This window comes from Microtus oregoni, unplaced genomic scaffold, assembly GCF_018167655.1.
Source record: "Microtus oregoni isolate MIOR12 unplaced genomic scaffold, Mior012 000005F_ref0000423, whole genome shotgun sequence".
NCBI classification, from domain to species: domain Eukaryota; kingdom Metazoa; phylum Chordata; class Mammalia; order Rodentia; family Cricetidae; genus Microtus; species Microtus oregoni.
In genome coordinates this window covers 16,945,814-16,999,092 of record NW_024543064.1, presented here as the reverse complement: position 1 = coordinate 16,999,092, position 53,279 = coordinate 16,945,814, and the positions used below count along the sequence as shown (strand labels likewise).

The 53,279-nt window shown below is 50.3% G+C and overlaps 1 protein-coding gene across 1 annotated transcript; it reads left to right on the top strand.

The window, feature by feature from the left end:
- The first annotated feature begins 8,130 nt into the window (after positions 1–8,130).
- Asap3 (ArfGAP with SH3 domain, ankyrin repeat and PH domain 3) lies at positions 8,131–50,876 on the top strand. The gene is made up of 25 exons (XM_041651945.1): positions 8,131–8,371; positions 30,799–30,871; positions 30,953–31,098; positions 31,666–31,740; positions 32,710–32,759; positions 38,655–38,766; positions 38,991–39,076; positions 39,712–39,787; positions 39,949–40,035; positions 40,208–40,317; positions 42,265–42,334; positions 42,556–42,643; positions 43,715–43,763; positions 43,870–44,060; positions 44,146–44,279; positions 44,512–44,606; positions 44,809–44,986; positions 46,260–46,345; positions 46,480–46,595; positions 47,089–47,156; positions 47,240–47,347; positions 47,457–47,652; positions 48,844–49,069; positions 49,927–50,017; positions 50,272–50,876. Exons 1-25 carry the CDS (start codon positions 8,243–8,245, stop codon positions 50,344–50,346), a joined length of 2,715 nt encoding a protein of 904 aa, XP_041507879.1. The 5' UTR covers positions 8,131–8,242; the 3' UTR covers positions 50,347–50,876.
- The last annotated feature ends 2,403 nt before the right edge of the window (positions 50,877–53,279 follow it).

Genomic DNA, 53,279 nt, shown 5'->3' with positions numbered 1-53,279 from the left:
CTCTCTCTCTCTCTCTCTCTCTCTCTCTCTCTCTCTCTCTCTCTCTGGTTTTTTGAGACAGGGTTTCCCTATGTAACAGTCCTAGCTGCCCTGGAACTAGCTCTTGTAGACCAGGCTGGCCTCGAACTCACAGGGATTCACCTGCCTCTGCCTCCCGAGTGCTAGGATTAAAGGCATGCACCACCCCTGCCCGGCTTTAGTTCATTCTTTTAAAGCCCATATAGAAGTGTGATTCTGTCCAGTGAGGCTCAGAAAGGTGAATTTACTTTCCTGAAGTTACACAGCTAGGGCAGGATCAGGGGAGTAAGCAAGCTTGATGATCCATCTCATTCTTTGCCAGGAGAGCTGGAGCTCAGACACTGGCTCTAGTCATAGCCAGGCTGACGGTTTCCTCACTTCCCAGCTAAAGAATTTAGGTCGGGCCCTCACCTACTCCAGCATTCTACCCCTGAGCTGTATTAACCAACCTTTGGATAAATTATCTTTTTGAGGACTCCTAAGTGATGTGTGAAGAGGACCTACACAAACTAAGGGTCTGTTGTCTGTTTTTGAGCAGAGGGAGCATCTCTTTCATTAGCTCTGACTGTCCTAGCCTTTAACTCCACCCGCCTCTGCCTCCCTAGTGCTGGGATTAAAAGCATGTATTCCCCCACCTGGCACAAAGTAAGGTTTTGATAAATATCATTTTCATTATTATTTCATGCCCTGGTATACTCACCCCACCCCGATCCCTCTCACCTTCTTTTAAAAATTTATTATCATCATTATTCCTAATTTATATGTATATGCACAATATATGAGGTCAGCGGGGTATCAGACCACTTGGTACTGGAGTTACAGGCCGTGGTGAACTCCCTAGAATGGGTGTTAGGAATCAAACCTGGGTACCCTGCAAGAACAGTATGCACTTTTAACCACTGAGCCCACCCCAGTTTCACCTTTTTTAAGACAGGGTCTCATGTAGCCCAGGCTTGCTTCAAGCTCTCTATAGCAGAGGGTGACCTTGTATTTATGATCCTCCTCCAAACTCTCCAGTGCTGGGTTTACAAACATTATTCTCATTTTTTTTTTAAAAAAAAGCACCGCATACTATTAGTTTATTTATTTTTTTATGTATTTTTGGTTTTCACTGTGTAGCCTTGGCTGTCCTGGAACTCGCTCTGTAGACCAGGCTGGCCTCAAACTCATAGAGATCTGTCAGCTTCTGCCTCCCCAGTGCTGGGATTAAAAGCGGGCACCACCTCCCAACGCACGCATCTCTTCTGTGAAATTTCTTCAGTGCTGGGATGGAATTCAGGGCTCTGAGCATGCAAGGCAAGCCATCTATCAATCGAGCCTCACCCCCAGTCACTCAATCCCTCCTCCTTTTAAAAGATTAGCTGCTGAGGCTGGAGAGAGGACTCTGCGGTTAAGAACATTTACTTTTCTTGCAGAGGACCCGGGTTACGATTTCCATAGGCCCCAGGCACACATGTGGTGTACATGCATACATGCAGGCGAAACACTTATATGCATAAAATAAAGCATCTTTTTTAACAATACAAAAATCATAAACATCTTTCTTTTACAGTTTAGTTATTTGTGTGTGTGTGTGCACACGTGTACATGTGTGCCACAGTGTGCATGATGCGTGTAGAAGGAAGGAGACAGGCTGTGGAGTCCATTCTCTCCTTCCAGCTGTACAGGGGTTCTAGGGATCAAACTCAGACCTTCAGGCTTTCATAGCTGTCATTGTTTGTTGGCTTTTGTTTTGTTTTGTTTTGTTTTAGAGCTGGGCTCTCACTATGTAGCCCTGGCTGGCATCGAACTCTATGTAAACCAAGCTGGCCTCCAACTCTCAAGAGACCTGCCTGCCTCTGCTTCCTCAAGTTTGGCAGAAAGCAAGTGCTTTTCTCCTGCACTGACTCTAAATCCTACATCTTGTTTTTTTGTTTGTTTGTTTTTGTTTTTTCCAAGACAGGGTTTCTCTGTGTAGCCCTGGCTGTCCTGGAACTTACTCTGTAGACCAGGATGCCCTCGAACTCAGAGATCCACCTGCCTCCTCCCGAGTGCTGGGATTAAAGGCGTATGCTACTACTGCCTGACTTCTAAACCCTATTCTTTTTTTTTGGTTTTTCGAGACAGGGTTTCTCTGTGGTTTTGGAGCCTGTCTTGAAACTAGCTCTTGTAGACCAGGTCTTTTTTTTTTTTAAGATTTATTTATTATGTACACAGTGTTCTGCCTGTGTGTGTTTACAGATGCCGGGGGGGGGGCACCAGATATCATTATAGATGGTTGTGATCTGGTGTGTGGTTGCTGGGAATTGAACTCAGGACCTCTGGAAGAGCAGCCAGTGCTCTTCTGCTGAGTCACCCTCCTGGTACCCTAAATCTTATTCTTAAGAACTGTGGAGGTGCCTTACATTTATATATCAGATGTGTTTATGTATTTACCAAACAAGTTTAGAAGGTTCCAACTGTTCACGGATTTCCTGACCCTTTGGGAATCTGATTTTTAAAATTATTTATTGTTATTTTATGTGTTTTGCCTGCACATATGTCTGTGTAAGGGTGCTGGATCATCTGGAATGGGAGTCAGAGGCAATTGTGAGCTGCCATGTGGGTGCTTGGAATTAAACTCAGTTCTTCCAGAAGAGCAGCCAGTGCTCTTAACCTCCAAGCCATCTCTCCAGCCCTGGAAATCCGATTTTTGAAGTATCTAATCCATTTATACTGTCCTCTGGAAATTTCTCATGAGTGCACGAAGATTATTACATCTGCTCTGTGGGGTGTGGGTGACCTTCCTTCCAGGTCTTCTCTACACAAGTCTGGCCCACTCTAGTGGTCACTCAAGGCTACTGTGCTCCGCTTTCCAGCTGTGCACTATCTAACACTAGGTGGCGCCACAGCACCAACTATGGTGCTCAAGTTTGGGCTCGTGCTCTTTTTCAGGCTGGGAATATCTAGTTCTCTCTTAAGGGAATTTAAGAACTGAGATTTGAAGATTAGGGTCAGATAGTGGCTTGAGCTAAGGACATACAAAGACCACGGGGCCCTGAAAAGTGACTTTTCAGTTTCTTGGACAGGAACCCCACACAACACTTGAGGCCAGGGAATTAGGGAACAAAGAGAGGCGGGCATCTGTCTATGCCTCAGCAGGCAGGGTGTAAAGGAAAAACAAGAAAGCAAAGTGAGAGAATTGTATGGCATGGGCTTAGGAACGTATCAACACAAAGTGCATCTTGGATAAATGATTTCAATTTCATTATTACTATTTCATGCCCTGGGAACATGAAAATCCCCTTCTTGGGAACTATGGCCGTGTAAATGGGTTGGCATGCATATCCTTGTATTAAGAGATGTTTTTAAAATTATGTGTTTGTATGTAGTTATGTGCACACATGTGCAGGTGCCCATGGAGGACAGGAGAAGGTGTTGGATCCCCTGGCGTTAGAGTTACAGGCTGTGGCTGTGAGCAGCCTGAAGTGGTTGGTGGGAACCCAACCCTGGTCTCCTGTCAGAGCTGCAAAGCCTTCTTATAACCACTGAGCCAGCTCCCCAGCCCCAACAGACATTTTAAAATTTGGTGCTCTGCCGGGCGGTGGTGGTGCACGCCTTTAATCCCAGCACGCCGGAGGCAGAGGCAGGCGGATCTCTGTGAGTTTAAGGCCAGCCTGGTCTACAAGAGCTAGTTCCAGGACAGGCTCCAAAAGCCACAGAGAAACCCTGTCTCGAAAAAAACAAAAAAACAACAAAAAAAAAAAAATTGGTGCTCTGCATTTTCTCTGTAAACATTTTCTTTCATGGGTTTGTGGAAGCACAAGGACCTATGGGAAGGGCATCAAAACATCCCAGGACATAAGGGAAGGCTTTTTGGGGGCAGTTAAATGTATGGCATTTGAGTCATGAAGCTGAAAAGAAACTGGAAATAATGCAGGCAGAAGGGACAGGCTGCATGGGAGCAGGAGGTGACAAGGGCAGTCAGGTGGCAGTTTCCTGTCCTTGGGAGCTACATGGAGGTTTGTTCGTTCCTCCTGAGAGGCTGGACAGGCAGATCGCATCGGATCAAGACGGCTGGGAGTGGTGTGTGTAGTGATATTTCATTTGTATTGTAATAAATAAAGCTGGCCTGAAGATCAGAGAGTAAAACAGCCACACTGCTCAGCCTTACAGACCTGGCAGTGGTGACACACACCTCTAATCCCAGTAGCCACACTGGTTTACCAGAGTAACCAGGTGATAGTGGTGCAGGTTCTCACACACAACTGAGACTCCTGGAGGCAGGATTGTCATTTCGGACTGAGGTAGAGGTTAAGAGCCAGAGGCTGCTGGGAACGGAACTCTTTATATTTATGGTTGTGAGCCTAGCCTTTAACAGCTGAGCCAAGGTCCAAATCAGGAGCAGAAGGAGAGAGAGCACGAGCAAGGAACTCAGGACCGCGAGGGGTGCACCCACACACTGAGACAAGGGGGATGTTCTATTGGGAACCTACTAAGGCCAGCTGGCCTGGGTCTGAAAAAGCATGGGATAAAACCGGACTTGCTGAACATAGCGGACAATGAGGACTACTGAGAACTCAAGAACAATGGCAATGGGTTTTTGATCCTACTGCACGTACTGGCTTTGTGGGAGCCTAGGCAGTTTGGATGCCCACCTTACTAGACCTGGATGGAAGTGGGTGGTCCTTGGACTTCCCACAGGTCAGGGAACCCTGATTGCTCTTTGAGCTGATGAGGGAGGGGGACTTGATCGGGGGAGGGGGAGGGAAATGGGAGGCGGTGGAGGGGAGGAGGCAGAAATCTTTAATAAATAAATAAATAAACAAATAAATAAATAAAGTAAAAAAAAAAGAAAAGCAACAAAAGAAAAAAAAAAGAGCCAGAGGCTGGCTGTTTTGCTTTTCTGACCTTCAGGTTGAACCCCAATATCTATCTCTGGGTTTTTATTAATCATGCTACAGGTGTGCAAGGGCATAGCTCAGATCATCTGGCTGAGGCGCCTCTTTGCTGTCATTCCTTCCTGAACTCAGTTTTCATTAGCACTAGTGATATGAATTACCTACAGCCTGGAGATGAACCTAGAACATGTTTCCAGAAGGAAGATCACATGACAGCAGAGAGTGACATCAAATAAGCCTGGACTTGAGTTCTGCCCTTTCTGCTCATGGGTCACCTGACTTTGACATGTAAACTAGCACGCCGTGTCATGTTCATTGCATACATACCTACTGTGTATCGGCTGTGGGGACAATGGATACACAGGTGAGGGTGTGCTGTGGCTAAACTCTGCATGCTTTGTATCTCCTCATTTTGACCACCCTACGAGGGAAGGCATCCTCATTCCACCTGGGAGAGGAGAGGAACCTGGGACCCACAGAAATGGAGCTATTTATGTAAGGCAGAGAGAGGCAGATAGCAAAGACAGGATTCGACCCCAGGCCGTCTGTGCCTCTGGATGCTAGCCTGGTTTCCCACAAAGCCCTAACCAAAACAAATCCCTTTTCCTTCCTGACAGAATTTACATGGTAGTAGAGGGGCAAACAGTAAAAGGGAGGCACATAAATCAGCAGCATGAGCTAGACATGGTGGCACATGACTTAATCCCAGAAGAGACAGGCTGATCTCTTGGGAGGTGGAGTATCTGGTGTATCTGGTGTGTTCCAGGCCATCCAGGGCTACATAGTAAAACTCTATCTCAGAAAGAGAAGGAGGAGAAGGAGGAGGAGGAGGAGGAGGAGGAGGAGGAGGAGGAGGAGGAGAAGGAGAAGAGGAGGAGGAGGAGGAGGAAGAGGATGAAGAGGAGGAGGAGGAGAAGAAGAGGAGGAGGAAGAGGAGGAAGAGAAGAGGAGGAGGAGGAAGAGGAGGAAGAGGAGGAGGAGGAGGAGGAGGAACGCAAGCAAGCAAGTAAGCAGTGTTGTCCTGGACAGGCCTCGGAGGTGCTCGGCAGGAACCATCAGATAAACCCGGTGTGTGGCACGTGTCTGCAATCCTAGCATTCAGAAGATGGAGGCATGTGAGTCAGGAGTCCGAGGTGACCCACAGCTACACAGTAAGTCTGAGTCTAGAGAAAACCCTGTCTGAAGATAAACAGACACCCACATGGGAAGGAGAAAGCCAGCTCCTGAAAGCTGTCCTCTGACCTCATGGATTCAGTGTCATGCATGTGTACGCATGTGTGTGAGCACACACACACACACAAATTGTAAATTTTTTTTAAAAAAATATTTATTTATTTATTATGTATACAATATTCTGTCTGTGTGTATGCTGCAGGCCAGAAGAGGGAACCAGATTCCATTACAGATGGTTGTGAGCCACCATGTGGTTGCTGGGAATTGAACTCAGGACCTTTGAAAGAGCAGGCAATGCTCTTAACCTCTGAGCCATCTCTCCAGCCCCCCAAATTGTAAATTTTTAAAAGTAAAGTTAAAGGGACTGGAGAGACATCTGTAACTCTAGTTCCAGGGGATCTGATGCCCTCCTGTGGCTTCCAAGAGCACCCAGCATCATTCACAGTGTACCCAGACATACACGCACGCAAAAACATCCATACACATTAATAAAAAAAAAAAACAAGCAAAAAGGAAACTCATACCAAAAATCTAGCATACTAAAAGTAATGGATCGGGAAAAAGCAGCAGGATTAAGATGTCAGAAAGGTGGAATGTGGAGAGCGGGGTGACGGAGGCTGCAGGTTGTGAGTTTTAATCAAGATGGCCCGGATACGCATTATGGTTACATTTGAAACGTTCAAGGGGGCTGGAGAGATGGCTCAGAGGTTAAGAGCACTGGCTGCTCTTCCGGAGGTCCTGAGTTCAATTCCCAGCAACCACATTGTGGCTCCTGCAGGCAGAATATAGGCAGAATACTGCATACATAATAAATATTAAGTCTTAAAAAAATGAAGCTTAAAAAAAGAAAAAAAAAGAAACGTTCAAGCCTTGAAAAAAACCTCAAAATCAAATAAATAAACAAAAAACAGAGGGAGGCAACCAGCGGGAAGCGAATTCCAGGCTGGGGAAGAGGCCAGTTCTAAGGTCCTGGGGCAGGAGTGTGTCCCTTGTGAGTTCAAGAGACATCGGGGACAGGTGATGACGGAGGGAGGGGAAGGAAGGGGGGGAGCAGCAGTCCCAGGAAGGTCTGCCTCAAAACAAAGGAAAAGCAAGCAAATAAAACTCAATCAGAGCCGGGTATCAGTGTGCACACCTTTAATCCCAGCACTCAGGAGCCTAGAGGCAGGCGGATCTCTGGGTTCGAGGCCAAAGATACTTTGCCAAAGGAGTGGAGAGATGATGGCTCAGCGGTTAAGAGGACCCCGGTTCAATTCCTGCACCCACATAGCTGCTCACACCTGTCTGTAACTCCAAGATCAGACACCCTCACACAGACATACACGCACGCAAAACACAGATGCACATAAAATAAAAATAATGTATCACTCTCCCATTTCTACTTAAATATACTCTAGAGTATGACACGAGCCCAAACGCATAAATTACTTTTAGAAATCAGAGAGGCAGTTGACTCAGTGGCACATGGATGGGTGACGGCGAAGATCTTCTGTGGCCTGGTGGTGCAGACCTTATCTTTAACCACAGCATTCAGGCAGAAAGAGAAGCAAACCCGTTCGGCCGTCACTAAGACCGCGGTGGGCGGAGCACAGAGTTAGGGGGCGGGGCTGGAGGCTGCAGGGTCGCGAGGGCGGGGTCAGCCAGGCAAGCTGCGGGCATGCGTGCAGCTCTCAGAGGCTGGTAGTCCTTGTGGGCGTGGCTAAGAAGTAAGGGAAGCCGGTCCGGGGCGGGGCCTGGGAGTTGAGAGTCGGGTCCCGGGAAAGCGCTCCCCCACTGTAGGTCATAGAGACAGGGCCGAGTGGGGCTGACGCGGGGACTAGGGCGTGGCCAGGGAGCTAGGGGCGCGGCTGGGGTGTGGCCGGAGAGTTAGAGAAGCGCATGGGGGCGTGGTCATGGAGTTAGGGTGAGGAACTGAGTCAGGACCAAGGAGTTAGCCTAGGCATTCGGGGGCGCGGCTAGGGAGTTAGACGAGCGGGTCAGGGGCGTGGCCGAAGGGGAAGGCTAGGGGAACGGGGCGTGGCAGGGAAGTTAGGGGCGGGGCGGGCCAGGGGGCAGGGCGTGAGGAGGCCAGGACCGGGACGCTGCGGGTAGTGGGGGCTGGCCCTGCGCGGTGCAGCCAGCCCAGCGCGGTTAAGTGCAGCGTCCCCCGCGCCCGGCTCAGGCAGCTTCGGCGTCTCCGCCCCGCGCCCGCCATGCCCGAGCAGCTCAGTGTAGCGGAGTTCCTGGCCGTCACCGCGGAGGACCTCAGCTCCCCAACCGGGGCAGCCGCTTTCGCGGCCAAGATGCCCCGGTGCCGGGGGGCGGCTCTGGCACGGGAGGAGGTGAGGGGCCCAGGCGGGAGGGAGCTCACGTCAATTCGGGGCCTGGGTTTGACCTTTGCCGGAGTGCTCGGAGCTACGATGGCTCTTTGCGGCGCTCCAGAAACTCGCCCCTCTTAGATCTGTGGGAACCTAGCTCATCTCAAACATGTGCCTCCTCACGGAGGAACCTGGAAGAGAGGACCAGAGGGTCACCTCGACAGAGACTCCTACATGTCGGGGCACATCTCTCAAATACTTTGGGCGACCTGCCCATCATATCATATGTGTATTCGCTCATTTGCTTACAGCTCTGTGTTTTCGTTTTTGGAGTCCCACAAATATGCCGTCCCCCAGGTCAGTCCCTTTCCGAGAAGCAGGCTCAGTCCTGAAACTACCTCTCCCTGACTTTAGGAGAGAGGTGGCCCCCTCCTCTTGGCTGCTTGTTCTGAGACTTGGCTCGCCTTGTGGAATGAATGCGAATGGGAAGGCGCCAGGAGCCGGGGTTCACCTTGGCTGTCGCGGGCAAGTTTATAGACTCCTCTCCCCTCCCTTCTCCCCTTTGTGTTTCCAGGCAGAGTGTCCCAGGCCCTTTCTTTCGCCCTTGTGGGCTGCCCCACCCCATTCCCATGCTCACTGGAGTTCGTTCCTCTTTGAACTCTCATCAGCTTTGCACCCGTAAGGAATATGCTGGAGCAGACAGTCTGTGCTCTGCAGCCAGCGGAGGATAATGTGCCACAGCTGTGTTCGAGAGGATGCTCCAAACTGGGGTGGCATCTTGGACTTCAGTGGTACTCTGGACCCCCAACCCTTCACTATAAGTATGCCGCCCCTTCTGTGTGACAGACACAAAGCTACACGGAAGTAGTCAGAGCTGAGGTCTTAGGAAATCTCCCTTCTTCCTTTCCCGGGTCTGGCTGGACCACTGTCTCGACTCTTTCCTCCTTGTAGGCAGAGAATTGTACAGACTGTCAATTTCAAGTGATGCTAACCTGTGTTCAGACCCTGGCCCTGCAGTTTGCAAGATGGGTGGGACCGGTCATGTGACCTGGCCTGTAAAGTGGGGCTAATTGTTTACCTCTTAGAGCTGTGCAGAGACAGGAACATTACTGTCAAGGTCATTGACATCTCTTTAGGAAGTGGCCAGATCTCTTGGAGCTTCATTTCTTGTGCACACAGTAGGAATACTTGGTTTTTGTTGCTGTTTAAGACCGTCTCACTAGATAGTCCAAGCTGGCCTCAAGCCTGTGATCCTCCTGCCGTGGCCTTTCCAGAGCTGGTGTTACAGGGGTGCACACCATACCTGGGTCAGGAGTACATGTCTTTATGAAAATGAGAGCCAGTGAGGCTAAGATCGCTTGAGCAGAAGCATTACCACAAATAGGGGTGTCTTACTGGCTGTTCCGAGGGAAATGCTACCCTGTAGCCTTAGCCTTGTCTTCAGGAGTGTCTCCTCCACGTTTCGAGACGTCTTCAGGGATTTTACCTGTCATCCTCTTCTCCACTAGAGTGTTGAGTCAGAGGCGAAGGGACTGCTCAGACTGTGTACCTGTGCAGCTGACCCTCCTGACTGTCTCAGCACTGGGTCTGGAAATCCAGTGGGCTCTGGTGGGGGCTCAGATTTGCCCCAGCGAAGGGCAGACAAAAGCCAACCTTTTTTTGCCTCCAGATCCTAGCACTTGCCAGCTTTTGTTTTGTTTATTGTTTGTGCAGCAGAAAGACTTGAGGTTCCCAAGCACAGCTTTTCTCCTCAGCTTTCCAGTGTCCCAGAAGTTAGGAGTCTGACTTTCGAATTAGATTTTGCTGGAGTTTTCTGGTTGGTTTTGTGGTCATGCCTCTCTGTTATTATGCTATGCTTACATGCAGTTTGATACTTTTTTTTTTTCTTCCTCCAGTACCGGGCATGACTAACCTCACTCCAGGCTTGCTTCTCCTGTTGCTTCTTAAATCAAGACTTTTAGGTCTAGGCGGTTTCCTGGAAGTAACTCGGGACTCTGTCCTAGAATTGCAAGCCTTTTTTTTTTTTTTTTTTGTCAATCCTACTGGGAAGGACCCTGGGACAGGTCATAGGAGCCAAGAGGGTGCGGGCTGGAGGACCCTGTGAGAGAGAAGTCAGCTAGAATTCCTCTCATTTGAGATGGAGAAACAGATACCACCAAGAGGACCAGACACTGCCTGAGCTCCCAGAGCAAGGGAGTGGGGGCAGCTGGTGTTCCTCCCTCATTGTCTTAACCTCTGGTCCTACTCTCTCCTTGCAACATTCACCTGCCTGGCCTCCCTCTAGACCGTCTCCAAACCTCAATTATTTCATCTTGAAACCGAGTCTCCTAATTCCTCTCTGCTCAACCTCACTGGATTGTTAAAGGTGATTTGTTTTTCCCTGTGAATCTCTGTGCGACATGAGGGAGTATTGAAATAATCCCTGCATCAGATGGCCCCTTCCATCCTTGACCCTCATGCAGCCATCATCCTGTTGATTTTCACAGGGAAAATAAGGCAGTTGCCATGTGTGTCACGGCAGGTCCTGCTGGCTGCTGTTTTTGTATGGTTCTCCCTGTGATTTCTCTACTGGGCACTGAGGACGTAGTGATCCTTCTTTGGTTTGCTGACTGGATGGGGACACGCAGCACGTATTAGGGTAATAAGCAGGAATGCCAAGAGCTATCCTGAGTGTCCAGCCAAAGACACAGTGTTGTCAGAGGCTAAAGGAGCGACTAGGGGGTGAGCCAGTGAGGATCAGAGCAACATGGGAACTTCCTGGAGGAAGTTCTACTTCCAGGTAGATAGAGATGAACCCAGGTTAGCGGAGAACACGAGTGAATTCAGGGACTGGCTGAAAGGAAGCAGATCGAGAAGCCAGGAGACCCATTTTGACCTGCGCTCAGCAAGAGGCAGTCTCTGTGGACATGTGCATTCTCCCCATGTTTGTCTTCAGAGCTGATAGATGGGGGAAGGGTCATGGCTAGGAGAATGTTTACCTAAAATCTCTATCATGTCTTACAGTGCATAATTGAAATTCTGATGGAGTCAAAATTACCTTTTCCTTGGTGTGTGTGTGTGCGTGTACATGTATTTATTTTGAGACAGGGTCTAGCCAAGGCTAGCCTGAAATTCATAACTCCTCATCCACCCCCCCCCCCTTCTAGCCTGTTTCTGTGGAAAGGAAGCTTGTTTTAAAGTATTAGAGGTGCTTCTTGGAACTGAACAGCGAGGCCAGGTAGATGCCATGTGGTCTGGGAGTTGAGGCTTGGGAGGAGTCAGGGGCTCAGGCAGCTGCAACATCTAAGTTCGAGTAGCAGTGATTAGCGCTTCTGCTCCCTTCTCATTACATAGGCCCCACACGGTCGGTCACATGACCTCACTGGTCCAGTGTCTAAAGGTAACCCAGCCAGTCTCTCATGTCCCACTTCCAAGTTCCTGGCAGCCCAGCCCAGCTTTTGGACTGATTACAGAAGCTGGGTCTCCACCCCTCGTTTCATCAACAGAGGTCACTGAGGGATAGACTCAGGCAGGGTAAACATGGCCACGGTTTCGTCCTGGGGGAGGAGGGCACTTCTTAAAGGAGGAGGACAGGGCCCAGAGACTCCTCCCAGGAACGTTCACGAAGCTTCTCTCTATTTGGTGTAGTCTGGCCTCTGCGGAGAGGCCCATGCTGCCAGGAGCCTCCTATTTAAAACAGTTACACATTATCCCATTGGAATGTTTAGGGATGCTTAGCATCTCGGACTTTGTGCTGGGCATAGGGGATCAAAAACCCTTGACCAAGTACTAGAGGAGGCAGCCTGACCAAGGCTGGGTAGTAGGTGCTGGGAAAGCCCTTCTCTCCACAAGAGAGACGCAGTCTCTGCCTTAGGCGCAGTCTCTTCTGGAAAAGTCGGCCAGGGAACAGATGAGCAAATTCAGCAGCAATTGCATATGGTAGCAGGTGGCAGGAAGTTCATCCCCTTATCCAGGCCTTCCTTAAGGCTGGGCCCTGGGTCACCATCTCTCTTCCTGCTGTCTCTCCGGACTGTCTAACTCATGACTTCAGTCACCTCCGGCCCCTCAGTGACTCACTCAGTCCAGACACTCATGTCCAGCGGTTTTGCAGTGGTTTTCCTTAGACCACACTCACAACTCCTCAGGCTGGCCGCCAAGTTCTGTTGCACAAGTTGGGAGGCTCATTTCACCAAGGGCCGTGAATTTTACCTGCTCTGTGTCTGCAGTCTGCCTGCTTTTCCTTATTGCTTCCTGGTCCACACCTATCAGCTGTCCCCTAGAACACTGTGGTGACCTCCAGCTGGCTTGACTGCTCAGCTTTCTTATATTTCCCAGGTCCTACACATAAAACTTATATTTATTTTGTTTGGTTTTTTATTTTGTTTTATGTTTGTTTTTTTTTAACACAGAATTTTTCTGTGTAGCCCTAGCTGTCCTAGGACTAGCTCTGTAGACCAGGCTGGCCTCAAACTTACAGAGATCTACCTGCCTTCTCTGCCTTTCAAGTGCTGGGGCTAAAAAGCATGTACCACTACTGCTTGGCTAAAATTTATACTTATTTATATAACTATTTCATTAATATTTGGGTGGGTTTTTTGTTTGTTTGATTGATTGGTTTTTTGAGACAGGGTTTGAACTCGCTTGTAGACCAAGTTGGCCTTGAACTCACAGAGGTCCACCTGCCCCTGGCCCCTATGCACTGGGATTAAAGATGCCACCACCATCCGGCAACATCTGGTTTCTTTATAGAATATATTTTCTCCTCCTGGAGACTAGACTCTTAAGTTTGGTATTATAGTCCCAGTTTTGCTGTTTTCAGGGTGGCGAGCGTTTGAATTTAGGGTGTCGTGTGTACCAAACAGTCCTCTACTGAGACCTCTACATCCAGACCCCTTCGTAGTACTACAGCGGATATCTAGAAACGATTGGCTGAGTAACAAATAAATAAAACATGAAACCTAAGAAGAGAATAATGGTCTGGGGTTGTTGCTGTTGGAGGGAGCAGCTTCAGCAGAGGCCCTTTGGCAGTAAAGGACCTGAAGTGTGTGTGGCATTGAAAAGAGGCCGAAGGAGGAAGAAGCCTAGTGTGGGGTCATTGCCTTCCAGATGAGTTAGGAGGGTAGGTAGGGGCAGGTCCCAGGGAAGCTTGAAGACAATGCTAGTAACTTATATTTTGCTGTAGTGTGTGTGTGTGTGTGTGTGTGTGTGTGTGTGACTTTTATTATTATTGTTGCCATCGTTATTTATTATTATTATTATTATTTTAAGACAGGATCTCATTTATGTAGCCCTGGTTCTTGAACCCACAGAGATCCACTTGCCTCTGCCTCCCGAGTGCTGGGATTAGAGTGTACCACCATTACCTAGCTGGAGTTGCTGTTGTTGTTGTTTCTGAGACAGGGTTTCTCTGTGTAGCCCTGGTTATCCTGGAACTTGCTCTGTAGACCAAGCTGGCCTCGAACTCAGAGATCTGCCTGCCTCTGCCTCCCAAGTGCTGAAACTAAAGGCATGCGCCACCACACCCAACTTATTTTGTTTTTTTGAGATAAGTCTCGCTTACTTAACACTCGTGGGGCAGAGACAGTAAGACCATAACTTTTAAGGCCAGCCTGTTTTACATAGCTAGTTAAGAGGCCAGCCTCGACTACAGAATCAGTCCCTGGGTAAACAAAACGAGGCACACAGAGACCTATATCAACAAGTCAGGGGACTGGGGAGATGGCTCCGTGGGTAAAGTGCTTGCTGCACAAGCAGCAATGGTATCCTGAATTTGGATACCATGCCTGCCAGTGCATGCCTGTAATCCCAGGGCTGGGGAGGGAGAGACAGGAGGGTTCCTGGGGTTTGCTGGACAGCCAGTCTATTGAATCAGTGAACTTCAGGTTCAGTGAGATCCTGTCTCAAATGCTAAGGAGGGGAAGCTGGGCAGTGGTGGCTCATGTCTCTAGTCCTAGCACCCTCCAGAGGCAGAGGCGAGCTGATCTCTTATGTCTCAGGCTCTTTTAAACAGAATAGGATCTCACTTGATGGGAAACTCAGTAATTTCCAGAAGTTCCCCAAGCTAGAGAACTGGGGATGAGCAGCAGGCAAGAGGTCAGCCAAAATGACATCACAGAGCCAAGTTGGCAGGACATTGCCCCATGCACTAAATGCCACAGCTTGAGGTGCCACTGTTCCTAGGATACTGTCACTACTGTTGCTTATCAGCGCTACAGTGGACTTTCCGTGTTGTGTTCTCCTGGTTCAGGCCCACAATGAGAGTCTCTTATTAACTGCGCCTAGGTTCAGGGGAGCCTAGAAAAGCAAGAATTCGGCCTCTTTGGCTTTTATGAGACGTGGCCTGCTAAGACTTGTGTCATGATGTCAGATGTCCCTGGCACAGGTTTACCAGTGTGTAGGGTGTCTGGGAGTCTATAACCCGGTACTCCAAAAGTCCCTGAATCTGTGCATCTCATTACATCCATCCTGGTGGTGAGATCACCGCTGGGAGAGGAATGTGGGAGTCCAGGCCCTTGCTCCGGGGAGCCGGAGTCTGGAGAGCTAGCAGAAGTGAATAAAGTAGACCGAGAAGAATGGAGGAGACCGAAAGGAGCTTCCAAGGAAGTAGGGAGAGATCTGGAGACTGCAGGACCTCAGAACCACGAGATTGTTTGGAGGAGGGAGGGGTGGCCAGCTCCAGGGTGCCTCTGTAGCAAAATAAGCAGACAGCAAAACCACCAATGGCTTTGGCACTGCGGAGGTCAGCAGCGAGTGTGTGAACAGGGTTGGAGTCCTATTCTGTCTGCTGGAGAGATGTGGACAGGCTATGGGTGATTTATCTACTACTTTGAATAGAAGACCTGGGAGCCCAGCCCTGCCCCTACCAGCCGTCCCTGTCTGGAGTGAGGGTCAGCCTCAGCCTGGTCTCAAAGTCTGTCTTCCTACACACAGTTCAGTCTTAAGTGTGTGCCTTTCTTGACTGATGCCAGCTGTTTCTGGCCATTAGAGTGACAAGGCAGATCTGGAATAGAAACTGAAACTTTGGAAGGAAGAAGCACTTTCTCCTGGAACTAGCTCTTGTAGACCAGGCTGGCCTCGAACTCCCAGAGCTCCGCCGCCTACCTCTGCCTCCTGAGTGCTGGGATTAAAGGCGTGCGCCACCACCGCCCGGCTACGAAGAAGCACTCTCAAAGGCAGTTTGATCACCTAGTTTGCTGTTGTTAATGTTTTAAATTTTAGCACGCGTGCACATGTGTGTGCATGCATGCACGTGTGTGATGTGTGTTAGGGTGGTGGGTAGGTGGCATATGTTGGTGTGGGTGTGTGAATGTGTTTGCTGGTGAGCTTGTATATATGCATGTGAGAGACTTACCTCAGACGGCTTCGCTTAATTGCTCTTGCCCTTTGTGTTTTGAGATAGGGTCTTTCATTGCTTCCTGGCCAGTGACCTCCAGGGATTTGCCTTTCTCTTCCTCACAGTGCTGGACTTACTGAAGTGCTGTGAGCCTGGCTATTTCTGTGAGCGCCGGGGATCAGGATTCAGGTCCTCATGCATGTGCGTGGCAAGTGCCTTACTGACTGAGCCGTCTCCCCAGCCTTTGCTATCTTTTTTTCCTGAGACAGAATCTTCTGTAGCTCAGGCTGACCTTGAGCTTGCTATGGAGCTGAGGATAACTTTGTGAACTCCTGGTCTTCCTGCCTTTCAACCTCTAGGTGCTGGGACTGCAGGCATGTTCCGTCCAGTTTGTACAGTGTTAGGGATTAAACCCAGAGCTTCACGGGTGCCAGGCAATCTCTCTACCAACTGAACTACACTGTTCCTTTAGAGGCCTGGTGTTTTCAGGAGAGCATACAGGGTTTCTCTGGCTTCAGGGCAGGCCCCAGGAATGTCATGTCAGCCTCTCCAGTCACCAGAGGCTCTTTGGAGGACTGAGCTGGCTGGTCTAGTAGCAGCTGTTTAGGGTTCCTGTATGCTAGTTCTACACCTTACAGGAGCTTGAAGAACCTCTGATACCTTGGGCTCCACCTTGACCCTATGGAATCAGAGTCTCCCAGGGACGAGACCTGAGCCGCTTGGAAATTCTCCAGATGGCTGAGGAGTCAATGTGCAAGTAGATCAGAAAGCTTTGAATGCCTACTAGAGGTTAGTGACCCATTCAACCGTATTTGCAGAACACCCGTGGGTACAAAGGCAGTTTCTGAGGTCATAGAGGTCTCCATCTGGTAGGGGAAGGACTCCCTCCTTGAAAGCATGGTCAACCTGTGATGGCCAGTATTCATTTGCCTGGCTGAGTTCAGTAGCAAGCAGTCAGTGAGGTCAGACTGGTTTTGAATTGGTATTGGCTGTTCAGTAGCAAGCAGTCAGTGAGGTCAGACGGGCTTTGAATTGCTATTGGCTGTGTGACCCAGACAAATAGCTTTCCCTTTCAGAATCTGGCTCCCCATGTGTAAGTCAGAGAGGATTCCAGCATATTCCATCACAGACCTGGCGCATACAGACACGTAAAGATGTCTGCACCAGGCATGAGGCAGTTGCCTTGAGTCCATGCTGACCCGGTGCCAGGTCAGAAAGTGCTCCGTGATTTAGAAGACAGTGAATGACATTCCGAACCTGTTGGTTTGTTACCATCTTTCTATTAGACTTATTGAGACAGGGACTTCATTTGTAGCCCAGGCTGGCCGTGGTCTCCCTGCTTTGGCCTCTCAGGTGCTGGGATTATAGGTATGCACTGCCTGGCCTGACTTGGAGCCTTGTTTTTGTTTTTGTTTTTTGCGACAGGGTTTCTCTGTGTAGCTCTGACTGTCCTGGAACTCGCTCTGTAGACCAGGCTGGCCTCAAACTCATAGAGATCCGCCCGTCTCTGCCTCCTGAGTGCTGGGATAAATATTTATTTATTATATATACAATAGTCTATCTGTATGTATGTCTGCAGGCCAGAAGAGGGCACCAGACCTCATTACAGATGGTTGTGAGCCACCATGTGGTTGCTGGGAATTGAACTCAGAGCCTTTGGAAGAGCAGGCAATGCTCTTAACCACTGAGTCATCTCTCCAGCCCCTGGAGCCTGGTTTTAAAGAGGCAAGATCTTCCTCTGCTCTGCCCTCTGCTCTCCTGTTCACCTCTTTCAGGCCCGGCTGCCTATTACAGTCTTGGTGGTGCTGCTAGGTAGTTTTATCTAAAGAGGTGATAAAAATTTACATTACGTAAAATTCACCATTTTAAACTTTCCCTCTTTCCCTCCCTCCCTCTGCTTTTTCTCTTCTTTTCTCTCCCTCTTTCTATCTTTTCTGCTGAGAACTGGACTCAGGGTCTTGCACGTTCTTTGCACTAATAGTTTACTACTGAGCTACATACATCTCCACTTCAAAAATTATGTCTTAAGGGGATGGAGAGTTAAAAGAGTGTACTGCAGCCGGACAATAGTGGCACATAGCTCTGACCCCAGCTCTCAAGAGGCAGAGGCAGACGGCTCTCTGAGTTCGAGGCCAGCCTGGTCTACAAAGAGAACTCCAGGGCAGTCAGGGCGATCCAGGGGAACCCTGTCTGGAAAAACTGGAAGAGAGAGAGAGAATATGTACTGTTCTTCCAAAGGAACCTGCATTTGGTTCCCAGCACCCACATCAAAGGTCTCACGACTGCTGACAGCTGCACTCATACTCCAACAGGGGGCTGGAGAGATGGCTCAGAGGTTAAGAGCACTGGCTGCTCTTCCAGAGGTCCTGAGTTCAATTCCCAGCAACCACATGATGGCTGACTCATACTCCGACACACACATAATTTTAAATGTACTTATTTATTCATTCTTTATTCTGTATAGTACTGGAAGGTTGAATGAAGACCTTACACGTTAGGCAGACACTCTACCATTAGGCTGTTTCTCCATTTTAAAGCCTATAATTTTGTAATCTTAAGTAAATTCAGTGTTGTACAGACATCACCACTATTTAATTCTCGAGCACATCCCCCCAGTAAGGAGCCCTGTACTGAGTAGTGATCATCCCTACCCCTACCCCAGACACTTTGTGTTTCCAGATTCGCCTGTCTTGGATGTTTTTCAAAGATGGACCCCTATAGTATGTGTCCTTCTGTCTGGCTTCTTACAGTTAGCATTGCACTTCTAAAGCCTGTCCCATTGCCTGGCTTAGCAGACAGATCAGGCCGTGTGGAAAGTGTTGTCCACGGACTCACTTGTGTGATTCCCCATGGAAGGAACCTAGAGCTGGGGGAGGGGGGGATAAAGTACCCTAGCAAGCATGTTGCCAGGTAACATGCAGGATGTCCTTGCAGTACCTGAGCCGTACTTCACCCCGCCAAATTGCTCATCAGTTGTCTGCCATGGGGATCCAGCGGAGTGTTGTGGATTTATTTATCTTTGCTAAATCTGGCTACTGTACCAGCAGGAAGTGGCAGAGCCAGGATCTGCACCTGGGAAGCTGGCCCAGAGCTGAGCTCCTGCTCGCTCTGCTGGGGATGCCTGGCTCCTCCTGCTGTCCCAAGGGTCTTTGGAGCCTCAAGGGAGGCTCCAGCGTTTGCTTGTTTTGCTGTTGTTTTTGTTTTGTTTCATTTAGGGCTCTAGGTGGTTTTCCAGGGCAGCCTGGGGATATTGAAAAAGCAGCTACTGGACAATAATAGCCGTTAGGAAACCCTCCCTATGGACAGCACCCCAGGGCAGTTGCTTAAATGCTGAAGGGGTTCAGTGCCCCGAGAGAAGGACCATTATTATCTCACTTGACAACAGGGGAAATGGAGGCTCAGAGAGGTCACATCACACAGCTAAGAGGACTGGACCCTGAACTTGGACATCATACTGTCACAGTTGGAGTTCTCAGTCCCTGCTGCCTTTGTGTGTTCCTATGGGGTCTTGATAATGTTAACTAACTAACTAACTAATTCAACCACTCATTCATTTCATAAGTATTAATGGACATCCCTGTGGTGGGTGATGCATATACGAAAGCAATGGAGGGGGCTAGAAAGATGGCTCAGTGGGTAAGAGCGTTTGCTGCACAAGTGTGAGGACCCAAGTTCGAATCCCAGGGGCCATATAAAAAGCTGAGCGTGGTCACTCCAGTGCCTGTCAGGCAGCACTGCAGGAGTCAGAGACAGGGACCTTGCCCAGACTTACTGGCTGCCAGCCTCCCTCCAGGTTCAGTGAGAGGCCCTGTCTCAAAGGAATATGGCAGAGAGTGAGAGAACCGGGCATCCGGTGCCCTTCCCTGGCCTCCACCTGTGCACACACTCCCTTCCACAGGTGTCCAGTCTCACCCCCAAGGTCACATGTATGAACACAGGATGGTAAGGGCCCTGGTAGGAGCCTGTAGCTGGCACTGAATGGCCAAAGCCGGGGCAGGTTAGTTCTGCCGTGGTGGGCATTGGGGTGACCCTCCTCCTGACTCAGGAAGGATGATTGTTTCCAGAAGGAGGAAGAGTCCTCCAGGCAGAGGGAGCAGCTGAGGTGACTGGATACAGCTCAGCATGGTCAGGAAATTGCCAGGGGCTTCATAGCTGGTGCCAGAGGGGCTCATGGTGAAGAGCGGGCGGTGGGAGTTGTCCTGGCTACCAGTCGAGGCCAGAGGGCTCCAGGCTCCAGATTTGCTTTTCTGTCCAGCAGGCCAGGCTTTCTTTCTCGGCTGGGTGGAATCCAGGGCTGGTAGCCAGGGGTCGGCTGGGAATCTTCGGGAATCTTCAGCCATCGGTCCAGCAAAGTTCTTGCTCTCTTAGCTCATCGCTGCCGAGAAGTCTCCTGAGGAAAATCCCAGCCAGGAAACTTGGGGTTTGTTGAGGCCTCCTTGTGGGGGAGGGTGTGGCTCCCTTCCTGCAGCCCCTCTTCCTCTCCGCCTCCAGCTACCCCTCAAGGGGCAGTGGAGGGACTGAGCTGGCCAGGCTGGCCTGCTGCCCAGGCTGGGAATCATCCACAGAGGCCCCATCTGGGGTGCACAGGGGCACACGGCAGCCGGCTGGGGCTCCAGGCTCTGTTCTTGCAGGAAGGAAGGCAACCAGAATCCTGAAATAATAAATGGCAGAGCCAGCAGGAGTCTTCCCTGTCGCCGCCCAGCTTCTTCATTCCAGATGAGGGGCTCTGAAGTGGGAGGCCCAGGCATGGGAGAGACTGGGCAAAACCACTCTACCGGCCAGGCCTGGCTCCATAGCGCTGTGCGAGGTAGTGGGTTGGACCCCCGCTCTCCTCGAGCACCTTCTGACTGCTCAGCAGGACACTCAGGCCCAGGACACAGGGACACTGGGTGAAGTCCCTGGTGGGCATGTGTGTCTGAGGCTGGCCAGCCTGGAGCAGCCTTGCAGGGCATCGCCATCTCAGCTCTGAGTTCCAGGCATCCCTTGGAGTGGGCTTAAGAACTCCCACCTGTCAGATGTAAACTGTAGATGAGGAAACTGAAGTTGAGGAGGAGAAGGAGCTTTCTCGGGGTGTACAGAGGGGCAGCCAGAACCTCAGCACCTCACCCCACCCCTCCAGCCTCTAGTCCGAGTCACTGGGTCATGCAGTGTTGAACATGCATGTGTTTAGGGAGGCTGGTCGCTCTGCGCTCCTGTGTTGCCCCTGAAGACGTCTCTGATAGAGGAGTTGATGCTCTTTAGAAAAGATGATCAGGAAATCAACTGTGGGGGTATGGTGGCGCATGCTTATAATCGCAGAATGTGAAGGGCTGAGGCAGGAGGATTGCTATGAGTGTGCAGCTAGTCTGGGTTCTAGAGTAAGAAAGACTCTGACTCAAAAGAGACAGCGAGAAGGGGAGGACCGGAAGGGGAAGATAGTGGAGAGGGCTAGAGAGAAGGCCCAGTAGGGTCCTTTCCTCCCTTGCATGAAACCTGGGTTCGATCTGGAGGTAAAGTTCAAGGTCACCCCTAAGCTTCAAAAGACCTTCCTCCCACCCTCACAAAAGGAGATGGAAGGAAGAAGAGAAAAAGAAAGATGGCAGGCATTCTTACCCCTTGGGTTTGCCTCATGGTTTGCTGGTGCAGGGAAGCAAGAGACCTTGAGCTCACTGTCTCCCTCCGTGCTCTGTGAAACCAGGAGGCTAATGGCGACCTACACTGTGATGGAGCCTGCGAGGCCGTGCCCCAAGCCAGCAACCCTCAAGCGGGGCAGCAGGCAGCAGGCAGTTTTACAGTGGTGCAGGCTCCGGAGCTAGTTTGGAATTTGCGTCCTTCCTGTTGGGTAATCTGCTCCGGGCCAGCGCTGGCTGTACTCCTGTCACCCTGTATTGCCCCAGGGACATGGCTGACCTCCCAGTCTCCTACCTGGACGTCGGCTGCAGCTGCCCTCTAGGCGCTCCATGATTTGTAGGGTAAAACCCAGGTATTTGGTAAAGCTTGGCCCCTGAATCTGCCTGTCTGCCTGGAATCTAGCCCTTCTTTGGGCACATGCCATAACTTCCAGCTTGACCATAGTTTCCTCATCTATAAAACTTGCATTTGGCGAAAGGACTCGATAGGAGATACAGAGTAGCCTCGGTGCTGGGAATAAAGGCTGGCTTGCAGTGAGGGACAAGCATGTCCCTCACTGCTGTTCAGTGCATCCTCCCAGCGATCTTCACTGTACATCCCGAGACTCAGCTCTGGGGCCTGACTGCTCACGCTCCCTCCCTGGTCCTGTGAGTGCTGGGAACCTCAGGCTGTTGCTCAGGTGTACCTGGCAGGGGTGCCCCATCCTCCATAGAATCATCTTCTCCTACTTTGCTCGGCCTGTGGCTTCTCATTTCGGGGTCTCAAGATGCATCCCTTTCCCTGGGAGGGTCCAGGGCTGCTCTGTGCTCTGACCCTGAGTTTGCCAAGCATCCTAAGCCCTCAGCAGGCACCTCCTCACTGGTGTTTGGTCTTTACCTAAGCTGCAAGCACCAGAGACCGGGAGAGACTCATCCTCCCTCCCCAGATGTTCTGTCTTTACACCCAAGCATCCCATGGAGGGACAGTCTCATCCTCTATCCCTAGATTGTGCCTAGAGGACAGCAGGCACTCATCACGATGGAGGTGCCCCTGGCTCAGTTTTCCAGGGGCCCTCAGTCAAACCTTGGTGGTGGAGCTAAGCTGGGGTTACCCCAGAAGTAGGAGGCTGGCCAAGTTTCCAGGCCCACCCTTTCTATCTCTGCTGTGCCAGCCACCCAGGCAGGGTCTCATTAGGCTCTCAGTTTCTCTTGGGATCTGCTGGATCAGGAGCGAAATTAGTACCCAATATGGCCGGCCTAGCTCACTCATACACAAACCACAGGTGCAGCTTTCCACAGTTAGTTCCATCTTCAGTGAGAAGGGAGTGGTGGAGACCATTGTGGGGGGAGCTGGAGGCCCAGAGGGACTAGGGACTTGCTGAGAGTCGCCAGGCCTGAGAAGAGTTAGGCCAGGGATAAAGCAATCTCTTGGCTCTGCCTTGCACTCTGTGACTTACTGTCTCCTCTATCAAGTGCTGCCTCTTTGCCTCCCTGTCTCCCCTGGGACCCTCCCACCAGGCCTGGGCCCCAGAATCTCCTAGTCTCCATTCTGTTTTATTGAAAGCTGAAAGGGGCCAGCTTATTACACAGCGCCAAAGTGGCCTAGCCAGTTTCGGGTTACTCCCGCAGCCCTCAGCTTTGCTGCTGCTGCTGCAAGAACCCTTTTGTCTTCTTTAACTTATTTGCTTTGTAGAACTTCCCCAGCCTACTCTTAGCTTACTCACCGATTTCAGCAAGTGTCTCATTCTTTCACCTTTCAGCCCCCAATTTTCCCTTCTCTTAAAATTTATTTTTAGTGCATTGGTGTTTAGCCTGCATGTATGTCTGTATGAGGGAGGGTGTCGGGTCCCCTAGAATTGGAGTTACAGACAGCTGTGAACTGCCATTTAGGTGCTGGGAATTGAACCTGGGCCCTTTGGGAGAGCAGCCAGTCCTCTTAACTGCTGAACCATCTCTCCAGCCCCCAAACTTTTCCTTTTCAGGGGAAACTTAAAACATTCACAGAAGCATCAAGTTGCCAAACTCCATCCACCCCTTGCTACTCCTCTCTGGCTCACATCTCCTGCCTACCCCTTCTCTCTCTAAGACAGGGTCTCATATGTAGTCCTGGGTGACCTGGGACTTACTGGGTAGCCCAGGCTGCTGCTGCTTCACAAGGGCCAATCAGCGATGTGTGGCTCCGTGCCTGGCTCCAGCTCTCATTTATTTTGGTTTGTCTTCTGTTTTCTTTGGTTTGTTTTTCTTGAGACAGGGTCTCATGTAGCCCAGCCTGGCCTCAAAGACACTACATACTCCACAATGGCTTTGGATTCCTGATCCGACTGCCGCTATTTTTAAGTTCTGGGAGTACAGATGCCACCATGCCAGGATCTCTCTTATTTTGAAACAGACCCCATCTTATCATTTTAATCCTTCAGTAGTTGGATATGCCTCCCTAAGCAGTAAGGATGCTATTTCTGTAACTACATTACTGTCTTTGCCCCCCAAATATTAGCAGTTATTGCTAAATTATCAATTATTCGGTGTTCTAGTAAATGTCTTAAGATCTTTTATTTTTATGTGCGTTGATATGTATGAGCGAACACGCCACATGACGTGTGGAGGTTGGAGGATAACCTTGGGTGTTGTCCTCAGGTGTCTTCCTTTTGTTTGAGGCAACTTCACTGTGTAGATCGGTCTGGCTGTCCTATCAGATTTCAGGGATCTGTCTTCACCTCCCATCTCACTACCCCAAGATTACAGCTTTTATTAAAAATTGTAAATGGCATATAATGTGTTAGGTACCACTCTAGTGTGTGTGTGTATGTGTGTGTGTGTGTGTGTGTGTGTATATATATATATATATGATATATCAATGAAAAAACAACTGTAAGTTGAGCAGTGGTGGCACACACCTTTAATTCCAGCACTCAGGAGACAGAGGCAGGCAGATCTCTGTGAGTTCAAGGCCAGCCTGGTCTACAGAGTGAGTTCCAGGACAGGTTCTAAAACTACCGAGAAAACCTGTCTCACAAAAAAAAAAAAGCCAAAAAACTATATATGATACCATTATAATATACATTATATTTACTCTATGTGTATGCACATTATAATGGTATGATATATCGTTGTTTTTTGAGACAGGGTCTCACTGTGTAGCTCTGGCTGTCCTAGACTCACCGTGTAGCCCAGGCTGGCCCCAAACTCACAGAGATTCTCCTGCCTCTGTCTCCCAAGTGCTTGAGATTAAAGGCATGCACCTCTCCACTTGGCTTCCCTTATGGTATTTTTTTTTAAGATTTATTTATTTATTATGTATACAACATTCTGCCTTGATGTATGCCCGCACGCCAGAGGAGAGCGCCAGATCTCAGTACAGATGGTTGTGAGCCACCATGTGGTTGCTGGGAATTGAACTCATGACCTCTGGAAGAGCAGCCAGTGCTCTTAACCTCTGAGCCATCTCTCCAGCCCCCCCTTATGGTATTTTTAAACAGTATGTGCTTTTTGTGCCTTCCTGCCCACTCCCGCTCAGCTTTTGACATGGGCTCTGGGGATCCGAACTCAGACCCTTGCCCTTGTGAGATGAGTACTTTACTGACCGGGCTATTTCTCAGCCCCCAGTTGCTCTTTGAGACCGGGCTTTCACTGTTTGGCCCAAACTGGCCTGGAACTCACCTTGATATGGAACTTCGTCCTCCAGCCCCAGTTTCCCAAGTTCAGAGGTTATAGATGTGTGTCATCATACCCAGTGACAGGGCTCAGGGACTGGAGAGATGTTTTTCCAGAGGACCCAGGTTCAATTTCCCTTACCTACATGGTGGCTCACAGCCCACTGTAACTCCGGTTGCAGAGGATCAGATGGCCCCTTATATACTTCATGCAAATGGTGATCAGGCAAAACGTCCATATATACAGGAAATACATCTTTAGAAATATCAGGGCTCAAATAAAGTTCATGTAATGTTATTTGTTGATACATATTTTAAAAAATCTTGAGATGTCCTCTCTAGGCCTGAGGATGTAGCTCCAGGATAAAACACTTCCTTAGCATGCTCAAAACCTTGGTTGGATCCCCAGCACTGAAAACAAAAAAGTTTAAAAATTTCCCTTCATCTCAAGTCCAGGCAGTGGTGGCGCACACCTTTAATCCCAGCATTTAGGAGGCAGAAGCAGGTGGATCCCTGAGTTTAGGGCTAGCCTGGTCCACATAGTGAGTTCTAGGACAGCCAGGGCTACCCAGAGAAGAAAATCTGTCTCAAAACAAACACAAACAAACAAACAAAAATCCTTTTCTCTATTCTTCCTCTTTCTCTCTCTCTCTCTTTAGAGACTCACTTCTGCTGGGACTGTTTGCCTGGAGTTTCTACATTATTTACTCAATGTGTTTAGTGTAATTTGGTTTGGGCATTCAAATTACCTGCTCTAATGACCATGTTTCATATCTGGAACATGTAATTTAATCTTCCCTGTGAACATCAGTCTAAGATCAAAGGAGTCAGAATTCACCCCTCCCAGATCTCATTTTGAGAGGCAAGGCTTCCACGACCTCCCCACAACAGTTAGAGATCTGGGAAAGGCTGGGAGGGGCCCAGAACCCAGGAATGCTTGGAAAGAGATCGGAAGAGATCGGGGCTTGTTGGACGAAAGAGCCATACGCAGTTCTAGAGGGAGAGCAAATGAGATTATGGGACCCTTTCTTTTCTTTCTTTCTAGATCTTGCTGGCAGCATGTGAGAGCTTTTCAAGTTGATAAGTGTAACTCCAGGGGTGCTGGTCGCAGTCTGTGGACCTGCAGGGTCTAGGTCACCGGGATGAGATGTAGCCATTGGCGGCGAAGTGAGCTTAGGCAACTTTCCTGACTCATCTGCCAGAAGGAGAGCAGCAAATAAACACCTTTCACGATGGCCTCATTAGAATTAGAGTGTGGGGTGGGGCGCTTACATTCTGTGCCCTATGCTTTCTTATGAATAGTGAACCAGGCATATCTTTAATCCTATCACTGGGTGGCAGAGGCAGGCGGACCTCTGAGTAAGAGGCCAACCTGGTCTATGGAGTGAGTTTCAGGACAGCCAGGGTTAAACAGAGAAACCCTGTCTTGAAAGAAAAAAAAAAATCTCTATCTAGTTTATGTTTTGTTTTGAGACAGTGTTATGTGTAGCTCTGGCCTGGAGCAGGATGTCGTCAAATTCACAGGAGTGGAGTGGGGGTGGGGGGAAGGGATGGGGGGGTGGGAGTGTCCACCTGCCTCTGCCACCAGCTGAGGTTACAGGTGTGCACCACTCATGGCTGATTGCTTTCTTCTTATTTTTAAATTTACATTTATGTATGTTATGTATGCATACATATGCATGTGTGCACACTCGTGCATGGCATAGGGCATGTGTGGAGGTCAGAGGTCAACTTGACTGAATCGGTTCTCTCCCTCCACCACCACGCAGGTCCTAGGCTCAGTTTCATCTGTCTCTATAGCAAATCCCTTTACCCACCGAGTCATCTCCCTAGCTCCTGTGTGTGGGTTCTGGTTCAGATCTCTCCCGTGGTCTGTTTGCATTTTCAGTTAGAACGAGAGAAGAAAGCCTCTGGGATTTAGATTTTTTTCAGTCTATAATGTTACAGCTAATGGTTGGCTCTGACATTCTGTGTCTTGGTCTCTCCGGAGGCATCCCCATGATGCAGAGCAAAGCAAGTGGTCCGCCTCCTGCTTCAGCTGTACGCTACAGCAGGGGTTTCCAGGTGGAGGGTACCTGCAGGGTCATCTCAGCAGAACGACAAACCTAGAGGCAGTGAGAAACTGCTGATGTTGACTGGCGGTAGCCGTAAAAAGTCACCAGAGGTACAAAAATGGTGTCTGTGATGGTCCAAAGGAGGGAGTGTCTAATAGTGAAATATAATCTGCAGTTCCCAGGGCCTTACTGCTAGTAGTTCTGCCCCTTTGCTGGGTTGCCATGGTGACCACAGCTGGCACTGCAGAGCCACCAGGATGAAGAATGGGTACTATTGATGCATCCTGACCCAAGAAGAGGTGCAGGCAGAAAGCCTTCCTAGACAGGGCGTCTGGGCATGGCCTGGTACTGCCCTCTATGGTCTTTTGCATAGGCAGAAAGCATAGGCCAATAGCCAGAGTGGTGTATTTGTGTGTGTGGGTTGGGTGGGTGAGGGGCACAAAGGACATAGCCAATGGTTGGAATTCAGACCTTTTCTTGGGCTGGACAGGCCAGGCTGCCTGAAGGACTCCCCTGGGCTTCCCAAGTTCAGAAACATCTCTTTTGTGCTGGGTTTCCTCCATCTTTGCCCAGTTTGTATTTAGGTTTTTGCATAGAAGCACTGACTCTTAGTGTCAAAAGAAATCCAGATGTCCACCAGTTCTTAAATTTCATTTATATGTTTATTCCAGTGTGTCTGCAAGTGTGTGCATGCATGCGTGTGCACAGTCATGAAAATGCACATATTTCAGCACACATGTAGAGGTCAGAGGACCACTCTGGGGACTCAGTTCTCTCCTGTCACCTTGTGGAAGGGACTCTGGGGATCTAACTCCAGTCATCTGGCCTGTGCACAGGGACCTTTACCATTTTGCCAGCGCCTGCCCATAAGGTTCTGATTTGTGATCCAGGGCCTCAGCCTCCTTAGCACTGAAGTCCTCGAATGTGTCAAGTGGTAGAGCACTCTTTCCCTTTGTAAGAAACTTCCTGGGTTGGTAATGTCCTGTTTGTACTGAAGTCTGTGTCTCCCCGTCCTGGAATCTGCTCCAGGGTCCTCCAGACCCTTTTCTCTTTTCTGCAGAACAGACTTGGGGGTGTTAGGAATTGGGGATCAAAGACTGCAGCCAACTTAGCTTTCTTTTTCCAAAATTAGTTAATTTTTATTTTATATTTATCGTTGTTTCACCTACATGGATGTCTATGTTAGTTTGTTGGATCCCCAAGAATGCAGTTACAGAGATTGTGAGCTGCCATGTTGGTACTGGGAATTGAACCCAGGTTCTCTGGAAGAGCAACCTGTGCTCTTAACCACTGAGCCATCTGTCTCTTCAGCCCCAACTTGGCTTTCTTTAGCCAGGTCCTCTCTTTCCTTTCTGGTTCCTCCCGTACGGTCAAGGAGTCAGAGAAAAGACGGTGGGGATAATGGAGTTCGGATTGAGGTTCAGAGGTGATTTTGGTCCATGAGTCAAAGCCATGCCCTTGACTCTGGCGGGTCAGCTTGATTTAGGCTTTTGGATTGTGTGGATTTGGCTCATCCTGGACTAACTCTGCCCCTATTTGTGACTACATGATCTGACATCTTCCTTCTGTTTCAACTGTACAGTGGTCATGGTGATGTCCACCTACCTCTGTGTATGTGGCCGGAAGCATGAAATCAGGGGAGCGCTGAGCGCGCATGGAAACCTGTATGGCAGATCCTGGGGGCCAGAACCTCAGGTCCTGATTCACTGCTGTCATTACAGGGTCCTGGAAGCCCCTCTGCCTTTCTCCAGAACCTTCCCTTCTCAGGCTGCTCTCAGAAATCCCCCGTAATATTTTCTTTTTCTATTTTTGTTTTGTTTTTTCAAAACAGGGTTTCTCTGTCTAACTCTGGCTGTCCTGGAACTAGCTCTGTAAACCAGGCTGGCCTCAAATTCAAAGAGATCCGCCTACCTCTGCCTCCCAAGGGCTGAGATTAAAGGTGTGCACCACCACTGCCCGGCATTTATTTATTTATTTATTTATTTTCTTATTTATTTATTTATTTTCTTATTTATTTATTTATTTTATACAATATTCTGGTGCCGGAAGAGGGCACTAGACCTCTTTACAGATGGTTGTGAGCCACCATGTGGTTGCTGGGAATTGAACTCAGGACCTTTGGAAGAGCAGGCAATGCTCTTAACCACTGAGCCATCTCTCCAGCCCTATTTATTTATTTTCAAGACAGGGTTTCTCTGGGTCACCCTGGCTATCCCTGTCCTGGAACTTGATCTGTAGACCTGATTGGCCTCGAATTCACAGAGATCGCCTGCCTCTGCCTCCCAAGTGCTGGGATTACAGGTATAGGCCACCATGCCCAGCCCAAGATGCTGTTTTGTTTTCATTTACGTATATGTGGATGTGTGCGAGAGGGTACCTGTGGAGGCCAGAAGAGGGTACTGGATACCCTAGAGCTGGAGTTAGATAGTTGGCTGGGAGCCTCCCAGTATGAATGGTGAGAGTTGAGCCTGGGTGCTCCATGAGAGCGCTATGTGCTTGTAACTGTAACTACTGAGCCATCTCTCCAGGTCCCAGACAGGACTAATTTGATCCACTCTGAGGAATAATTGGAGACTATTTAGTCTCTGTTTCCTATAATCAAACTGCCGTGTTTCTGTAAGAACAGAAAGCTTTGTATGTACAACAAAAATCCTGCAGTTCCTAACATACAAAAGTCTTGAGCGTACACCAAGGTGTTTGGGGCTGCACTTGCTGATACTGTGTGGTGGTATGGCAAACAGTGTAAGGTGCTGGTGTTGCGTGTTCAGAACCAGGGCTGCAGTGAAGTTGTTTTGTACAGTGTGGGTGAGCCCTGCCAGAGGCAACTCAGGCTCATTGTGTTTGATTTTGAATTACTGTTTGGTGATCGCATCTTTAGAATCATTTTACTGTTGCCAAATCACTTGTGGTCCTCACACTCAGTTATGTTACCCATAGCTTAAGAAGCCTTGGTGGGAACTAGAGAGATGGCTCAGAGATTAAAAGCACTGACGGGGCTACAGAGATGGCTCAGTGGTTAAGAGCATTGCCTGCTCTTCCAAAGGTCCTGAGTTCAATTCCCAGCAACCACATGGTGGCTCACAACCATCTGAAATGAGGTCTGGTGCCCTCTTCTGGCCTGCAGGCATTCAAGCAGATAGAATACTATCTACATAATAAATAAATAAATAAATTTAAAAAAAAAAAAGCACCAACGGTTCTTCCAGAGGTCCTGAGTTCAATTTCCAGCAACCACATGGTGGCTCACAACCATCTGTAATGAGATCTGGCACCTCTTCTGGCCTGCAGGCACACATGCAAGCAGAACACTGCATACATAATAAATAAATCTTAAAAAGGGGGGTGGCTGGAGAGAAGGCTCTGAGGTTAAGAGCACTGGTTGCTCTTCCAGAGGTCCTGAGCTCAATTCCCAGCAACCACATGGTGGTTCACAACCATCTATAATGGAATCTGATGTCCTCTTCTGGCATGAAGGCATACATGCAGGCGGAACACTGTATACTTAGTAAATAAATAAAATCTTTAAAAACTTTTTTTTAAAGGAGCCTTGGTTAGGCTGAGTCAAAGTTCCAACCCTAACCTGGTGGCTCCCCTGGGTTGTGCATCTGACTGGGTTGGCAAGCTGACTGGTTCTAAGTAGGGTGAGAAAGTCTGTAGTCTTCTTGAGTGGCTTCTATGTGATCAGGCAGAAGAAGGTGGCCACCTTATGCTTAAAATGGGGGAGCCCAGGGAGGAGTTCAGAGGACAGCAGAACTTGTCTGTGTGTCTGTGTGTGTCTGGAGGGTGGAATTCTGAAGTCAAGGCCGTCTTACTTGGCCCCACTGAACCTTGTACACCTTGCCTTTAGGTCCTGGAAGGAGACCAGGCTATCTTGCAGAGGATCAAGAAGGCTGTGCGGGCCATCCACAGCTCTGGCCTTGGTGAGTGAGCCTGCCTGGGGTCTGGGGCCTAGGGCCCAGCCAGGCCTACAGCCAGCTCTGAGAGCCTTTCCTTGTCTGCAGGCCATGTGGAGAATGAGGAACATTACCGAGAGGCTGTGGAGGCCCTGGGGAATAGTCACCTGTCCCAGAACAGCCACGAGCTGTCCACGGGCTTCCTGAACTTGGCTGTGTTCACCCGTGAGGTGGCTGCGCTCTTCAAGAACCTGGTGAGGCTCCTGCTTCTTCTTGACGGACTCAGGGCAAATCCAGCAGCTTGTTTCTGGGAACTGAACCCAGGATCTTCTGCGAGAGCAGCCAGCGCCCTTAGCTGCAGAGCCTTCTCCCCAGCCTGAATCCAGCCTCTGTCTTCAGAGCTGACCAGTTGTGCCTCTTGGTCTCTGAGCACCCCTGCGCTGAAGCTTCTCTACAGATCTGGCGCATCGTTCCCGTTTGGTTTTGAGGCTGGTCCCACTCCCTCCTCGGCCTTCTCAACGCTGGGTTCACAGTCGTTCCCCCCACCCTGCCCCAGTTTTGTCTGATTTCTAGTCTCACTTTCCCCTGCTCTACTCCGCTTCACCCAGGAGCAAGGCAGACTGGCAACAGGGCAGGATGAGTCCCGTGCAGGGGTAGAGGCGTTCGGGGAGGGCACCGAGTTCAGCACCCCAGCACCCCAGCCCCCCTCTGGCTCTTCATCTCATCCTCGCCCCGTCTCTTCCACTCCCGCGGCTCTCCTTTGCCTCCTGGTACCTCCCTGGAACCTGATTCCCTTGGGGCCGGGTCTAAACTTTTTGCAGGTGCAGAACCTGAACAACATCGTCTCCTTCCCGCTGGACAGTCTGATGAAGGGGCAGCTAAGGGACGGGCGGCATGTGAGTGTCTGTTTTGGGGAGAAGGAGCCGCTGAGGGTAGAGCGGATGTAGGGCTGGGCGGAAGGGGAGGGGCTGACACCCTGGGAGTCCTGCCTCATACTGCCCCTGGTTCAGCTGGAGGGCCATGCACCTGTAGAGTTTGGCCAGCGGTTCTGACTCCTCACCTCTACTCTCGGACTAAAGGATAGGTGAGCCGCACTTGCTTCCGAGTACTGGGACATGGAAGTTCAGGGTGCAGGCCCAGGGTCCCCAATGCCCCGTTGCTGTTCCTTCTGTATCTAGCAGCTCTGGATTCATCAGAGAGGTCCTGCGAATGGAGGGTGGCAGTCTCACCTCCCTGGGCAGTCTGCCCCACAATGCATGGGGCCGGAACTGCCCTCATCTCAAAGTGACACCAGCGTGGGCACCTCCCAAACCAGACTGGTGACTTTTTTCCTCAGAAGATGTTGAGGCTGTCTAGAAGGGTGTGGCTAGCTGGGCTGGCTCAGGCTCAGGCATCTGGCCCAGGCTAGGCAGGCCAGGAGTCAGCTGTGTCCTACTGGTTTGCTGTGTGACCTTAGGGAGACTTCTCAACCAGTTTGTGTGTGTGTGTGTGTGTTCTCGCTGGTAAGAGGGTGGCCTCGTATCCAGCGGGGTAAATTGGTAGGATAAAATAGGGGTGGTGTTTGACCTTAACCTCCCTGCCTCATCCTCCTTGGCCCATGACAGAACTCAGAGCAGAGCCCAGAGGTCGACTGTGCCCCAGGCTAGAACCCACCACACCTGGCTGGTTCTTGGCAACTCTGGGGAGAAGTTGGGGTGGGCTGAGCCTCAGGAAGGGTTGGTTGAGTGTGTGTTAGTGGGTGTCAATTGGAGAACAGCTCTGGACAGCATTACTTAAGAGTGGGGTCCCTCTAAAGGTACAGAGCGTACTGTTTATTCCAGGGCTGACGGTTCCCTTTGGGCAACTTATTCTTTGTTCAATCCCAGGACTCGAAAAAGCACCTGGAGAAGGCGTGGAAAGACTATGAAGCCAAAGTGTAAGTGACCTTGGAAGGGTGGATGTAAGGAAAGGGTGCTTGTGTTGAGGAAGTGACCTTGGAAGGATGGACAGAAGGAGAGGGTGCTTGTGTTGAGAATGTACCACTCTCTGGCTCCTAGGCCAGGCCTGGCTGGCTGCTGGGAGCTCTGCTGCAGGACAGTCCCATGTGAAAGGACCATGGGATGCTCCCCCCCAGTGACCTTCTAGCCTTGTAGTACCCATGTGGACAGGGACATTGCATCCTCAAGGTCACTCAGCCCTGAGAAGGAGGTGTTAGTTTCAGAGGCTCAAAGGGACTGAGTTGTTAGCTCAGGGTCACACAGCTGGGCAGCAGATGGTAGCTGAGGACACTGGGTTGGCCATAGGAGAGAGGAGAGGCAGTGGCACACCCAGACCTCCTGTGTGCCATACTACAGTTCTGCCATCAGCTATGGGTCATCCCCGGGACATCCAGTGGCCAGCCTTCCTAAGCAGCCTGCTTGGGTTCTTTCAGGTTCCTGTTTCAGAACCTGTATTCTTCTTTGTAAAAATGATCTTGCTTATATTTTGCTAGAGAAAAATATATTTTTTATATATAATTTAGAAAAAATGGTGAAGCTAAAAAAAAAATAAAGAGAGGGGGAAAGAGAGAGAAAATTTGCTCAGTATGAGTTTACATACATACAGTCCCAGAAACTCTGGAGACAAGGAAGGAGGATGACTTGATCCCAGGAGTTTCAGGCCAGCCTGGACAATATAGTGAGATCCTGTCCCATTATCCACACACACAGAAAAATAAGAAAAAAGTTTAATCATCTTTAGGAGATTATTAGGGTCACTCTGTAGGGAGTGTCTGAAAGTTCTCCATTAGAAATTTCATATTTATTTATTTATTTATTTATGTTTTTTGAGACAGGGTTTCTCTGTGCAGCTCTGGAGCCTCTCCTGGCACTTGCTCTGTAGACCAGGCTGGCCTCAGACTCGCAGAGATCCACCTGCCTCTGCCTCCTGAGTGCTGGGGTTAAAGGTGTGCATCAATGCCACCACCTGGCCAATTTATTTATTATGTATACAACATTCCTTCCATGTATGTTTGTATGCCAGAAGAGGGCACCAGATCTCATTATAGATGGTTGTGAGCCACCATGTGGTTGCTGGGAATTGAACTCAGGACCTCTGGAAGAGCAGTCAGTGCTCTTAACCTCTGAGCCATCTCTCCAGCCCCCATTATTTATTTATTTTTACAAAACCACTCTAATTTCATAACTTAAAAAACAAGGCTGGGGGGCTGGGGAGTTGGCTCAGTTGTGTTCACCTTGCAAGCCTGAGGGCCTGAGTTCCATCCCCAGAAGCCATGTTAAACCAAACAGCAAGCAAGGTGGCGGCTCCCTCCCGTAATTCCTGCAGCGTGTAAGTTGAGGCAGGAAGATCAGCTCCAAAGCCAGCTTCTGCTGCATAGCTAGCTTGAGGCCAGCTTGGGATACATGAGACTCTGTCTCAGAAAAATAAAAAACAAAAAAACAAGATGAAGTGGGGAGAACCTACTAAAGCGTAGGAGAAAAACCCTTTCCTCCCCAGAAATGAGACAGTAATATTGTTCCACCTTTTTCTTCTATATACAGTGAACTATGTTGATAAGACTGAGATCAAAATAACCGTATCATTGTGTAATCTATTTTTCTTTTAAAAATATCCTGTCAAAAAAAAAATAGCCGGGCAGTGGTGGCGCACGCCTTTAATCCCAGCACTCGGGAGGCAGAGGCAGGCGGATCTCTGTGAGTTCGAGACCAGCCTGGTCTACAAGAGCTAGTTCCAGGACAGGAACCAAAAAGCTACGGAGAAACCCCATCTCGAAAATAAAAAAAAAAAAAAATATCCTGTCAGACTGGGTGTGGTTATGTATACCTATCATACTTGCATTTGTGAGGGTGAGGCAGGAGGATTGCAAGTTTGAGGCCAGCCTGGCACATAGAGAGATGCAGCCTCAGAAACAGTAGCTGGGCTTGGTGGCGCACGCCTTTAATCCCAGCATTTAGGAGGCAGAGGCAGGCGGATCTTTGTGAGTTCGAGGCCAGTCTCACCTATAAAGCTAGGTTCAGGACAGCCAGTGCTATTCAGAAAAACCCTGTTTCTGAGAAAACAAAAACAAAAACAAAGCAAACAAACAAAAACAAAAGAGAGAATTAAGAAAAGAAGAAGAAAATACTTGCCTATTGCACCCTGGATCCAATCCCCAGTGTAAATGGGTGTGGCCGTGGTATGGACCCGTAATTCCAGGAAGAGAAGGCGGAGGGTGAGAAGTTCAAGGTTACCTACCCCTAGTATAGAGTTTGAGGCTAGTCTGGGATGCATGAGACCCTGTCCAAAAGAAGAAGAAGAAGAAGAGGAGGAGGAGGAGGAGGAGGAGGAGGAGGAGGAGAAGAAGAAGAAGAAGAAGACAAAATTATGACCCATTTATTTGCATTGTACATGTTTCCAGACAGCACTAGTTAAATGGGGCAGGGCGTGCCAACACGGACATTCTGCAATGTGTGGTTAATCTTCCCTGTCATGGAGGAAGCATCCTGCGAGCTAATATTTGTTCCCGTGCATAATGACCACTGCGGGACGGGTTCCAAAAAGCAGTTGTTGGAGCATTTATTGCCTCTCCGTCCCCTAGAGCTATGCACACCTGTCCAGGTCCAGACTGAAAGGTCATCCCTCCTCCTCTTATAGCTGTGAGCACAGGACCTCATCCTGCCTGGGATGGGGTGTGGCCATCTGCTCACGTTAGAGGTCCAAAAATGGGCAGTGGAGACCCAGGCTAGCCTTATCTGTCTGAGTTGCTGAGGGAATCATGTGACTCTTCTTCCCTTAGCCTTGAGAGCCACGTCTGCCAAAGTGGACAGAATCACCTTTCCCTACAGACCTTTCCCAACCAACTCTGTCTTGACTAACTTTTTAGTAAAATTTTTTTGTAAGATTTCAAAGGTGTAGTGGCATGCAGCTTTGATCCCAGCACTTGGAAGACAGAGAGAGGCCGCTCTCTATGAGCTTGAAGCCAACCTGGTCTACATAACGAGTTCCAGGACAGCCAGGGCTGCACAGTGAGACCCTGGTTCAAACAAAACAAACAAACAAACATTTGTGTAAAGAAAATGCTATTCCGTAGGCAAGACATGGGCTGCCTAGGGTTAGTGATGCTCTGTTGCTGTGGCCCTGACTAGGACCGTATTTGAGTGGAACATCATGGTGACTATGCACTCCTTTCCATGGGGGTTCCAGGTGTTGCCAGATGTTAGTAAACTGTAAGATACTGCATGGTTCAACCCACATGCAAGCCAGTCCAGGCATTAGGATGGCCCAGGTTGCCAACACCATCTGAATCCCTCTGGAGTCCATGGAAAGAAGGCACGTCTCTACCTTGGATCTGATGACCTCTTTTCAGATACCAGGCACACACATGGTACGCATGCATATACACAGGCAAAGCACTTATACACTTACAATTAAATAAATCTAAAATCAAAAGTATCCCATCTCTCTGCCAGATCTGGGCTCAGAATAATGGGGAAAGGGCCTGAGAAACAGAAGCTCAGACCCCTGTCCTTCTTCGCATTACCCCAACCAGATTTTTTTTCTTTCTCAATATTTATTTTTATTTTATATGTATGTGTCTGGATGAGTTTCTCTGTGCCGTGCCCGTGCAGTGACTTTGGAGACCATCAGAAGCCCCTGGAACTGGAATCACAGATAGTTGTGAGCCTCCATGTGGTTGCTGGGACTTGAACCCAGGATCTCTGGAAGAACAGCCAGTGCTCTTAATCACTGAGCCATCTCTCCAGCCCCAACCTGTGATCGTGAACAACTTATTTTTCCTGGGTTTCAGCTTTATCACCTGGATTCTAACAAAGACAGTGTGGCTGTTTGTGGATGGTGGGAACCAAGATGGTGGAGTGGAGCTGAGCCACTGTGTTGGTCACTCACTGTACCCAATACAGTGCCGCCCTCTGGGTGCTACATTTGATAGATCTGGGTTCAAATCCCACCTCTGCCAGTTGACTTGGACAAGCCTTAAGTTTCTCATCTTACAGTGGGACAGCGTCCTGCCTCATGTGCTTATCACTTTAGTATGTGAAACCCTGATACAGAATCAGTGTGTAAAGATAACAGTCAGGATGGGGATGTAGCTCAGTTGGTAGAGTGATTGCCAAGCACACACAGAGACCTGGGCTCTTTCCCTGGTGTGATGCACACTCACGCTCTCAGCATTTGGGAGGTGGATGCTGGAAGGTCAGAAGGTCAAGATGATCTTCGGAGACATAGTGAGGCCAGACTGGGTTATGTAAGACCCCGTTTCTGAGAAGAATAAATTAGGAAGAATCACCCTTAACGCTTCGGAAGAGCTTCCTTGGTGCCTGGAGCTGGGAAAACTCCTTACGCCATTACCAGGCTTGCTCTCCCGGCAGGAGAAGGCACAGCTGTCACCCCCCCCCCCATCCATAGATAGTAAATAAATGGACAAGCCACCCCAGGTCCAGGGCCCTGCCCTGTTGGATCTTCCTTGTTTATATGACAAGAAGAGAAGTGACTCAATAAATAACGGAAACACAAAGTGGCCATGGTGTGGCAGCATCCACACAGAGGGCAGGGCGTGCAGGCAGTTTGATTTGACGAAGAGGGGAGGCATTGGGGAGGTGTGCGGGAGATTTGGCATCGCCACCTAGCTCAGGGCCTTCAGGTTGGCATGTGCACAATGTGCCCTGAGTCTCATTTCCCTCTCCTTCCTCACTGTTCTTGTTTACCTGTCTTTACCTCTCAGAGTAACATCCTGTCCCTCCCTCCTCTTCTCTCCTGCTTGTTCAGTCTCCTATTTGCCTATCATCTGGGTATAAAAAGCCCCCCCCATTTTCCATATTTGAAGGTTGAGGCTCAAAGAGGTGAAACTGTATAACTCACTGGCTGCAGAGCTGGGATTAGTCCCACCCCATCTGCCAGCTCTGCTCAGGGCTCACATTTTCTGGGACACAGAACTGTTAAGCAAGTGTCCCCTGTACGGGGGATTCATGAATGCCAGCCCCCAGCCTGCGATGCGCAAATACACTTTTGGCCGCTGTGGGCGGACTTCCTGGAAACAGTCCACAAATGAACCCGCCATCCCCAAAGAAGAGAAAGTTACCCCTGGAGATCTTTTTGGGTACAGAGGGGAGGCCCTGGTTGTTTCATTCTTTAGTAGGGGAGGTGTGGAGGTTGAACCAGAGATTCATGATTGTTAGGCTAGCTCTCTGCCCCAGAGCTGCAGCCCTAGCCTGGGTGCCACAGGTTTTCAGAGCTTCCACTAAGAAGGTCTGTGAGCTCATGAGAACCAAGGCTCTGCTGGTCCTCTATCCTACACATCCTCTAAGTCCCTTAACTAATCAGAACTTGGTCCTACCGTCTTCATCATCTCTGACATAAAGTTTCGAACCCCTTCCTCTTGTTATAACTTAAAGACCCGGAAGCCTAACTGGTGGGAACCGGGCCCACTGTGGTCCTGCCTCCCCATTGCCATCGCCTCAGCAAATGCCACATCCCTGTCCATCTCCGCACAGCTCCCTGAGCCCTGTACCTTGAGGTATCCCATGCTCTCGCCCTCCTGCCCAGGCCTAGCTTCCTCCAAGCTGGGATGTCAGGCTTCCAGTCCCAGCATAGACATATCTTTCCAAGTTATCGTGATAAGGTCTCTCTTTTACTCTCCTGCCTCAGCTTTGATTTGTGTCTTTTTCCTCCATGACCCCCTAGACTCCCCAGACCTACCCCACCCTCTGGTGTTGCCCGTCCTGGCACACAGAAGGCACAGGGAAGGGCTTTGTTCCCACACTCGTGGGCCCATAGCAGGGATGGTGGATGAAGGGTTGGTGACACTTGTTCAAATGGTTCTTCCTTTATGACCTAGGGCCAAACTGGAGAAGGAGAGGGATCGAGCCAGGGTCACAGGGGGAAGCCATGGGGAGCTGTCCCAGGACACACAGCGAGAGCGGCGAGTCTTCCAGCTGCACATGTGTGAGGTGAGGTGTGACCCCAGTGAGGATGGGTTAGGTGTGTTTCCTGTTTGCCTCTTCCAGACCCTCAAGGCTTCAGTCACAGGGCCTAGGGCTGGCCAGCTGGGCTGTAGGATGTGACCAAGGTTCAGTGGAGGTTAAGAAGATTAGCCCTGGGGTGGGGAACCAAAACCCCCGTCACCAGGATCTGATCTGGCTTACGTCATGCTTCTTATCCTGTCTTCTGCCAGTACCTTGTCAAAGCTAGAGAGAGTCAGGTGAAGCAAGGTCCAGACTTCCTTCAGAGCCTCATCAAGTTCTTCCACGCCCAGCACAAGTAAGTATCTCCCCTCCTCAACCTTTAATGCAACCCTCTGGGATTTGAGACCCTCCAGGTCTCTGTATGCCTGGACCTCATGAGCAGCACTTCCACCACACAGATGCTGCTGTATAAAGCATTCACTGTGGTTCAGACACTAAGGATTGAGCATAGTGATCCCCCAGTCCCCCAACACCGTGGAGCAGGGAGCAGATACACCATTTAAGCATTTATTCATATATATTGATAAATATATATATATATGTATGTATATATATATATATATATATATATATTTTCAAGACAGGGTTTCTCTGTATAGTCTTGGCTGTCTGGAACTAGTTCTGTAGGCCAGGCTTGCCTCGAACTCAGAGATCTGCCTGCTTCTGACTCCCAAGTACTGGGATTAAAGGTGTGCCCTACCACCACCCAGCTATTTAGACATATTTTATAGACGAGGAAACTGAGGCCCACTTACTAAGTTGTCAAGGCTAGTCAGAGATCTGAACCCAGAGAGTCTCTCCTCTGCATGCCTGCTCTCACCCTCAGGCTGCACGCCTAGGGGTGCCCTATGGGGACCTTCTCCACCTTCTGGCCTCATCTACATTTCCATCCCTCCCTGGTCTCCTTGTTTATCCTCTGGCCTTTCTTAGCTTCTTCCAAGATGGCTGGAAAGCAGCTCAGAGCCTGTCCCCCTTCATTGACAAGCTGGCAGCCTCAATCCATGTGGTAAGTCTAGCCTGTTCCTCAGTTGTGTGTTCAACCCCGTGTCCTTTGGGGAGAGCTGGCTCCCAACACAGAATGAAACACTGCCCCAGTGTGTTGTATCAGGTCAGGCTCTACCCTGCAACATCCCCTCACTGCCCATGGGTCCTGTCCTCTGCCCACAGCTTCGGCAAGCTCAGGAGGAGGAACTGCACAAGCTGACCCAGCTCCGCGACTCCCTCCGAGGGATGCTGCATCTGGAGAGCCGAGAGGTCAGGCCCTGAATCATTCTAAAAGAGATGCCTGACCCATCTTCCCCACCATGGCATACAGAGGGAGGGAAGGAAGGAGAGAAGCCCCCAAGTGTCCCCCTGAGGAGCAGTGCAGCACGGGGCTCTTCCCTCCCAGACACCCTGAAGTCTCCTTTGCATGTCTGAGGTGCAGGAGCACCCAAACCGGAAGAACTCAGGAGGCGGCTACAGCATCCACCAGCACCAAGGCAACAAGCAGTTTGGGACCGAGAAGGTGGGCTTCCTGTACAAGAAAAGCGATGGGTGAGTGACTCAGAGAGCTCAGGCAGCTTCCCCAAAGACACACAGGTCGACATGACGGTTAGAGAAGATGCTCCAGTATCTGTTCTTGTATCCCTGTGGACCGTTTGCACAGTCTGATGGTATACGATTATCAAAGGACAACTGGGCATGTGGCTCTTCGCTAAAGGTCCCTAAAGATTATTCTTCAAAAGTTGCAGCAACAGGGCCATCCCATGGCACTTGCCTTTAATCCCAGCATTTGGGAAGCTGAGGCAGGGGATATCTATGAGTCTGATATCTAGCAGCAGTTAAGATTTACTTACCAAACCCTTAAGCCAGGCGATGGTGGCAGCACACACCTTTAATCCCAGCACTCGAGAGTCAGAGGCAGGTGGATGTCTGTGAGTTTGAGGCCAGCCTGGTCTATAAGATCTAGTTCCAGGACAGGCTCCAAAGCTACACAGAGAAACTCTGTCAAAACAAAACCCAAAGAAAAGAAAAGAAAAGAAAAGAGACTCACCAAACACTTAATATACCTTCATTCTTGCCCTCTATATATAATATACTGTATATGTCTATAAATATGCCTAGAAATGAAAACATCAGGGCTGCAGAGGTGGCTCAGAGGTTAAGAGCACTGACTGCTCTTCTGGAGGTCCTGGGTTCAATTCCCAGCAACCACATTATGGTTTGAGATCTGGTGCCCTCTTCTGGTGTGCAGGCAGAACACTGTATACATAATAAATAAATCGAAAGAAAGAAAGAAAGAAAGAAGAAAGAAAGAAAGGAAGGAAGAAGAAAAAACATTGATTATGCCTTGGTTCCTGTGTTAACTTTTCATTTTAGAAAGTAAAAATTTAGAAAGACCAGTAAGATGGCTTAGAGCAGTGGTTCTCAACCTGTGGGTCACGACCCCTTTGGGCAGTGGGTCTCAGCCTTTCTTTAACACGGTTCCTCAGATTGTGACAACCCAACCATAAAATTATTTCCCTTGCTACTTCATAACTGTAACTTTGCTACTGTTACGCATTGTCATATGTAATATAAATATCTGGTGTGCAGGTAAGATAGTCTTAGATCACCCCTGTAAACCCCCAAAGAGTCGCAACTCACAGGTTGAGAACTGCTGCTTTTTGGGGTCGAATGACCCTTTCACAGGGGTCACCTAAGACTATCAAAAAACATATTTATATTATGATTCATAATAGTAGCAAAAATTACAGTTATGAAGTAACAATCAAAATTTTATGGTTGGGGTCACCACAACATGAAAAAGTGTTAATGGGTCACAGCATTGGGAAGGTTGGAGTCACTGGCTTAGAGGGTAAGGATGTTTACTGTCATGCTTGACCACCTAAGCGCAAGCCCTGGGACCCACACGGTAGAGAGAGAACTGACCATCTTAGTCACTTTTCTGTGGCTGCGAAGAGACACCATGACCACGGCAACTTATGGAAGGAAGAGTTTATAGGGCTTTGTGGTTCCAGAGGGAGATCACCATCGTGGCAGGGAGCATGGCAGTAGCAAGAAGAGCATACAGGGGATGGTATGGGTGTACCCCTCAGTGACACCTCCCAATCCTTCCCAAACACTTCTACCAGCTGGGGGCCAGGTATTCAGACATGAACCTATGTGGACTGTTCTCATTCTGACCACCACCCTGACTCCCTCGGGCTATCGTTTGCCCCCCATGTGTGGGCTCTGGCATGCTCACACACGAAGTAAGTGATGTGGTGAGCTGTGTTTCCTCCATCAGGCTAGAAGTTCTCAGGATACCAGAGTCACACTGACCCTCTAGAATAGGAATTCCAAAGCTTGAGGCTTTCCCCTCATACTGGAAGCATCCTGAGGGCCGGAAGCAGTGAAGCACTGTGATGGGAACGGAAGAGGTCATAGATTCTGCTCTCTGATGCAGGGGGATGAGGTGTGAGCCACTGGTCACCGTTTCTCTGTCCTTCTGTGCTTTAGGATTCGAAGAGTCTGGCAGAAGAGGAAGTGTGGAGTCAAGTATGGCTGCCTGACCATCTCACACAGCATGGTGAGGCCTCTGGGGGTTCTGAGCAGACAGATGCCAAGCTCTGAGATCCAGTGTTAGAGATCCCTGCTAGGAGGAAGGACGGTATCCAAAGAGCCTACTTAGAATCCTTATCCCCTCCCCTGGAGGAACAGGACTTTCTTGATTATTTAATAGACAAAGAAACAAAGGACTCAGAGGCCCAGGGGGTAACATATGTGTCCTCCACTCTCAAATCCCCACAGATCAACCGGCCCCCAGTAAAGCTGACCCTGCTGACGTGCCAAGTGAGGCCAAACCCTGAGGAGAAAACGTGCTTCGACCTGGTGACCCGTGAGTAGTCTGTGTCAACCCCACACTGCCCAGTGCTTCCTCCTGAGAGGCTGCAGCCAGGGCTCTGTATTCAGTCCCACTAAGTAGCCAAAGGCTACCACTGCAGACCCAGGACTCCAAGGGCCTGAGACTTTCATGGTTTCACCTCCCATCCCTCTGAACATGAAAACACATGCTGGGAAGGAGCTGACCTTTCAGGCCAGGAATGTGGTTGACACTGCCTGGCACGCGCGGAGCTCTGACTCCCGTGCTGAGAACCACATAAAACTAGGCACGGTGGTGCCCACCTGCAGTTCCAGCATGGAGGATCAGAAGTCTAAGGGAATCCTCAGTTACATGGGGAGTTTAGGCTAACCTGGACTATGTGAGACCCTGCCTCATTTTTTTTATTAAGCCTCTTGTCTTCAGGGAACCCTCTTAGAAGGATTCGGACCCAAGGCTCCAATGGGGGACTGTTGTCCAGAGGAGAGAGGCACACATAAAGACCCTACAGAAGCCCCAACCTGCTGTAGGGAACCTAGGGCTCTGGGAGGAGAGCGTTTGCAGTTAGCCTTGAGAGACCCAGATTGTAGCATTTTATGAGAAGGGGGGCTTTAAGATGGAGGTTAAGAGGGTGGGAAATGTGGAAGCAGAACACTGAGTCTCCCATAAGTCTTACAAGGGACTTCACATAGAAGTGAGAGACAAGGCCTGGAGCTGCCTCTTTTAGGTCTGGACCTCGTTCCCATAGTCGGGACCATGGGTGTCTAGAAGCAGGGTGCTGTATAATTGAAGCCGTAGACAAAACAGCTTGGGATCCAGTAGGGCTAGGTGAAGAGGAGAAGTAGGAAGCAAAGAAACTAGAATGGGGTGGCAGCTGGAGGTAAGGGCCGTGTCGAGCGGGGCATAAGGGGTGTGCTGAGCACTGACCCCGGATCCACAGCCTCATTCAGAGAGCCTTGCTGGGGTCCTACTTTGGAGATGACTTCTGGAGGTGGTGACGCTTAGGGCCTGGTTTCAGGGGCACACAGGTGTTTGTCCTGGGGAAGGCCTGCAGGATCGGTGGCTGATGGCCTTTTCTGTCCCCCACAGATAACCGCACATACCACTTCCACGCAGAGGACGAGCTGGAGTGTGAGGCGTGAGTGCCGGCTCTGGGCCAGCAGTGGTGGGGGCAGCGCATGGGGTAAGGGAGCTCAGTCCCGACCTGGTCTCCTGTCCCCAATATGTCTATTCCATCTGCACAGGTGGGTGTCGGTGCTGCAGAACAGCAAGGATGAAGCACTGAGTAGCGCCTTTAATGGGGAGCCCGGTGGCGGCCAGGGGTCTTGGGGTAGTGCCAGATTGGATTCCGAGCCCCAGGACCTCACCAAGATGCTGGTCGCTGAGGTGAAAAGCAGGCCGGGGAACGACCATTGTTGCGACTGTGGGGCTTCAGGTCAGTGGCGGGGAATGTTTGATGGGAGGTATGGAGAAGGGGCTCTGGGCTGGAGGCTTTAGCTGTGCTCCTCACTCCCCTGCAGACCCCACGTGGCTCAGCACCAACCTGGGTGTGCTCACCTGCATCCAGTGCTCCGGTGTCCACCGCGAGCTGGGCGTGCGCTTTTCTCGCATACAGTCCCTCACCTTGGACCTCCTGGGCCCCTCAGAGCTGCTGGTGAGAGCAGGGTCAGGGTTCAGAGAGAATGCTATGGGTTTGGGGCGGGGCTCGGGGGACTGGAGCTTGGCTAACTGGGAATGAATCTGAAGTAACCAGAGTGGGGTTGGTAGGGGCGGCACCTGGGGAACTATGGGGAAGGGCTGGACTTCCGAGACTGGACCTTGTCAGGGACGCTGTCCTAGCGCCTGAATTTACCTGCTGACTTTGATACCCTGTGCTGTGCCTCCAGCTGGCCTTGAACATTGGAAACTCCCACTTCAATGAAATCATGGAGGCCCGTCTGCCCTCCCACGGCAGCCCTAAACCCTCTGCTGAGAGTGACATGTAAGGATGGTCTCAGAATGGGGGGGGGGTTGCTAGCTCCCCAGTTCCCAGGGTCTGGGAGAGTCTGGGGTCAGAAGGTTGGAGAGAAGGAGGCCCCCTGACCTGGAAGTCGCCAGGACACTAGATTCTCCTCGAGGGTGGTTCCAGAAGTTACTATGTGGACAAGCTTCTGAGGACCCGCGGTTGTCTGTTGTCTGGGTAGGAGCAGCCGCAGGAACTACATTGTGGCCAAGTATGTGGAACACAGGTTTGCACGCCAGTCCACACCTGATCCCCAGAGACTAAGGACAGCCATCTGCAGCAGGGACCTCCTCTCTGTACTGGAGGCCTTTGCCAATGGGCAGGACTTCGGACAGCTGCTGCCAGGGCCTGACGGGCAGGTGAGAGCCCCTTCCCAGGGCCACTTTTAACCCACCTGCACTCACATGCCCCTCAGCCCCCCTCTAAGACCAGATGTCACAGTCTTCTACCATCTACTCAGATCTCACACATGAAGTGGGAAAGAGAATAATAGCTCCAGCCAAGCAGATCTAGGTTGGAATCCCTGCTGTATCTTTTCTTAGCTCTGCCACCCAGGGCAGTTACTTCTCTGAGTCCTATTTCCTCGTCTCTAATGTGGGTTAACAATCGCCTTGGAAGTGGAAACGGGCAGGTCTGATTAGAGTGTGAAGGCCCCTGCATTTTGGAGATCCGTTCATGAGGGAGGAAGGATTTCAGAATGATCCCGTCAGCTGGAGTGACTGTGACTGATTGGACATTTAAAAACTGACACTGGAGGGGCTGGAGAGATGGCTCAGTGGTTAAGAGCATTGCCTGCTCTTCCAAAGGTCCTGAGTTCAATTCCCAGCAACCACATGGTGGCTCACAACCAACTGTAATGAGGTCTGGTGCCCTCTTCTGGCCTGCAGGCATATACAGACACAATATTGTATACATAATAAATAAATAAATATTTAAAAAAAAAAACTGACACTGGAGAGATGGCTCAGTGGTTAAGAGGACCTGGTTTCAATTCCCAGTATTCACATGGAGTCTCACAACTGTCTGTAACTCCAGTGCCCCCTTCTGGTCTCCATGGGCACTGTATGCATGTGGTACACAGATATGCAGGCAAAACATTCATGCCCATGAAACCGGGGTGTGTGTGGGGTGTAGGCAATCTTTTCAAAACAAAACAACTGGCTGTCTCTGACTGGGGGTGTAGCATCTGTGATGGAACACAGTGAACCTAACCCTGAGTTAGCCCACAGCACGGGAGGTGGAGGAGCAGGATATTTCTGAACAGGCCACCTAGTGGACAGTAAGGGCATAGCACTTGAGTGAGGTGGGAAGTAGGACCTGGGTAAGGTGGACAGCATGGGCACCCTAGAGTAGCAGGAGACCTCCCAAAGAGACCTCGGAGAGGAAGTAGGAGAAAAGCAGAACCTCAGCCCGATGAGGATTTGGGAACACCTTCTCCTTGGGCTGAGGAGGAACCACTGACTGCCTGGGCTTTCTCAGGCTCCCCTAATGTGAGGATCTGTCCATATGGTCTCTTGGGGTTTCTGACCCCTTCATAATCAGAGATGCTGGGGCAACAAGGGTTCAGGGGGGCAGCACCAGGTTGAGGGCAGGTGACAGGGGAAACTCAGGCATGTGTATGTGTATGTTCAGGCACCTGGAGAGCTCGCCCTGCACTTGGCCATCAGAGTCGCCAGCCAGGCTTCCCTGCCCCTAGTGGACTTCCTCATCCAGAATGGGTGAGAGCCCGTCTGCCGTCAGCAGCCTCCCTGTTCCCCCACTCCCTCCTTGTCCCTCCTGCTTTCCCTGGGACTCTGACCCCCTTACCTGCTTGTTTCCCTCCCCAAACCTCCCTGCTACGCCCTCCTTCTAGTGGCCACTTGGATGCCAAGGCCGCGGATGGAAATACCGCCCTGCACTGCGCGGCGCTCCACGGCCAGCTGGACTGTCTCAAGCTTCTGCTGAAAGGGAGAGCTCCCGTGGGGGCAGGTGCGGCCCGAGGCCCCCTCCAGACTCCTCCACAGACCCGAGCACGGGCAGCAGGCACATTCCTACTCCTGACTTGCTTCTGTGCTCTTCTGTGGCCTCAGGGGTGGGGCTGTCATTCCTTTCTAAAGCCTCAGCTTCCTCTCCTGTCCAAATGGGAGTGTCGCAGAGCTAGTGAGCCCGCCGAAAGGTGTATCAGGGTACAGTGATGGAATGGTTCCCTGCTTACCATACAACACCTGTCTTGTCCCATGACACGTGAGCCATACTGCTAATCAGTGAATCCTCAACAGCCTGGTCAGATAGTTTCAAGTATCATATTTATTTTATGATGAGACAGTTAAGACCCAGAGAGGTTAAGTAGGTCACCTAAGGCCGCACAGCTAGGAATCCAGAGAGCCAGTTTTCACGTACCCAGACAATCTGATTCTGAGGCCCACACAGACCTCAAAGCTGCCTTGATTCTGACCATGGTCCCTGGATTTCCCCTTCACAGTAAATGATGCTGGAGAAACAGCTCTGGACATAGCCAGGAAGAAACAGCACAAGGGATGCGAAGAACTGGTGAGTCTGAGGGCAGAGGCCGCCCTCTAACCCTTCCTCACCCCTGCTGACCCTCTGACATGGTAAGCCTTCGCTCTTGGCAGCTGGAGCAGGCACAAGCAGGGACCCTCGCATTCCATCTCCACGTGGACTACCCATGGGGACATTCCATGGGACATGGCTTTGACAGCGAGGAGGAGGAGGAAGAAAAGGTAGGCCCAGCCCTTCCCCTCTGGATGGCATCAGGCAAGAGCCTTATCGGGCCTGCTTTGGGAAGGGGCAAGCTGAGTTGTGGAAACCAAGATGGCCTTGTCCCCACAGCACTGTCCTGTGAAACCCCCAGCTCATGCCTGCTGGGGCAGTGGGAGGCTGGACCTCAGCAACAAGACGTATGAGACCTTGGCTAGCCCGGGACCACCCACCTCTCAGAGCCAGAGCGAGGACAGTCCCCCACCCCTGCCCATGAAAAGCTCTTCTAGGACCATACACCCAGGGCGAGCCGGACATTCCAATGGAGGTATGGTTGTCTGCCCAGAAGTATTGTGAGCATGCCGTTTATTGAGAGACTGCTGCGTAGGGTACTGTGCTGGGCATGCATGCTGCATGCCAGAGATAAGTGTGGTAGTGCATGCCTATAATCCCAGCTCTGAGGAGATGGGAGCAGGAAGATCAGGGAGTTCAAGGCCAGCTAGGGAGACCCTGTCTGAAAACAACAGAGCGAAAGGTGGCAAGCCCATCCCACCATCCAGGTTCCCTTAGACCATCCTCTCCTTCAGGTAAAGGGAGAGATGTTAAGTGATGTGCTTAAAGCTGCCGCCATTTGTGAAGCTTCTGTTGTGCTTGCTCGAATTCTTCAATGCTTCAGTTAACCGAAAAGACATGCGTTTGTGGGGCATGCCCTGTGTGAGCCTAGTGAAGAGATAGAGCCTCGGAAGCAGTCAGTCATAACGTGAGGCTCCACACACTATAAAGTGCTAATACTGGGGGCTGGAGAGATAGCTCAGTGGTTAAGAGCATTGCCTGCTCTTCCAAAGGTCCTGAGTTCAATTCCCGGCAACAACATGGTGGCTCACAACCATCTGTAATGAGGTCTGGTGCCCTCTTCTGGCTTGCAGAATATTGTATACATGACAAATTTAAATAAATATTTAAAAAATAAAAAAAAATGAAGTGCTAATACTGGGAGACCCAGGCTTGGTCCTCTGCAGAATGCTCTCCCAGCACTGAGCAGAGCCTGGCTGTGCTCTTGGACTTGTGTGTTGGATGAATGGAGCTTGCTGCGGGAGGCCAGGAGAGAGATAATGGGGAGGGTGGATCCTGCTGGAGCAGGCAGTGGGTTAGGAGGGCTCCCTGAAGGAGCTATGCCTAACCTGAGCTTGGGGGCTAGGCAGGAATGCCCGGGCTGAGGAGAGCGGGTAGACACGAACAGCATGCTCATCATGACCCTAGTAAATGAGAGTGCCGGGTGGTGCAGGGGCTGGGGAGCTACAAGACAACCATGATGGAGCCAAGAAGCCAAAGTCAGCTTTGGCACTGAACAAAGAGGAAAGCATTTCTTTTTAAAAAGATTTATTTATGTATATGATTGATATATTTGCATGGATGCCTGCGAGATCCTCCCCAAGAGCGGCCAGTGCTCTTAACCACTGAGCCATCTCTCCAGCCCCACAGGGGAGCAATTAAAAAACAAACGTCACTGTGGTTCTAGATCGCTCTGACACCCCCAGTCTGAGGTCAGAGTCTCCTGAGGCCTCAGAGAACCCAAGCAGCCCAGCGTCTTCCTTATCCAGCCTCACTGGCTCCATGGAACCTGGGGGGTTGAGCCAAGCCCCACCTAGCCCTGAAGAAGGCCTCCAGGAGACACCAGGCACCTCCAGGCCTGGGCCAGCATCTGGGACCACCCCTCCTGAGCTGTACCTCCCCGTCAAGTTCAGGTTGGTATGGGCCTAGCTGTGCCACTCAGTATGCCTCCTGACCTCTCTGAGCGTGCTTTGGCTTCTCTGAACAATACCTGTCTACAGTCTGGGTCACAGTCTCGCTCTAGGACCCAAGGTGTAAGCTGCACCTTGGTGGAGCCTTACCTCCTCCTCTTCCTTCTACCTGCTTTTTAGTTTTGGTTTGTTTTGATTTTCTTTTTGATTTTTCTTTTTGATTTTCTTTTTTCTGGAACTCGCTCTTTAGACCAGGCTGGCCTGGCCTTGAACTCAGAGCTCTGTCTCTGCCCCCCCCCCCCCCCCCCCCAGTGCTGGGATCTACCACCTGCTTTTAAGTTGAGCCAGGAGAGCCAAGGAATAGCCCCTGTTGGTGGGAGGACCCTTCTTTAAGCCCTCAGGAAATCTTCACCTGTCAATCCAACTGCCTCGCTTCTCTGCAAACCCTTTTTTTTTCTTTTTTTAAGATTTATTTATTTATTTTGCTTACAGTGTTCTGTCTGCATGTCTGCCTGCAGGCCAGAAGAGGGCACCAGATCTCATTACAAATGGTTGTGAGCCACCATGTGGTTGCTGGGAATTGAACTCAGGACCTCTGGAAGAACAATCAGTGCTCTTAACCTCTGAGCCATCTCTCCAGCCCCCTCTGCAAACCCTTTTGTCTAGACTTGAGTCTGGGGGCATCCTCAGAGCCCTCTGCGGAGAGATCAGTTCCAGACCTCCAGGGCCTGTGATGACCCAGCCTCGGGGCCTGGTGGACTCTGGGTCCCCTTTCCCACCACCTCAGCCTTTTATGTCTACCCGGGTCCCTCTGAGGGGCTCTGGGCAGCTGGGTGACATTGGCCATCCCTGCCTTCCAGCTCAGAGAGCACTCGATCCTACAGACGGGGAGGTCGGATTCTGGAAGACGGTCCCTCTGCCCGGCATCCTCTGTCTAGAAGGAACATTCCGGTAGGAGCGCTGGGTGTGTGGTTTGAAGCGTAGGTTCCCGTGTTGTAGAACTGGTCAAGAGCAGGCACAGAGGGGAGGGAGCCCTCCCTCGATGGTGGCAACACTATGGACCGAGATGGCCACTGTTAAGCTGCTGCCACCTCCCTGCTTTAGCCCAGGACTGCATGAACCTGAGTGAAGCCCACCTAGAGCTATTTCCCAGAGGAGACGCAAAAAGCGCTTTAACAGTGTCCGCTTCATCCTTCTTTTCCCAGGTCGTCCTCGGGGAAGGAGATGGCTCAAAGACCGGGGCTCTCGCGGCAAGTTCTCTGCAGCTTTTGCACGACTAGCTCCTTGTTGACCCCTCTGCATGGCCCACACTGGACCCCAACATTCAAAGCGGGGACTTGAGCCCACAGAATTGGACCGTGCCCCTGCCAAGGACACTGGCCCTTCTGTGTTGGGGCTGATGTCCTGGACCAGGCAGTCCTGAAGTTAGATCTGAGGATGAGGATGCCTGGGCTGGGTTCAGTTATACAGCCACTCAGTCCTTACCGGACCAGGACCGTTTCTCCCTATAAGGATGGGACCCACTTACTATCTTTCACATCCAGGCACTGTCTTGTGGTCTAGTGTTTTCTGTAATGATTCCAGCTCTATGTCCAGACCTTTGCTAGGTACTATGCTAGGTACTATGGATGCCACATGAATAAGACAAGCATCCCACAGGTATAGTCCCTTGCTGGAGAGCTGGTCTCAAGAACGGACTTGGAATGAGCAGACCCTAAAGAAGGAAGATTGCTTCTGAGCCCCCGGGGTCAGCTTTTGTTCATCTCAGAGCTATTCTTTTATTCATCTCTAATAAAGGATTCTCGGGGGAGGGGCGGATCCTGCTGGTTCATTTATGGGTTCTAAAGAGTAATAGGGAAATGAAGGACTCTTGAGACTTGGGGTTCTTTCCCCGGCCCTGGTGAGGGACAGGGCTGGTAAAGAGGAGTGGTCACAGTATACGCAGGGAGTTTTGCCCCAGGAGACATTTGGTGTGGCAAACATTTCCACCTGGAGGGTGCATCCCCGAGGTCAGGGATAACATCCTCCAGCACACTCTCTTTTGTCTGTTTGTGCTGCTGTTTAATAGAATGCTGGAAGCTGGGCACTTTCTACAGCAAAAAGGTTTTATTTGGCAATTAGAAAGTCCAAACAGCTTGTCATGAGCAGCCAGTAAAAGGCCCCCTGACTGTCACAACATCGCAGAGAGGTAGAAAGCAAACACTATGTGTAGTGGTCTCAATTCGCTTTATAGCAACTCACTTTTGTCAAAACTACTGAGAGACAGGCCTCAACCCCTCCCCCACTAGTTACCTCCCATTAGGCTCCACCCCTTAAAGGCTCAGTCTCCATTCAACATTGCCACATCAGGCAGGAATCAAGCCTCTGGCCTGTAAGAAAACACACTCAAACCATAGCCTCATGGTAAGGGTCATCCCTCTGGCAATGAATTAGCCAATCCAAAATGTCAGCACTAAGCCTGAGAACCCCTGGTGTGCAGGAAAGCACACTGGGTTGGAGTGTGAGGATCTCATGTTTGGACGCTTCCGGTGGTTCCTTGATTGCCTCCAGATGATGAGTTGGCCAAGTTAGTGTGTGAGGTGACCCCCAGGAGCGTTACGAGGGTAGAGAAGCGAAACGGGAGGTCACCAAAAGGAGGACCAGGAGAAAGCTTTGGAGAGTCTGCTTGCCACACAAGCACGAGGACGTGAGTTCAGATCCCCAGAACTCATGCAAAAAGTCAGGCGTGAAGAGCACTCCCGTACTCCTGGCTCTGTGGAGGCAGATTCTAGGGGATCCCTGCGGCTTACTGACTAGCCCCAAGTTCAGTGAGAGACGCTGCCTCAAAAGATAAAGTGGCTAGCATTTGAGAAAAGCACCCATCGATGTCTGATCACCACATGCACACCAAAGCATAAAGGATGCTGGCACAGTGGCACACATCTGTAATCCCAGCATCTGGAGGCCGAGGCAAGAGCATAGTGAGTTAGGAAATACCTTCAATCTGTCCCTCTGAGAGTAAAGAATGGGGTACTTACCACCAATGCTGGGCCCCTCTTGGGGTATTAATTCCCTGCCTGCCCCCAAACCTTAAAGGAAGATTTGCCAAGTAGCAGCTGTGTGTCATGATTGCATGCAGGTTTGCTCCCAGGTGGTCAGAGGGGGTATAATGGGTACCAGCAGTGCCGGCTACACCCTGGGAGAATATCAGTGATCCTACCTCCTGAGATTCCATTTGCATAGTAAGGTTGGAAGTGTTTTCTTAGGGTCTTTCATACTTGTGTTGGCCAAGAAACCTCCCAGGAGCTCCAATCAAGAAAAACCTGGCTTTGGCAACTAGATGCTACCCACCCCCTCCTTTCCCCCACCTTCCTTCTCCACATCCCCATGCTGCAGCCACTGACTTCTCAGTTCCTCCACCGCTAACATGCCAGGGACCCTCCCATCCCTAAGCTTTGCAGAGGGCTGGCTGTCTTGCTCCCGTCTGGATGCCAGAACCACCTGGAACACACTAGGTGCTCAGTAAATAGAATAAACACACGCTGCCTCCTCAGTGGCACAGATCCCCTCTTTCTCCCACCAAACTCCCACCCTGCCCCTAACTGCAATAGATTTCACTTCTTGAGAGGGGATGGCACCCAGCTGGGCCTTTCAAGCGCCCTCTTCCGCTCCTGCCCCACCGCAGCTGCGGCAAATGCAGTCCTCCTTTTCAATCCTTATTTTGCCCAGCCTGCTGCAGTGGGGTCTTTCTTGCTAGTTGATTGGACAAATTTGTTGGGGGAAAAAAAAAAAACAAGCAAAAAAACACACACACACACATCCTTGATCGTCATCACACAATAGCAGTTGGGAGACAGGTGTCCACAACAGGCTACCTCTGGTCCAGACCTCGTTCTCTGAGGTTATCTCAGAAAGTTGGGGGATTTCACAGTTTCCCGACCCTCACACACTGTGGGCCCTCTTCTGCTCTCCATCCAGATAAAAGACCCTGGCAAAAAAAGTAATTTCCTAGGTCTGCAGAGAGGACTCTCGTAAGACCTTTCCACCCGAGAGCAGATGTCTGCACAGCTGAGTGGGAGGCACATTTACTCCGTTCACCAAAAATTTCTCTTTCAAGCCCACCCCCGTAAGAATCACCCAAAGCTTAGCTTCTCTGAGCATGGCTGCGCCCCAGTACTTCAGAGTGTGTTAGAAACACATTAAACGGCTCCAAGCATACCTCCCGAGAAAAAGC

What these genes read in the sequence shown, in the direction of transcription:
- Asap3 (XM_041651945.1), top strand. Translation starts at nt 8,243, where the DNA reads ATGCCCGAGCAGCTCAGTGTAGCGGAGTTCCTGGCCGTCACCGCGGAG. An exon ending in TGGCAGCCTCAATCCATGTG is followed by an intron (nt 39,788 to 39,948) that starts GTAAGTCTAGCC and finishes CTCTGCCCACAG; the next exon opens with CTTCGGCAAGCTCAGGAGGA. An exon ending in CCCTCTGCTGAGAGTGACAT is followed by an intron (nt 44,607 to 44,808) that starts GTAAGGATGGTC and finishes TTGTCTGGGTAG; the next exon opens with GAGCAGCCGCAGGAACTACA.